A 72,089-nucleotide genomic window follows, 5' to 3' on the forward strand; every position below is an offset into this window, starting at 1 on the left:
ACTTTGCCATCTTAACTGTTCTAATTTGACACAAAATAGATTAACAATTTGACAAACACTCAGATATGCGGCTTCCTGAAGACAAAGAAGCTGAAGACTGTAAAATGGAGATGCCATTTTAGTCTTGAAGACACACTACTCTACGTCACCTGACCTGAAGACAGCCAATAAAATTGGCGTGTTATTGCTTTGGCCCTTTTAGCATTTAGCACAATTTTTTTGAATTTCTAACTTTTGTCCTTCTCTGAAAAAGATATACCTATGCAAAAAATATTGGTGAATTTTTTTACTTCGAGCTTAACTATAAATAAACAACATACCAAAAACATTAAACAGCCCCAGCAGATCATTATGAATAAGCATGAGGTACAGTTTAAGAACTTACCATGAAGGAGAAGGAGCTGTAGTTCCTCGTGTTCACCCCTAAAGACAGGGGTAGAAATAATTTGTTTAAAAACAGCCTGTACTGTGACATGTCCTGCATTATTTTCCATAATTAATGTATTAACAAGTGAGTCTTTATACTATCACACAAGGAAAGGTCAATAAGTCTCTCAAAATATCAGATAAATTGTAGAGAATATAATTTAAATTCATGCATCTTTAAAAAAAAAATAAAAAAAAAAAATAAATAAATAATAAAAAATATATTAAAACTTTTTTTTAATAAATGGGATGCTGGTCAAGTATGGGATGCTGGTCAAGTATGGTATGCTAGTTTGCTGGTCAAGTATGGGATGCTGGTTTGCTGGTCAAGTATGGGGTTCTGGTTTGCCAGTATGGAATGCTGGTTTGATGGTCCAGTATGGGATGCTGGTTTGCTGGTCAAGAATGGGTTGCTGGTTTGCTTTTTTCCCCCTCCTCATTATACATCTGCAATTTGAAACAATAAATGAAATCCGGTAATTGTTTAAATACATTACACAAACAACATACATACATATATATACACACACACAAACAAAAAGGGGCAACATATAAAAATATATATATAAAAAATATAAAGTAAATATAACTTTAAAAAAAAGCAAGAGTAAAAATAATTCCGAAGATACATACAGCACTGAAATGTGTCATCTGACTATATGACATATTCGGCACATATCGAAAGGTAGCGTAATTAAAGCCAGTGTCAAAATCTTCTAAATGTAATTAATACCTTAAACCAGTTGTGGAGACTGACTTTCTCCAGTTCAATTCGCTTCGTTGGGTTGTTCTGCAAACAACTGCAAATAAAATCGCAGCATTCTGTGGAGAAAGATCGGAGAGACGTCTGATTATTACCTTACACTTCACAAAAGCCACTAGGCTCACATGTTCCTTTTCCTGCATTGTTGCTTTGTTCTATCTAGTAAGATTCAGGATTAAAATTGCTTAAAAAGTTAAGATCTCACCTTGCGACAAGTCATCACTGCTCCAGGTGTTTTGGATGATCTTTAAATGGTCTTCTCTTTTTGGAAAATCCCCCCCGCTCATAATTACAAACAAGGTTATTCCCAGTGACCATACTGTCGCTGGTTCCCCGTGATATCTTTCACTCATCCAATATTCCGGGGGGCTGTACTCGTCTGTGCCTGGAGGGAAAAGATGTTGTCTTATATTTACACATCCATTTTGACTAGATATCCATTATTATGCAAGAATAATTATACATACCAATAAAGGATGTGTAACCCTCGGATGTAAGCATTTCGCCGCATCCAAAGTCAATTAATTTGACTTCAAGTGTGTTCGGGTTAATCAGCAGGTTTTCTAATTTGATGTCTCTGTGGAACACTCCGTTCCTGCAGCACACCTGAGCAGCGAGAGTGGCCTGCCACATGATAACACGGGCCAAATCCTCCTCATCCATGGTGCCCGTGTAGCCCACTAAAAAATCATCCAAGGACTGGCAGGGCATGGGCCGCTCCAGCACCATAATGTAGCGGTCAGCTTCGTCCTGCCAGTCCAGAAGCTGGACTATTTGAGGAACCCTGGGCTCATTTGCTTGAACATGTAGAGCAACCTCGAGCGGAACTGGTGTGGAATAACGGTCCTAGGAAAACACAGATGTTATGAGGAGGAGAAGGATTTAGACTAGTCCTGGACAAACTGTTGACAGTGGTAGTTTGTCTATTGAAAAACCATTTATATAGTCTGTGATTAATATTAATATGAGCTGTATGAATTTAAAAAGCAGTGACTGCAGAGGAAAAACAGAGAGAGCAAAGACTACTTACAACGCTGACATATTTTACACCCTTTTTAGATGCAAATTTCACCGCCACCTGATGGACAAAAACAGAAAATGGATTTGCGTTAGAATTAATTTATTCCAAGTTCACATATTTCCATCATTAAACCTGAACAGTATATTTTAGTCTACAATAATATTGTAGGGAACAAATTCTAGATCCATGAGGCCAAAGATCGCCCGTTAGATATACACAAAACATATCTTGTGTTTAACCACCACAGGACATCAGGGCCAGTGGCAAATGTCAGAGGGACTAGCCGAGGAAAGGCAGCTCTCGGCGGGTTAATGAGCTGAACGCCGCTGATCGACTGGATCTCACAACTCCGAAAACACCAGATAAAATATTCAAAACGGCGCTTTCTTTATAAATAAACCACAGATTTGAGCTTTAAACAAGTAAATTATCACCTGAAAAAGTCTTAAAACTACATTTCACTGCTATTTTGAACCAAACGCTGCCAGCTTTTTTTTTTTTGCCTAGCCTACTAAAAGAGCGCTCTTGTCAACTTTTTCTTGTAAAAAAATACGTCAAGTGTGAACACAGCCTCAGACGATTAAACAACATTATCTAGATACAACATTAATACAACATTATCTAGATACAACATTAATACAACATTATCTAGATACAACATTAGTACAACATTAGATAGATATTGTAAGTAATGAAAATTGATACCTGAAGGTTATCTTTCAAACGAGTTGCTGCATGAACAGTTCCAAAGCCTCCTTGACCGAGTTGAAAGCCGATTTTGTAGCGGCAGGAACTGATGTCTGTTAAAAGAAAAATAAGAGGTGTTGACATGAAATTTCAAGCAGTGACAGCAGCTACTTTACCTAAAACTATTTCAACAAGATTTTTCTGATTAATTGAGTTACTAAATTGAATATTTGTGCCTTTAAATATTCATTCATTCATTAAATGCATCACTACAGGACTATTTAAGAAAACTGTAGGCACTAAAAAAAAAAAATCATTGTCAAATATACAACTTCACCCATACATACACACATTTAAATGAAATCTGTGTTATTTTTCAACTACCCTTAAACAAAGCATGTTTTAAAGTAAATTTGAAGTATAAACCATTAAACAGCTTATTAAAGTGTGTGTGTGTGTGTGTGTGTGTGTGTGTGTGTGTGTGTGTGTGTGTGTGTGTGTGTGTGTGTGTGTGTGTGTGTGTGTGTGTGTGTGTGTGTGTGTGTGTGTGTGTGTGTGTGTGTGTGTGTGTGTGTGTGTGTGTGTGTGTGTGTGTGTGTTGGGTTATGTTAGGGTTTTGTTAACAAACTGACCCTTGATTGCGTTCTGTTCATCCGGGCTCAACTGAGAAGGAGTAAGGAAGTTGTAATAGGCTTCGTCGTTACTCGAGTCCGTATCGTCTTCACTCCAGTCATCGCTGACTTCAGGCTCGCTGGGGATATCCTGATATGAAGGCTCATCTAAAGATGGTAATGACATACATATAACAGTATTAATAAAATTACTGTGCTTCTACATTTTTTACTTTCCTCCAAAAAACCGTAAAGCAAAAATAAGCGTAGAGCCAGTGCAGACTCCAATAAGCAGTTACATATTCTCATAACATGAACATCTCACTTACCATCATCACTCTGTGAGTGGGTGTTGTGGACTTTCCATTTACGCTGGAAAAAGGCGTACAATCCTAGCAAAGTAAACAGCATTTTGATGCCTTTGTTAGGCGAACCCGCAGTGTGAAGCGAGGTCAACGTTTGTTATTTATCGCTGCTGAATTTACGTTGTGTACAGATAAAAATGGTGTAATATCCAGTGCGCAATAAATCAATGTAGTTAAAATGCAAGCAAGTTGTTGTGGTTTAAGCAGGAATCGAGTGAAAGACACGAGAAGCAGTAAATCGATCATCAACGAACAGTGAGTGGTGCAGATTGGGCAAAGTAAGATTCTTTATACCGAGCTACTGTGACGTCACATTCTAAATGACATTCCAGAGCCGCAGAGAATTCCGTTCTGCGCTGTGGGCGGGGCTTCGGCGTAGCACCTGAACTTGTACTTGAGTCCATTATTGTACTTAGGAAAAGCAGAATAAAACAGATTTATTTAAGAAATCATCACACACAATGCTTGTTATTTAAGTCGTGCACAGGCAGGGCCGTAGGAAGGGTTTTATAATCACCAAGGTCATAAATTTGAGCTAGTTAGGCTGGTTCGGCCTAAATAAGTTTATTAATTCATTCACAATATGTACACATTAATTATTAATCTGATTCCTAATGAACACAGCTTTGTTTTAATGTTTCTTGTCTTTTCACATCGAAAGTTACTAGTTATTACATGAATCACATAAATTATAAAGGCCTGTTTTCGAAATTAGACAAAAGTGTATTCGTTTGTCAGATTAACATTTCTGTCCTAAAACAGCTGTCAAATATGAATTGTTTAATTTAGCTGTTCTTACATCTGTCTCGCACTTTATGGCCGTTTACTGAAGCTTCTTCATCCCAAATATTTTGATGGACCCTTCTGACAGACCGCGTTGGTGATGATTACGCGTTGTAACGGTCACCAGCATCGTAAATCCTGCAAGGTTTCGGTTTCAAAATCATTTATTCATTGTTTTTGGAAGAGAGGTCGGACAGTGCATCCAAAATATAACCTCTTAAGGCAGGAGTGTCCAAAGTCCGGCCCGCGAGCCAAATGCGGGCCGGGGATGAATTTCAAACGGCCCGCAGTGTGTCTATTAAAATATATTATTTATGATTTACTAATCGTGCAGTTTCACAATGTCAACACAAGGTGGCAGTACGGGGTTTTAGGCCAGCGAAACATTAACGCGCCAAAAGCGGAATGAAAGAGCAACTCGCGAGTGTTTCGATCACGTGACCACTAAACAACCCGTGAGAAGCGTTCGAGGTTGGCGTAGAGGTCTCTGGTACCATAATACATATCTATGTCTGGTACAAGCTGCAAATCTCTCAGTGATTTAATTTAGTTTAAAGCCAATTGAAACTGCGCTGACTTACAACACTAACATGCAAATCAGGAGAAACACTGAGCCAATCCAGTTAAAATACTTTCCAACCAACACTTCACCAACATTTATCATGGTTTATACTGTGGTAACACTAACACAAACTTACCTGTAACCGTGGTAATTTGTCAGAAATGTAGGTTCATTTTATTGAATTTTTAATGTAGACATGTATTAAATGAGTAATAAAGGCCAAATTACAGATTATTTTAGTCCTAAACTTGCAGTTTTGTGTATTTGTATTTAAATGTGTGCGCTGCAAAAAAAAGCTCTTATTTAGTATTTTTGTCTTGTTTCTAGTCTAAATATATCTGAAAATTCTTAAATCAAGATGCATTAACTAGATAAGTAAAATGACAAGATATTTTTCTTGTTTTCTGGAAAATAAAATGAAATTGAAGTGAGTTTTTGCTTAAAACAAGCGAAATTATCTGCCAATGGGGTAAGACAAATAATATTGTTTCTGTTTGTAATCTTGTTTCTGTCCCAAACATTGTGTTTGTTTTAAGATAAAAACTCAATTAATTTAGTAATTGAATAATAATTAGTAATTGTTCTAATTATTGGAGAATTACTGGAGAAGCGGCGCGATATTGTTAAATATCTCACAAGCTACTCTACTGTCAGCTCAAGGTTGTCAAATCTGTCATGTTTCCAAGAAACAAAACATGTGGGTGTGTCCACAACATTGAATCTGGCCCCCTTTAAAAAAAGTTTGGACACCCCTGTCTTAAGGCAATAAACTTGTTTCAAGTTAAAAAAACAACAACAACATTCTTTTCTGTTTTTCTTTTTCTGTGTATTCTGTGTTTTCTGTTTATGTAGCCTATATGTGTATAAATGATGCTTGCTTTTATTATCTTTTCATTGTATGTAACTTTTTACTAATTTTCACTGTAGGCTTGTATTTCTGATACCTTGGCATTAATAAAAACATTTTTTACAAATTCTGCAAAGTTTTTTAATATGTTCATAAAAAAAGATCTATGTACATTTATAACACTATATACTTTCACTGTAAAAAAAAATGTGTTCACTCAACTTACATTTTTTAGTTATCTTTTTGCTTTGACTCAGTTAAGTTTTATTAACTTAATCTACAAAGTATTTTCAACTTAAAAAGTTTAGTTGATATAGGTAAAATAGTTGACCCAACAACTTATTTCAAGTAACTTGTACTTGCAAAGTTTAGTTGAAATATGAAAACTTACATTTTCAAGTTATCTGTACTAAACTTTTTGTTCATTGAACTTAATTTGGTATATTTTCTCAACTTGTAATAGCTCATTCAACCAAATAAATAAACAAACACATTTTCCATATAAACATATTTTATATTTTATTGTCCCTTACAAATCAATACATGGACAACATTAACATATTCAAAGGATTAGAATAAAATAAAATAAAAACCAGAATGAAACAGAAAAATGAATTTTCTGAATATTTGTAAATACAAACTAAAAACTAGAATATAGAAATGAGAGAAATAAATTACAGACATTTTTTTTCTCAAATAAAACAAATAATGAATCTGTCAAATAAAATTCAATAATATTGCAATTGCGTTTTAAAGGTGAACATTTATTTGAATGCATGGAATGCGTAGGTTATTCATGTGAAAAAAAACATTAAGTGTCAGTTCACACAAAAATTCAAATACCATTATTCACCCTTATGTCATCCAAAAACTGGCTTAAAGGGTTAGTTCGCCCAAAAATGAAAATTCTGTCATTAATGACTCACCCTAATGTCTTTCCAAACCCATAAGACCTCCGTTCATCTCCAGAACACAGTTTAAGATATTTTCGAGAGCTTTCTGTCCTTCCATTGAAAGTGTATGCACACTCTACAGTCCGTGTCCAGAAAGGTAAGAAGAAAGGTATGAAAAACATCATCAAAGTAGTCCATGTGACATCAGTGGGTTAGTTAGACTCTTTTGAAGCATCGGCAATACATTTTGACATATTGAATCCCGCTGCTGACGTAAGACGCTGTGGACTCGTGAACGCGGATTCAAACAAACGCGGAAGAGAAGACAATGCTGGATAAAGTCGTAGTTTTTGTTATTTTTGGACTAAAATGTATTGCCGATGCTTCAAAAGAGTCTAACTAACCCACTGATGTCACATGGACTACTTTGATGATGTTTTTCATACCTTTCTTCTTACCTTTCTGGACACGGACTGTAGAGTGTGCATACACTTTCAATGGAAGGACAGAAAGCTCTCGGACTAAATCGAAAATATCTTAAACTGTGTTCCGGAGATGAACGGAGGTCTTATGGGTTTGGAACGACATTAGGGTGAGTCATTAATGACAGAATTTTCATTTTTGGGTGAACTAACCCTTTAAAGGATCCATTCAAAGAAACCCTTTGAACGGAGGTCTTACGGGTGTCGAACGACATAAGGGTGAGTTTATGTCGTTCGACACCCGTAAGACCTCCGTTCATATTCGGAACACAAATGAAGATATTTTTGTTGAAAGCTGATGGCTGAGAAAGGCTTCAGATAGGCCTCCATTGGCATTCAGTACACTTATACTCCCAAGACCGATAAAAGGCACTTAAAATGTCGTTACAAAGTCCATCTCACCACAGTGACTCTACAATAATCTTACGATGCGACGACAATAGTTTTTGTGCGCAAAAAAAAAATCAAAATAACACCTTTATCCAGCTTGTTATTGCCTTCCGTGTGTGCCTCCAAGACGCATGCGCGAGAATATGACGTAGCGCCAGCGTTCGGGAATCCATGAAATGCACACTTAAGCCCCATTTTGAGAACTACGCCGAGACCTAAAGCACGATCAATGTAGAATCCAACAGCTTAGACACGCGCGTCTTCCTCTGCTTGTAAACAAATCGCTTCTGGGTCATGTGTCCGAACGCCAGATCTGCGTCATATTCTCACGCATGCGTTGTGGAGGCACACACGGAAGGCAGTAACAAGTTGGATAAAGGTGTTATTTTGATTTTTTTTGCGCACAAAAACTATTGTCGTCGCATCGTAAGATTATTGTAGAGTCACTGTGGTGAGATGGACTTTGTAACGATGTTTTAAGTGCCTTTTATCCGTCTTGGGAGTATAAGTGTACTGAATGCCAATGGAGGCCTATCTGAAGCCTTTCTCAGCATCAGCTTTACACTAAAATATCTTCATTTGTGTCTGAAGATGAACGGAGGTCTTACGGGTCTCGAACGACATGAGGGTGAGTAATTAATGACAGAATTTTCATTTTTGGGTGAACTAACCCTTTAAGGTTTTCTTTTGTTGGAAGAAAAATTTAAATATGTTTAATGAAATCTGTGAGCTTTCTGTCCCTTCTTTAACAGCCTACGCAACTAGCACATTCAAGGTACTGAAAAGACATACTTAAAGTAATCTAAGTGATTTCAGTGGTTTAACCTCAGTTTTATTAAGCATTGTGAGTGTTTCATTGCATGTTAACAAGAGCATTACAGCACATACTTCTTGTGTGTACGCGAATGCAGACACTGTTGCATGTAAATATATAAACCACTGGAGTCACTTGGATTACTTTAAGATATTTTTTTACTATCTTTGCAGACCTTGAATGTGCTAGTTCCATAGACTGTCAAAGAAGGGACAGAAAGCTCACAGATTTCATTAAAAATATCTTCCTTTATAATTCAAGGATTAACAAAAACTTTTTTTTTCGGTAAACTAACACTTTTCACATTAATAATACCCCTTTAACTGTAAAATAACTTTAAAACGCATAACATCTTGAAAAAACAATGAAAATGGATGTCAGGCCATTGATGCAGAGAACTGTAAAATGCAAACACAGGCTCTTGGTAGAAAAACATAACACCTTACCTCCACAACATCTTCAATTCAACAGTGTATTTTTAAGGGAGTGCACTCTTGCACTGCAGGTATCGGCTCCAATGTCCATCAACAGCCTCTGAATCACCTCAAAAGTGTATCTGAGGTTTTTTGGGTAGTTTATGTTGAGAGCATAAAGCAATCCCATCATATTCATATACGCATTTGGTACGTCACCAAGTCCTCGCAGAACAACTGCTTCCTCGATGACAAGGGACACATCACTGGGGTTGCAGGGAATGGGATCCGTCACATCTTCCACCACTGTGATGATTCCAAGAGTCATGCCCCTGATCATGTTCCTCAGAATCTGTGTGCTGTATTAAAAAAATGACAAACTTCAAAATGTGCTTTCACATTCAAAGACTTAAACACAACATTAGTACACCAAATCTTAATTACCATAAGTCAACAAATCATATATTTTTGTATATTTTTCACACATTCTCCATCCACATACTTAGAAATAATACATTAACTTCAACTACTCAACGGCCTCCAGCGTGCCTCCTTACTTTCCACATACCTCACAGATCTTTATGAATTGTGATGGATTTTCACGCATGAACCGTGGCAGGCCCTGCAGTACTGCAACCCTCTTTCGTTGATTTGATGCCTCCCCCTAAAGAAAAAAATGTTTACTTATAACTGTTGTTAGAAGTTGATTTACTGATCTGAGGCCTGTTTCATTGAAGCCAGTTTCAGTGTTTATTTAGTTTTAGTGTTTTTCCTTCGTTCTTCTTCAGGACACAAATTAAGATATTTTTGATGAAAGCAGAGAGCTTTCTGACCCAACTACGAACTACTACATTCAAGGCCCATAAAGGTACTAAGGACATCGTTAATTGAGTCCATGTGACACCAGTAGTTCAAGTGTAATGTTGTGAAGCCACAAGAATAATTTTTGTGCGCAAAGAAAACAAAAATAATGACTCTGTTCAAAAATGTTTGCTCTTCCATATCAGTCTCAGACACACAGATACAAGAGTGCCACAACGCATGTGTGTACATTCCTCTGCTTGTAAACAAGGTGCAGCACATCTGGGTTCTACTTCATTTTGTGGTACTCTTGTGAGCGCACGTCGTCTGACACGGAAAAGAAGAAATGGTTGAATAAAGTCAATATTTTTGTTTTATTTTCACACATACAGTATTCTTGTAGCTTCATTAAGTTAAGGTTGAACCACTGATGCCACACAGACTATTTTATAGATGTCCATAATACCTTTCTGGGCCTTGAAACTTGCTAATTACATTGCTGTCTATGAAGGGTCTGAAAGGTTGTGGATTTCAATCCAAATATCTTAATTTGTGTTCCGAAAAAGGTCTTGCAGGTTTGGAACGACATGAGAGTGAGTAATTATTGGCAGAACATTAATTTTTGGATGAACTATTCCTTTAAACTGATAGAATTAAGTCAAATACTATACACTGTGAATAAATGGAGGAATTTTGCATATTCATAGTACTGTACACTAAATGAAGCAAGGGTATAAAAAGTTACAATCAAGCTACAATATTTTAAATGATTAGATCACTTTAAAATGAAGATTACCTCATGATTTACTCGTCATGAAGATAATCTATGTTTACTGTATCTGTCCCTATTAAATAATCTATAAATAAATAAATAAATAAGTCATCCTAGGGGTATATGACATTTTTCTTTCAGACGAACACAATCAGAGTTATATAAATAAACACTCTGATGCTTACAAGCTTTATAATGGCAGTGAACTGCAACCAACAGTTATAAGCTCATAAAAGTGCTCCACACGGCTCGGGGGTTAATAAAGGCCTTCTAAAGCAAAGCGATGCGTTTGTATAATTAATTCTACTTGCACATAAAACTTATGCAATTTGTGACGTCGGAAGTAGCGTAGTGCGTTATGGCGTAGACTAAATTTCAGCAGTATGTCGCATTACTCGCATAAGTTGCGCTTTAGACTTAAGTCAAATCCATATGTTTGTTTGGCCGGAAGCTAGTTATTAAATATGGATATTTTTCTTATACAAAACTCATCGCTTTGCTTCTGAATGCCTTTATTAACCCACCAGAGCCGTGTGGAGCAGTTGATGGATGTATTTACTTTTTTAAGCTTATAACTGATGGTTGTAATTAACTGCCATTATAAAGTCCGGAAGCATCAGGGTGTTTTTTAATACAACTCTGATTGTGTTCGTCTGAAAGAAGATTGTCATATACACCTAGAATGACTTGAGGGTGAGTAAATGGGGGAAAATCATGGGGCAATATTCATTTTTGGGTGAACTAATCCTTTGAATACTTCTGCATTAACAAATTAACTTCAATATTTGCAACAAAAATTATGCTGGACAAATTATACAGTTCAACGTGAATGCCGCAGCACAGAGTCGGACAGATTGTTTATGGTTCCTGGCCAAATGTTTTTTTTTTAGCAAACTCAGTTCTAAATGAATACACACAGTCTTTATAGATGCAGGGAAGTGGACAATTACTTGCGTGATGGCAGTGCTTCACCTTGTAGTGCCTTATGAAAATGCGTTGATTGGTTGTTGTGAAATGGCAGAACTTGCAGCTCCACTTCATTGGTCGAGCTTGCGGCACTGCCTTAAGTAATTCTATGAAGAAAAGAAAAATTATGTCAACCAACATTTAATAAACAGAGTACACAAATCAAGATTAGAGTAATAGAACTACAGTTATAGTGTCTCACAAAATTTCTTGATATATATTTATTGACATGTATTTATAAAATCAAAAATGTAATGTTACAGAGCTGTTTTATTTCCTCTAAACGATCATATTAAACTGCATTTGAGTGTGAGGAATGTTAGTTTTTTTACTGTTAGCTTGGTGGCTGTCTGAGACACTTGCACTAAGATAGATCAACATTAGAATTTATTAATAAAAGCTATACTTTTCTATCCATCCTAAATTGTAGAGGTGAATATGACCAAAACCTTATTTCACGGTAAGAGACATTTATTTGTTTTAATAATATGATTGACAGGCCAGTTTAAACGGTGAAAGGATGGACCAGATGGATCTAAACAACAGAGCTGTCCATTAAAGATGCAGTTATAACGTATATCCCAAAGCTTGACTACTTGTACACAGAAGCGTTCATAAGAGTACATGATTTTAGGGAACAATGTAGTTTGGCGAAACACAGACACGTAAGCATTTCACCATAGTTTTTGGGAAAACACGGTGAAACTAGACAGCTGAACAACTGTTCAGTTATGGAGCATTCCGGTTTGAACACCGGAGGATTCGTGATAATCCTGCCGCACCACTCAGTTTCACATTAAATTACATTATATTTGTCAGCTCGTTGATATCATACTCACGCGTCGAAGCTGCTTTGCCTGTATGGTGATTTATGTTAGACTCGCTGATTTGGCGGAAAGAACTTGAACACGACAGTGATTATGAACGCGCGTTGTGCCATTCATCCCTATCACGTATTTCTCAAAAAAAAAAAAACTGAATTCGGTGTCATTTGAATAACGTTAAATAAAAAATTTGGGGGATCGAAATATCCTCCGAATAAAATTTTAACGTCTAGCCACGTGCCTATTTGGCATCTAAATGAAATAATGTTGCATGATAAATAAAAGGAAAACAAGTAATAATTGACTAGTTTTATAGATTTTAACAATAGTTTGCTAACTATCAACTACATAAATGGCCAAACTGGGTTAGAAACGGTCAAAAGTGATAGTTAATAGTTAAGCTTAGATAGCTTCTTAATATAGAAACGTTGATATGTAAACAATACATGGATGGTTACTTCATATATGTAATTTTACAAGTTATTACACCAATATGAACGAATATTTACTTACCAGATTTGATGATGATGATGGGAGGATTATATCATCTGCTGATAAACTCGATCTTGCATGGATGAACGAGACCTGTTTCCCGCTTCACGTGATCTCGCGATAAATAATGAGAACTTATAAACTAACTTACTTAGCATACTTACTTATGTTCTTAAGTTGAGGTGACACATACTCTAGTTAAGTCAACTTACAGACTAGTTGAGACCGTGAAAACGTAACATGTTAAGTTGAACTAACAAATTCAGAAACTGCAAGTTGTATTAACTTACAAAATTACGTTGAAATAACTAAAATGCGGAATTATTTTTTACAGTGTTGCATTATATTACCTTTTGCATCAAATCACAATTTTTGTGATTTTGTGAAAGTAATGTACATTTTTAAGACAGGATAACTGTTATATTTGGTTTAATCACCAAAACACAACATGTTCTTCTTTCAATTTAGTACTTTTAACAATCAGTTAATGTAGATGTAAACGTTCTTTCAGTAAATGTTCTCACTGTACCATACGTAACTGAATCTATAGTTGACCTTTACAGATGAGCTACAGTAATATGGCAGTCTCTACCATAGTAATGCCTCTCTCTCTCTCTCTCTCTCTCTCTCTCTCTAAATCAGAGTATGGAAAAATATTTATGTTTCCAGACTATTGTCCCTATTTCATTTTCTAAATATAAAATTAAGAATTTCTAAATGTATATAATAAATATATACACAATCGTTTTTTTTCAATGAATGAATAACTTGTAGCCAAGCTATGGCAGTAAAGGTCAGACCTGTGTGTTCCTTCCTTTTCTCAGTTCAACAGTGGTTAACACAGCACTTTGTAGTTTGAGAAAGCAAGTTGGGTTTGAGGATAAAACAGAGTCGATAGTGGAGTCCTTAAAGGAATAGTACACCCAAAATGAAAATTTGTCATTTATTCACCCCCATGTCTTTCAAAACCATAAGACTTTATTATATTAACATTTTTAATATTTTAAATCTGAGAGATTTCAGTCCCTTTATTAAAGGACTAGTTCACCCCAAAATGAAAATGTCCTAATCATTTACTCACCTCTATGCCATCCAAGATATCCATGACTTACTTTCTTCAGTGAAAGATAAATTAAGGTTTTGAGCAACAAACTGAGTTGGTTGCCATTTTGGATGGCATTGGGGTGAGTAAATGATTAGGACATTTTCATTTTGAGGTGAACTAATCCTTTAAATATCTTCATGTGTCCAAGATTTCCAAGATTAACAAAAGTCTTATTAGTTTAGAATGACATGAGGGTAAGTAAATTATGATAGAAATTAAATTTTTGGGTAAATTAATAACCCTTTAAAAAAATTGTGACTGATTTAGCATTTTGATCGTTAAGGTCACAAAAGGCAATATTTTAATATAGGATTTCTAAATATTAGATAGCCTACATAGAGGTTTTGACTCAGAGTGTAACATACTTGTCGGCGCGATAGCATTGTGGGTAAGTGCGTCGCCATGTAGTGCTGTTGTGCTTCGGGAGACCCGAGTTCGAGTCCTGCCTCATGGACTTTTCCCAATCCCACCCCCTTCTCTTTCCCACCTTACTTCTTGTCTAGCTACTTTCCTATCCTAAAAAAAGGCAAAAACGCCAATACTAAATCTTTAGAATGTAACACTTGTTAGCAGTTGAATTTGAAAACATTTTATCAGAACAAGTTAAATATGGTCGGAAAAATCTGTAGGAAGTCTGGAAATTCGAGTCTGGAAAAGTATGGAATTTTGAAATGAAAATTGTGTAGGAACCCTGGGATGTACTCGGGTCATTCTATAATTAGGGGTGCATTTGGAAGTTGACACTGTAAATAAATCAAGTTTTCTTTTTCCCCAAAACACAAACAGGACCTTACATAAAACCCTTAAAATCAATATATTAGCCAAACTCAGGGTTTACTGGTTTTGGATTCCAGCCCCCCAGTCAATTATGTTACTGACAAAATAAGTATTTGTTCATAGCTTGGAAACAATTACTGTCCGAATAGGGCTTATGTGCAGTAAATCAAACCGGTTTAGTGACTAAATCAGAGTTCCTCAAACTCGGTCCTGGAGGGCCGCTTTCCTGCTGAGTTTAGCTCCAACCCTGATCAAACACACCTTCATGTGATTTTCTAGTGATCCTGAATACCTTGATTAGTTAGTGTGATACACACAAAGTAGGTATACAATTGTGTATTTTTTTATTTTCTCACAACTCTGTATATTGTTATAAGTTTAATAATTACATTATTTTCCTATGCAGTGTGCAAATTAACCAGATATTGAATTATATGGACAAAAAAGGGGACTCTTATTTTGACATTCTGACCCGGGAGTCGCGAACGGACTGGTGAACTGCGCATGCTCCCTCACATTAACAGAGGAGCCGTGAAAAGAGCAGACGCGAATCTCCCGTCCTTTTCATCTCATCCTGTTTTTTACAGGTAAAAACACGGACATTATAGGAGAAACCGTTAAATATATAACAGTGATTGCACTATTTTGATGTTTGAGGAATATACAGTGTTGAATGTGATTTAGCTGATGACGTTTTGTTTTGTAATGTATATTCTCTCTCTAACTTGAGGAAAATTATCTAAACATGCTCCAGTGATCATTATATCTAACTATAGAGTTTTTACAATCGTTTTTGGGTTGTAAAATGTTTAATTGTTTGAGTTAATGTGTTAAAATACAGCGTTAAATGTCTCTGGGAAGCTCGTTCTGTGATCGCGTTTGGTGCGCTTGGTGGTCACGTGACCAGTCGCTGAGTAACGCTGAGTTTTACTTTTAACTTGTAAAAGTAACTTGTTGTGTTATACAGTTTTTTTTAGAGAAGGAAGTGGTTTAAAATATACAATTTTATAATATATATAAATATACGTATATTGAGTAAGACCAATTCTAAGTCATATTGTCTCTATAAAAATGAATATTGATGTGTATAAAATGTCTATGGAGTATTCAGGTGTCAACGAAAGATACATTGAAGACATGAGACAAGAAAAAGGGTAAAAAGAAATCTATTGTGACACTAAAGTGATGGAAAGAGAGAACAGAATGTGAAACAAAGCTTTAAAAGTGATTGTATATACTTGAAATGGATTGTGCTCTAAATAAATACATTAACAGAGGAGCTGTGGAAAGAGCAGACGCGACTCTCCCGTCCTTTTCATTTCATCCTGTTTTTTACAGTAATCTGTCTGACGGGTCTCCGGAGGCGCCGGGGCCTGCAACATTTGCTCAGGGTTGGAGCTAAACTCTGCAGGACAGCGGCCCTCCAGGACCGAGTTTGAGGAACACTGGACTAAACGGTCACATTGTTTCTAGGATGAAAATTATCTGTTATTTAAACTGTGATTAAATTGTGACTGTAATTGGTCAACAAATCTTTTTTTGCACTGTTGGTTATAATGAAAGCATTCATTCAATAACACTATAAACACTTTTCACAATTAGTTAACCATGCAATCACAGCAGTGGGCGTTTACACTAAAGTATCACAGCAGCCAATCACAGCAGTGGGCGTTTAAATGAAAGTATCACAGCAGCCAATCACAGCAGTGGGCGTTTAAATGAAAGTATCACAGCAGCCAATCACAGCAGTGGGCGTTTAAACTAAAGTATCACAGCAGTGGGCATTTTATTTGCATATGCACTGCATTAACCATGCTTGCATTTTTATGGGCTGAAAGTCAACATGGTTGTATATTTAAGATGTGAATATTTCAATTGAAAACATTTCACGCACATTTTCATTATTAAAAATTCCAAATAATCCAAATTCACCTCAGATTTCACTTCACAAATGTTTAAAGCTGCTGTCCGTAACTTTTTTGTGTTCAAGATTTACAAAAATTATATAATGAGAATGTACAAAATGAATCTATTCCAAACTGTGTTTTTGTCTTACCCTGAATCATTATGGTAAACTTATAATAAGTGTTTATATTGGGATTATTTCAGACTGGTCTGGTAGGAACCGCTGTGGAGGAGCACAGTCTCTGCGTGACTCGCCATAGAGATAGACATTTATAGACATAAACAGAGAAGTAGCTCCGGCTGCAATGTTCTTCCGCAAGACACATGCTGTTCTGTTTATTAAAGAGCACCTATCATGGAATTTTGAAATTGACCTTTCATGTAGTGTGTAACATAGATCTAAGTGAACAAAAACATCCTGCAAAGTTTGAAATATGACAGTGCACCGTATATATAGTTATTTTCTTTCAAAAGTAAGAGTCAAATCTGAGTCATTTTTTAGAATCGTTAGAAGGCCGAAGCTTTTTCTCTGACTAGATGACGTCAACTTGTCAAGTTATTTGAATACGATACTTATTGCGCTCCAAGACGCCAGTGAAAACTAGAAAACATCATGGCGACGAGACGCTGTGTTCTGAAGTGCGACTCAAAAGCAAACTTTTTTCATCTGCCCAAGGATGAGCATTTGAAGACTAAGTGGCTTGAAGACAAACCATACATCGTCGCGATTGAGTGTTTATTAGTCTTCAAATGTCTGCATGTTTCGCGATCTCAGGAAGCTTTTATTATGGACTTCTATTATGGCACATGGTTCTTCTTCGTCTGTCTGTACCATATCTGGACTACATGTGCACAGAGCGCCCTCCGGCTGCCAGAATTGAAAACAACACATAAGAGACTCAGTCGCTCAATTAGGCTACATCTGCGCATTTTGAGGAAGTATTGAATAAAAAATACTCCTCTGTTTAGAAATTTGACACAGACATATGAGAATCTATCAATATTTCTCCTCATCTGCACAATTTTGAACTAAAAACCCTGAGGGATGTTGATTTGTCGCGACTTCGTGAGGAGAATGGAGGAGTTTTTTTATGAATGAGATCAGCTGAGGCTCATATTACAATCAAACGGTACAGACATGGTTTTCATATTCATAACTCCTGACACATATTAACAAATTACTGTCACTATAAGACTTTGATGGGCGTTCCGTTTCCGAAAATATCTGCACAGACTATACCAATCACAACTGACTGGGTCATCGGACCAATCACCGCAGATTAGCGTCACGTAAAGGCGAGTTTTGAAAAGTGAATCACTAAAGGAATCATTTGAGAATCGCTGTCAAAACAGGTAAAAATAAATGCATATTATAAGAAAACTAAAGTCTTTTTTTGTCATTGCATGCATGCAAAACTGTTGTTGGGGACTTCTAAAACAATATTTGGAACATTTTAAATGCCATAATAGGTGCTCTTTAACCGCTAGAGCGCAAACAGTTACAGACTGCAGCTTTAAAAATACAACCTATAATATTCGACAGCCAATTTCCGGTCCATTTTATTTTGCTTTACAAATTCACTTCCACAAATTCATTGGCTCAAATTTGACAGAAAATTCAACACTTCAGATCCGGGAACTGCAGGAATAGCAGTGGATTACCGGAGATGCCCCTCACTGCAGACTGTAGCGCGATGATGTCACGTATTTGGACGTCTCGGATGTTACGTATTGCATGTCTTTAAAACCATTCGCCATAATGTGTGTCCTATTTGAGTTACGCGGTGCACAAGGAGCGTGCCTTGTAATAATGGAGACATTTGTGAGAGACGATTCAGAAGATATTTACTTTGGTGCAGATCCTGAACCGTATTTGAACCGGAATACACTGAAGATTAGGTTGTCACGTTGGTTATGTTGAAGTTAGCCTATTTTCAGGTACTGTGTAATATCATTGCGCACTCATGGTACGACACAAAGTTCCTTGATTATTACGCAGGAATGAGAGTATAGTTCGAGCCATATCGGCCTATAATAACTTTTTATTTTCCGTCAGCCTTAGTACACGATGTAACTACAGAAGAGTCAAGTTTTAAATGGGAAAAATATCAAAACTCTTTGGTCATTTTTTGAGCGAGATGCTAACGGTCTAATCAGATTCAATGATCTATGCTAAGCTAAGCTATGCTAAAAGTGCTACCGCCAGACCCGGAGATCGGCTGAATGGATCCGAAAACAGTAAAACTCAACTTTTTAATCCTAGGGGAGCTGGAAAATTAGCCTATTTAACAAAAAAAGAGTGTTGTGTTCCTTTTGGGGACAAATGTGGGCAAAATAATTGTAAAAAAATTTTTTTAAATACTTTCCTTAATCTGAGCGGTACAAGACTTGGCTACTTTTTCTAAGTTTGCCACCTGAACACACACAAAACAAATTGACTCGATTATACAATGTTAAGTGCTTGAAAAAAAAAAACCTCCTTAATCCCCCCTTCATGGACAAAAATGGTCACCCATAGGAATGAATGGAAAAAACTTTAATTCAGAGCATTTTTTATTTATTTGTCCAATAAAAATCAATAAATCCAACACAATGCAGATCATACATACACACAAATGAAGGAGTGAGCCTATACAACATTCTCAAAGTGGCAAAAACACACACACACACACACACACACATATCCACAAAAGCATAGCATTGAAAGCCATTGAATGAGCCTATAACAGAAGGTTTTTTTTGTCAAATAAAAAACAGTCACTCACATATACACAAACAAAGGAATTAAATGAGCCAATAACTATGTAAGCAATAAAAAAATTAAAAAAAAGGTTGTTAAAACATTGGTTTACAGAGTTCAGCCCATATGCAGCCATTGAGTTCTATTGCCATCTACTGGCTATTGATATTGTAGCTTTAAAAAATAATTAATACCATCATATGTCACCAAAGTCACCACATTTTTAGGTTTTGGCTCTCTGGACTTGCTGATATGTTTTTTTACTGAAGTTAAAGAAATATTAAATATAACATAAAAATAAGCATATTTTACATTAAAAAAATATGGTACTTTTAGAGGTAAATCAATTCATTAATACCCCAAAAATCATAAAAAAGGCACAAATTAATAGAATTAATTTTATCGTAGGTGGTGATATAACATTTTTTTTTTTTAAGGGGGATCACACCTGAGACCTTCGTGCCCAAATTTGTCCACGAAGGCGGGATTAAGGGCTGTTATGCGCTTGGGGATTAATGACTCTCTCCTGGATTCACAGACAGGGCTTTTTTTCCCAGTTAAAACAGCTCAAACATGCATTTTAGTCTGGGACTAGGCTTAAGATTTGTCTGTGAAACCAGGGGAAAGTCTCTTAAAATAGTGTATTGTAAGTGGCGGATGAATGGATGAATTCATAACCAGATCTTTCGACTGTCAAATATCAAGTTTTGGTTATGGGACTGAAAACCTCTTACATTCTCCAAGGTCACAAATTGCACACATGTAAATTTCTTCTTGATTGCACTCTTAATTATTATCATTTTCTTTCTCTGATCTGTAGATGGAGGTGGAGGAGAGGAATATCTCTTGTTCCCATTCCCTCAGGGCAGCAGACACAGCAGCATGGAGCTCTTCTGAGATCTTTCCACAAGTAATCCTTCTCGAAGTGCTGTTTATTGGACCTTCTTGATGTCAAGTCACAAAATCACACACACACACACACACACACACACACACACACACACACACACACACACACACACACACACATATTCACACAGTGTGAATGTTATTTTTCATCTAAAGCTGCGAGATGTGGCATTGCTGAAAAATATATCTGAGTAAAGCAACATATACAACAACACACTTTAACATCAAATAAATAAATGTTTAATTGAAGCCAATTGCATTACACACTAACAAATTCACATGTTTGTGCTGTTGCAATTGTGTCCTATCAGTTTATTTGTACAAGATGTTTGATATTTTGCATTCAAATCTCAAACTGACTTTCTCAAAATTACACCTGAAAACTAGTGATAAAAAAAAAAAAATATCCTATTGTAATTCCAAGTTTATATTTTGCAAATGCAACAATTCAAGTGACTAATAAAAAAATGATGGTAACTATAAAATAATATTCAATTCATTAACATTAGTTAATCTCAACATTTACTTATACATTTTTATGATCAAAAGTCGTATCTGTCAACATTAGATAATGCACTGTGAACTAACATGAACAATTGAGGTTAATAAATGCTGTAAAAATATATCACTAATTGTTAGTTAATGCAATTGTTAACAAATGAGACCTTATTGTAAAGTGTTACCAAAATGATATAGATCTGCAGTGTAAGTGTGAAAACTGTCTAAACAACAAGAAATTACAAACACAAGAAATAAATCACTGTCAAAGTCACAATTAGCCTACTATAATAATGAAAGAGTGATGCTTTTAATACATTGACACAGTGACAAAAACCACAGTGATGACGACAATGATGACTTATGATATTTTATTAACAAAGAGGAGGTCAACTATAATTATAATGAGAACAGTATTGTAATAAACGGTAGTTGTTTCAGTGCATTTTTGTGAGAAGAGCGCGTCTACGGCTTACACATTCTGATTAGTTCAAGCAGATATAAATCGTATTATCGTAATATTAAGGTATTTACGAGGCAGTGGTGCTGGAATGAGTGAAGAGAGATCCGGTGGGACGGAGAACTTGCTGCTGTGCCCCTGGGTCGAGGTGGGGTGGCTGCCGTCCTGGAGGGAGCGGAGGAGTCGCCGGCGTTCGCCAAGCGCTCTATAGTTCGGTGAAAAAGGCATAGCCAAAAAAGGAAACCCATTTACACAACATAAAATTCCAGGCCTGGCCCTCTCTCGTCCTCCACTTGTATGTCTCTGGGCTCCCTCATGAGAGAACTCGAGACCGGTGTGACTCGCAGGTGGTGCTCATTCTCAATCACCCACCGGTCCCGCTCGCTCCTCCCATGTCCCTCGCCAACCTCGCCACATACACTATTGTAATAAAATGTTGTGAATTCTTTGGGCTTAGTTGCCATGTTTCAGCGTGTTGTTGGGAAGAACAAGCTCTTCAGTTTACCAGTGTTAATTTTCTTCAGCGCAGTAATATTAAAGATGTTTACTAGGGATGCAACAATACAGTTAGTCCACGGTTCAATACAGGTTTGGAACAATATTAGAGTGAGGAAATAATGACAGTTAGAGGTGAACTATCCCTTTTAGGACTAGCGTCAGCGTGTTCACTACTGCACTGCTGTCAATTTAAGACCTGCACGCATCTAATATACAGACACACGTTCCTCACTTCCCCGCTCTGTTAAAGTGTGAACAGCATTGCAAGCGTGGCTAAACACCTCTAACTTTAGTGCATAGTGATTGGATATTTGCTCATATCAGTGCGTAGACTCACAGGCACGCTCAAACAGAGCCATTTCGGAGAGAAATAAAAAAACGCAATTCACAAGCTCATATTGAACGTGAATGCTGTACCGAACGGTTCAATATTATATTGAGAATTGTGGCATCCCTAATGTTTACTATTACTGTAATATTAGAAATGTAAATTTTTTTAATTCTATTTATCCATGGCACATGCATTTTGGTTCTTTATATGCAGCCTAAGTAATGTTGTCCAATGACTTGTATTTAGGTAGTTTATTGTATTGTAGGGTAGAGTATTATAGAAAACGCCGCACTTAAGGACTGTGTAACTTTTTTATAAATTTAGTGTCCCCAACTGAGCAAGCCAAGCCAAAGGCAACAGTGGCAAGGAACCAAAACTCCATCAGGTGACCTAATGGAGAAAAATAAACCTTGGGAGAAACCAGGCTCAGTCGGGGTGCCAGTTCTCCTCTGGCCAATTAACAAACAGTGTATGATTATTATTCTGGCAACTTTACAGGTCAGAGGTCATATCAGATCAGAATATTCAAAAGATCGGAGTCATCACGCCAGAGACTGGTTTATTGAGGATGACATGTCGTTTAAAAAATTATAAAATAGGAATATTCGAAAGATCGGAGTCATCACGCCGGAGACGTCTTGGATACCCATAAATAAATATGTAGCCGACTCACCTATGTTCATCAGGAGCCTTTAAAATATCATAATAGGGGCACTTTAAGAAATATTGTGCATTTTTCAAAAGGCTCTTTTTATACATTTACAGAAAAAGGAAAAAAAATATTTGCTTAATTATTATTTTTGTCTTGTTTTTCAGTATACAAATACCTAAACATTTTTTACATTTACTTAAGAAGCACAGTTACTCACTGTTCCTGTTTAAATGACTTTCATAGCTTTAATCAAGGATTAATCTATATTTAATTGAATACATACCCATTTAGCACTATTTTTTTTAATTTCTAACTTTTGTCCTTCTCTGAAAAAGATATACCTATGCAAAAAATCTTGGTGTATTTTTGACTTCGAGCTTAACTATATATAAACAACATACCAAAAACATTAAACAGCCCCTGCAGATCATTATGAATAAGCATGAGGTACAGTATAAGAACTTACCATGAAGGAGAAGGAGCTGTAGTTCCTCGTGTTCACCCCTAAAGAAAGGGGTAGAAATAATTTGTGAAAAAACAGCCTGTACTGTGACATGTCCTGCATTATTTTCCATAATTAATTTATTAACAAGTGAGTCTTTATACTATCACACAAGGAAAGGTCAATAAGTCTCTTAAAATATCTTAAATATACTTTAAATTCATGCATCTTTACAAAAAAAAATGTATATATATTAAAATTGTATATGTAATATATATATTAAATAAATAATAAAAAAATATATTAAAACTTATAAAATGGGATATATTTTTAATATAAATGGGATGCTGGTTTGCTGGTCCAGTATGGGATGCTGGTTTGCTTTTTTCCCCCTCCTCATTATACGTCTGCAATTTGAAACAATAAAAGAAATCCGGTAATTGTTTAAATACATTACACAAACAACATATATATATATATATACACACACACAAACAAAAAGAGGCAACATTTAAAAATATATATATAAAAAATATAAAGTAAATATAACTTAAAAAAAAAAGACTGACTTTCTCCAGTTCAATTTGCTTGTTTCTCCGCTGGGATCAAACCAGCATCTGTATATCAGTTCAGTGGTTTAACCCACTGGACCACCATCTCCAAAGCCTCTTTGGCCGAGTTGAAAGCCGATTTCGTAATTGATGTCTGTTAAAAGAAAAATAAGAGGTGTTGACATGAAATGTCAAGCAGTGACAGCAGCTACTGTACCTAAAACTATTTCAACAAGATTTGTCTGATTAATTGAGTTACTAAATTGAATATTTGTGCCTTTAAATATTCATTCATTCATAACATTCATCATATTATTCTTTAAATTCATCACTACAGGACTATTTAAGAAAACTGTAGGCATTAAAAAAAAAAAAACAGAAATCAGTGTCAAATATACAACTTCACCCATACATACACACATTTAAATGAAATCTGTGTTATTTTTCAACTACCCTTAAACAAAGCATGTTTTAAAGTAAATTTGAAGTATAAACCATTAAACAGCTGATTAAAGTGTGTGTGTGTGTGTGTGTGTGTGTGTGTGTGTGTGTGTGTGTGTGTGTGTGTGTGTGTGTGTGTGTGTGTGTGTGTGTGTGTGTGTGTGTGTGTGTGTGTGTGTGTGTGTGTGTGTGTGTGTGTGTGTGTGTGTGTGTGTGTGTGTGTGTGTGTGTGTGTGTGTGTGTGTGTGTGTGTGTGTGTGTGTGTGTGTGTGTGTGTGTGTGTTGGGTTATGTTAGGGTTTTGTTAACAAACTGACCCCCCATTGCGTTCTGTTCATCCAGGCTCAACTGAGAAGGAGTAAGGAAGTTGTAATAGGCTTCGTCGTTACTCGAGTCCGTATCGTCTTCACTCCAGTCATCGCTGACTTCAGGCTCGCTGGGGATATCCTGATATGAAGGCTCATCTAAAGATGATAATGACATACATATTACAGTATTAATAAAATTACTGTGCTTCTACATTTTTTACTTTCCTCCAAAAAACCGTAAAGCAAAAATAAGCGTAGAGCCAGTGCAGACTCCAATAAGCAGTTACATATTCTCATAACATGAACATCTCACTTACCATCATCACTCTGTGAGTGGGTGTTGTGGACTTTCCATTCACGCTGGAAAAAGGCGTACAATCCTAGCAAAGTAAACAGCATTTTGATGCCTTTACTAGGCGAACCCGCAGTGTGAAGCGAGGTCAACGTTTGTTATTTATCGCTGCTGAATTTACGTTGTGTACAGATAAAAATGGTGTAAAATCCAGTGCGCAATAAATCAATGTAGTTAAAATGCAAGCAAGTTGTTGTGGTTTAAGCAGGAATCGAGTGAAAGACACGAGAAGCAGTAAATCGATCATCAACGAACAGCAAGTGGTGCAGATTGAGCAAAGTAAGATTCTTTATACCGAGCTACTGTGATGTCACATTCTAAATGACATTCCAGAGCCGCAGAGAATTCCGTTCTGCGCTGTGGGCGGGGCTTCGGCGTAGCACCTGAACTTGTACTTGAGTCCATTATTGTACTTAGGAAAAGCAGAATAAAACAGATTTATTTAAGAAATCATCACACACAATGCTTGTTATTTAAGTCGCGCAGGGGCAGAGCCATAGGAAGGGTTTTATAATCACCAAGGTCATAAATTTGAGCTAGTTAGGCTGGTTTGGCCTAAGTAAGTTTATTAATATATATATAAATATATATATATATATATATATATATATATATATATATATATATATATATATATATATATATATATATATATATATATATATAAATAAAATTGAGTGGTCCAAGACCTTGGGACTTTTGTCACACTTGAACCCACGAATACACACAAACATAATGACTGGATTCGAGGAGTTTTGTGGTTGAAATTTAAATAAGTAAAAAATCCTTTCCTCACGGGTCAATTTGACCCCCTGAGGAATGAATGGAATGCGAGGAATGCTTCAGCTTATATAGAAAAACCTAAAAAATTATTCACCCAAAATGATTTTATAATGTCTACATGTGGATCTGAATGCATACTGAAGTGATAAACTCGAGAACTGCTATAAGGCCATATGAAATATCATGTTATATATATATATATTTATTTTTCCACAAGAGGTCGGCAAAGACAAAAATTGGCCCAATGTGAGATTTGAGCTGAGTTTTAAAGAATTACTTTGGGGCATGGGGGCTTGTGCAACATTATGAGTTGCTACACAATCTAATAGCTATTTTAATGTATTTATTATCAAACGGTCTAAGAGAAAATCGCATGCCTTTTGTCAATCATTATATTCTTCTTGTAAATCATTATAAATGAATCATGTGAGGATCCCTTCTGATCAGCTTCTAGATCAACACATGTCCAGTCTGGTCCAGACTAGAAGTGCTAGTTTGGTGCGGTTTTAGCTGTTAGGCTTTTTTGAACATGACAATATGTTTTAGACTTCACTGAATGAGGGCCGATGTGCGTATGTGCGTCAAACTGATGGACATTCTGTGTAATGAAGGATCCACTGGAGGCAAGTTGAAGTGAGAACCCAAGTGCAGTTTAATTATAAGTGAACAAAACAAACAAGGAATTGACACAAACACAGACTTGACACATGACCTCACCACCATGGGTACATATAACAAAGCTAGACAATTGGGAACATGGCAAACATGAGGGCTGCGTCCGAAACCTGGAAAATGCTGCCTTCGGAGGACACATTTCAAGGCAGGAAGGCACCAAGGCACGTCCGAATCTAATGTTCGCTTCACTTCCTGTCTCCTGAGATCCCTTCATCTGATCGATTTTTGAAGGCAGCATATGTGTATCCTTCGCTGCCTTTGATTTCCCACAATCCTGTGCGTTCCATTCTGTGACAGTTGAGCTGGGAAAAAAGACGCCGCCCCAAAGTTGCGTTTGCTGGTCAGTTTGTGTGTAAATGTAAGTTTTTTACCAACATTTTCTACTTCTGATGTCATTTCTAGCGAGAAATGACTAATGTAGTAATTAAATATGTGTTTAGTTCTCACCAAAGCTCTCTCTATTTTGCTGTAGATCATTAAACGGTTACACTGCCTAAGAAGTCTGTCCGAAATCAGTTTGGTGAGGTGCCTTCATGCCCAAACGCTGACTTACAAGCGTCTGAAGTGAGCAGGGCCGGATTGGGACTCATTTTCAGCCCTGGAGTTTCATGCCTTAGACCGGCCCACTTTAGTTCACGACTGACTATATTAAAATAATGTAATTAAAACCTCGGAATATAAGTCTGCAATAGGCGCACTGTTCTCTACAGCCTTGTAATTCTTTGTATTTTTGAAAAACAACATCATTTCCAATTCAGTGCAAAAACAGTAGCCTAAGTTTTGCTTCACAGTTGAAGATTTATTAGAACAGTAAATAACAGGACAGTATCAGAATCTATTTTCTTTAAGAATTAGTATTCATATCCAAACATTGAAAAAAAGAAAAAAAAATTTAACAAAAATAATTATATAAAAAATAAAGATTAAAATAAAATGTATTGCACTTTCTAATGACAGTAGCATCTTTTTCAAGGAAACAGCTGCTTTACAACTTCAAATATTTTTCACAAATATGAGAACATTAGTTAAAGAATTAAACAAGTATTGCACTTATCTAAAAAATAATTGTTTTAGATTTAGCTTGTTTTAAGCAAAATAATAATTTTAGGGTGTTTTTTTTCTTCAGAAAACAAGACATCATTTCTTATGCCATTTCACTTGTCTAGTAAATGTATCTTGAATTAAGAATCATTTATATATTTGAACTGGAAACAAGTAAGATACTAAGTAAGAAAAGCATTTTTTCAGTGATAATGTTTGCTTATTCACACACTATGGTACAATAGCAGCTTACCTGTGTATTTCACAGTGAGAGCATAAGTCTCTTCACAACTGGGTCCTGGCTCTCTTTCTGACACTAAATTAAATTTGTTACATTTATTTCTCACCACAAATGTCCCCTTTTTACAAAGCTTTTAAATCAAGTCAAGTCAGTGTCATGAATGTATTGCTGAATCATCAGGTATCATTAATTATCTCAGGGCATTTTTCATTGAGTAGGGCTCTGCGTTACTATTACTAGTTCTTCTGAATGACAATCTGGTGTGTTGGGCTCATGACTGGTGCTTAGTAACGTTACTGGGCCTTGCTCTTCAATGTTAGCAGCAAACCGGACTAGAGGCGGCTGCTGCTGAAGAGCTACAAGAAAAAGTTTGATACATGAACGTGGTTTGCAGACAACGTTGTTTTGCACGGTCGCTAGCATCTCGCACTGCTCCTAACTACCTTAACGTTAGCTTATTACCGGCCTTGTCGTCTTCATTTATTTAAAATGTGCTCAGCTTAGAACATTTGGCCGCGTCAGTTTCCAAAGCTTTCTTCTTTTTTATCCTGGCCTTTTCAGCGCCGCCTTTGCGCTTCCTATTATCCAAAATCGGACTTTTTTTATTTTGAGCAATTTGCAAGGTGCTGTGTCGGGGGCGGGGCCAGGGAGTGAAAAGATAATCACGTCATCATTAACCTGCAGGCTGCACTCTGCGTGATAATATTAAATAAAAAAGAGTGGGACTGCGGTAAAATAATAAATAAAAAAGTGGGGCTGCTGTGAGTGCAGGCAGCTATAGGGACAGCATCCATATTTCAACCCAGTGCCATGACAACAACGGCCCTCGTGGCCAAAAAAACAGACCGGCTCACCGGGAATTTTCCCGGTGCTACCGATTAGCCAATCCGGGCCTGGAAGTGAGTGAGTGAGATCTCTCCACTGTGGGCGGGTTGAAAACATCTACTGGCTGTAGTCTCCAGCCTCTGGCCAAAAAATCCTCAGATTACGCGTCATTGGAGGATTTTTACCAGAAATAAAATGCATAATTCTCTCGTCTCAGGGGGATATGAGGGGGGGAAAGTACCATAATTCAAATCTACTATGGGGTTTCTACTGATACAAAGCTTAATGCTAAATCACTGAAGTGACCCTTTAAATACACAAGGACTAATGACTAAACAAGACACACCTGTGAACAATCAAGACAATGAACCAATGACAACATGACACAAGAGAAGCACATGATAAGATCACATGAGGGCAAGAGGATCACATGACTAACAGGAACCATGACTGTGATCAACTTCAGAATAAAAGACATGAAACATGAACAGTAAACAAAACCAAACACACGTGACACATTCTGCTACATTAAATATGCCTTTTATTGACTGTAAGGTATAAAATACAAAATTTGTATATTTATGAGAGCAGTTAATGTAAAGGGACTGTTGTAATGGTAATATAAAAATAAGATTAATAGAATGACTATTTTTAGATCAGTAAATGTGTGTGTGTTTAGTCCGTGCTTTTGTTTTTCTGTGTTACGGTGGGCAAGTTTTAGAAAGTGTTTATATTTGAACCGTTTTGCATTTAATGTTCAGCACTGACTATAGACACACTCACTATATGTGTTAGGCTTTTATTTACACATTGTTTTAATCCTTGTCATGATTTTTATAAATAATTTAAAAAATACAATAGATATTTAAATATAAATATTAATTAGTTGATCCTGGGTCTCTTGTTTTGCAGGAAGGGTTTAATTCAACTTAAGCTCTGGGTTTAATTTCTTGTATTTTCTATTTCTTAATTTTATTTCTGTTCCTTGTCCTTGTAATAATAAATAAACCTCATTATGCTAGTTTACACTCTGCAGTTCAATGACTTTCACACACACCCTCTACCTCATCGTACAATATGTTAGTTATTGTTCTGAGCATAATAAATGTATTTAGTTTATAGATGCTTCTGTGTGTCTGTCTCCGCCTACTGGACTGTTTGTATTTTTACTGTCCTAGTTTCAAAAAGAGAAAAACAAGCACATTATGCTAGTTAACACTGCCTCAGACTGTTCTGGGCTGGATTTCTCGTCGTTCTTAAGTTATACCTTAAGGTGCACCTTAACGTTAATACGTGTTTCCTGAAACGATCTTAGTTAAGAATACCTTCTGTAAGTCCTACTTTCGTAAGGTTGGTCTGAATCACTCTTAGCTATACCTTATCATTATTGACAGTTCATTCCACTGGTGGCCACCACTGTGCAAAAAGCTTCTTTACATGTCAGTCCATATGAATATAATTCTGAAGTTGTAATATACTGTACACCCAGTGTTCAATTAGGCTAATTTAATTTTTTTTTTTTTTTTATGTAAGGATTAAAATTGTCATTACACTAATGGTTGTAAACTTTTTAATTATATAATCCAAAGGTTCATCAGCTGTTAAACCATTATGGAGTCTATTTAAAGGGAATGATTGTGGAGGGGAGTTTGGTCAAACTATGGCAGCGATACAGCGAATATTTGTGCTAAATCAAAGACGGCGCCGTCCGCGGAGCCATTTCTATGTGCACTATTTCATCCGTGAAAACTTTAGTCCCCTGGCTACCCTGTCCAAAGCTGCAATTCAAAATTAATTTTGCCTGCCATGACAGTAAATTCAGCAGCTTTTAGATCTTGTTGGTCCGACTTTTTCAAGACAAACTCAACGGAGTAGCCCCGAAATTCAGCTGCCGCCACTCTTCTCTTTCTTTCTTTTTTTTCCGCTATAGCTGTTGATTATGTTTCGCGTGTGGCGCCTTTATTGAGTAGGTCATCCAATAACCGAAATTAGTGATTTACACCAATAATGTTATGCGGGCAATCAACTCTGCTTGTGGAGTAAATGAAGACTATGGTAAAATATATTATGATAATATAAATGGCATACTGCCCGTTAGTGGGTTGATGCATGATACCTTTGGGCATGAGAGGTTGCAGGTTCGCACAATCATTTCAAAATTATATAAATTATCCACGGTTTTGAATTTAGTTTGCAATTTGGATTATATTTATAAGATCTCACGAGTCCTGGTAAATGCAATTTCAACCATTTCTGAAGTGCTTCTATTATAAAGAACACCGCTGTCTCACATAACGCAGTTAAACAGCCCCTGCATAGAGTGATTCATCTATTTTTGAGTCATTGATAAACTAATTCAGCACCTGCTGACGCCGCACTTAAGAAGGTAAACCTTAAGCAACCTCCTAAGATATAGTTCGGGGCACGCCTAGAAATGGGATACCTTTAGTTAAGTTATACCTTTAGAGTCTTCGTAGCGCGCTAAGAGACAACGTTATTGGGAAATGCAGCCCTGCGCTCTGTCCCAATGTTTTTTCCCCTTTGGTCTATTGAGGTACAAACTACGTGTTTTGCTACTCTGGAATAGCAGATCTCTGGCCCATTGGGCTCTGGTTTCAGCTGGCGCTGCGTGTTCAGCTCCTCCAGCGTCTACACAGCTTCACAGAGCGCAGCAGACACTGATCTATATTTATGACAAATACAGTGTGTCTATATTTGTGTAGATCAGTGGGAGCAGAGGATGTAAACTGTAGTTGATGGTCCACTTCTGTAGGTGATCAGGAAGCTCTCTGCAGTTCCGGTGTCACTCCTGCTCACCCTAAACACATAATCAAAACCGTTTATCTACACTATCCTAACAATACAATCCAAGCCATGAATGCTGTGATTCAGATAAGTGTAATGTCACTGGTCACCTGTTCACTGCAACCAGGGATGGACCTCAATGTCGTCTAAAGTGGGACGGTCTGCCGCCGCGTCCCTGAGACACCAGCTGATCAACTGATGGCACTCTGTTACACACAACACAGTCTTCAGAAACACAAACCAACAAACTCATCCTGGGTTTCTACCTCTGAATGTTTGCTATCTCTTGCCTGTAGACAGCTCTCTAGGGAAGATCAGTCTGCTTCTAAAGGAGATCCTGTCTGCGGCTATGAAGGGGAAGCACAGGATGTTATAGAGCGTCACCCCCACAGACCAAACAGTAGCCGGTCCTGCATGATAGCGGCGCTGATTAAACCACTCAGGAGGGGCGTATTCGAGAGTACCTGAGAGACACAAGAAGACCAGAAACATCCACTGAATAAACTCCGGTCCAAACTAATTCTCTCACCAAAAGTTCACAAACATCCACAGAGCGTTTCCTCCTGTAACGCAAACCCACCTGCAAAAGACGTGTAGGCCGAGTCCTTCATCAGCGCTCCACAACCGAAGTCCAGCAGCTTGATGTGGTGTGAAGCTGTGGAGATGAGCAGGTTCTCTGGCTTGACGTCCCGGTGCAGGACTCCGCGGCTCTCGCAGTGCTTCAGAGCGGAGATCAGCTGCACCAGCACTTTCTTGGCCAAGCTCTCATCCAGACAGCCGTTCTCCTCGCAGAAACTCTGCAGATCTTGGCAGGGAACTGGCCGTTCCAGGATCAGGCTGTAGCGGGTGTCACGCTCAAACCACTCCACCAGCTGCAGGACGTTGGGGCAGGCGGGAGCCGAATTGACCCGGGCCATCAATGCCACCTCCAGAGGCAGCAGACCCTGACCTTCCTGCAGGGACAAATGCTCCATTATATCCAGCGCTGAGCGAAACGGAGGAAACAGAACAACAGATTCACGCTGGAACTTACATCTTTCAGCATCTTTAGGGCCCTGTCCTTAGAGACGTACTTGATGGCCACCTGTAGACGATAAGCCACAGTAAATCACACCTGAATTTACTGATATCAACATTTATAAAGGCTGTCTGAACAAAGGAGGGAAGAAAATGTCTTACTGGCAGTCCGTCAGACCTGCGTATCCCAGCATACACGGCGCCGAATCCGCCCTTTCCCAGCAAACGGCCCTTCGTATATGCTTCTGCAAAACATACGATCAAAGAAACGTCTTAAGAGAAAACATGTTGCAGTCTCTAAAGCTGTACAAAGACATAACTTTAATGCAGTCCTTACATCAAACAGCTGAGGAATATTTTTTAATGACAAATCATTTAATAATTGAGCCATAACTTTTTAATATAAGTCTATTCTGACCTTTGCGAGAACGTTTCGCAGGTGTTTTAAATGAAGTGGACGGACTTCCATCGTCTGGTTCCTCCCGGCTCCCGCTCTGCCCCTTCCTCTTCCTGTCAGCCGGACCTGTGGACACAGACACAGCCAAATCAGAAGGCAGGGGGGCAAAATATCCTGGTAGTTCCTGGCCCAGTGTCGGGGTGGGGTCTGGCAGCGGCTCGTGATCGTGGTCTTCCGAACTGATGATCCAAACCTCCTGACTGGAAGCAGCTCTGCTGGATCTGCAGCGGCCTGGAGCTGGAATATTTCAAACATTAGAAACTGTTTTTTAATATTATGAATAATTAATATCAGTGGTTACAACAAATTGTTACTTTATTTTTTCAACTTTCTATGTTAATGACAAATAATTGATTAACTGAGCCATACATTTTTTAATATAAGTCTATTCTGACCTTTGCGAGAGCGTTTCGCAGGTGTTTTAAATGAAGTGGATGGACTTCCATCGTCTGGTTCCTCCCGGCTCCCGCTCTGCCACTTCCTCTTCCTGTCAGCCGGACCTGTGGACACAGACACAGCCAAATCAGAAGGCAGGGGGGCAAAATATCCTGGTAGTTCCTGGCTCAGTATCGGGTGTAGCAGCGGATCCTCGTGGTCATCCGAACTGAGGATCCAAACCTCCTGACCAGCCGACTGACTGGAAGCAGCTCTGCTGGATCTGCAGCGGCCTGGAGCTGGAATATTTCACATCAAATAATTAGTCATATTTTAATAATAATCAATTACAAATTGTTCTTAGAGTAACTCAAGTTTATTTCATATGCGAGGAATCAAATGCATGTGATCACTTAGCCCGGGAAATTTAGGGATCACATGTGGTTACCTCGCACAAGTTTCTTCACATTAATTTAGTCAATTATTGTACAACATCACACCAAAGAGTACAGAAGCCCAAGAGGCGAAACTCAATAGAACGCTCCATAGCAACCGTTGCCCCATGACGGCCGCCATTATGGACTGAAAACTGAAGGAAAACGCCGAAAAATAATGGAAGTCAATGGCACTGAACCAACTTAACATAAAAACTTAACATAACTTAATTTTTTCTGGCCGTCATATCTAAATATGAAAACAATTTCAAATACATTAATGAGGATGACCGACGTTAAATGACAGAAAATGTTACGTCTATGTGCTGGTTATGAATGGCCTAATTATCCTTAGGAAAATAGTATTTTGGGACAAAATATTACTATAGTACTATAAGACTACTATAGAAATACTATAGCGGCTCTAGGATATTAGAGGCATTACAGAACATAACATACTTCTGTGATGTTCTGTAATACCTCTATAATATTTTAAAGCTGCTATAGTAGTCTTATCGTACTTCTATAGTATGTCCCAAATTACTACAGTATTCCTATAAGATTACTATATTTTGTCCCAAAATACTTTAAGATTCCTATAGTACTTTTTCGTAAGGGTATGCCCCCACCGATTCGGCTTCATTAGCCTACCAATTATGGTTTGCAAAGATACAATTATAAAATTACTGCAAACCTTTAATCTATCAATATTTATGTTCTATTATGCATTTTCCTTGTTTTATGAATAACAGAAATGCATGAAATCATATATAGGCAGACACACAGTAATAAGATATTTATTCAAATGTTGATTTTGATAATAGTGAACATCACCATATATATGATTTGGAAAAATAAATTAATTCACAAAATAATAAATGAACATTTCTAAAGAAATTTCTTTTCCATAGAATATCCCAAAAATATTAACAACTGGTTTTTCAACATCTTCAGTGAAAGTGCACACAGTGAACGTTTCAATGGCAAGAACAAAAACAAAATCAATCTGTGAATGTCCTATTACAGGCGGAAAGTTACAAAAAAGATGTGCAATCTAGCAAGTGCACACATGAAACAGGACTAAAATGGAAGTGGTGTCATAAGATCTCAGTAATTAATCAGACACCACCATCTATTGTGTGTGCATTTGTGTATAATTTTTGCAATTTATTGCAGAACACTGCTTGCGTTTTGACAAAACTTATATTCATCTTCACAGTTGTGACTGGCGCGCTAACGATTTCAGCAGCTTTCAGTCAATAATGGCGGCCGCGCCTCAGCAGCGCCATCTACAGACTGTTACCCATAACACAACAGAGTTTCGCCTCTTGGGCTTCTCTACTCTTCGATCATACCATAACCCATACCAATCAACAAATATAGAAACAAAAATAAACACTCACCTCTTCTTTCACCCATGAGAGCCATCGACATCGACATCGTCCTCCAACCTGTAATAGAAACAATACAAAATACAATACAAAAAAAGAGAATATAATACAACCTTCTTCAGAAATACCCCTCCCCCAAAAAAATAATCAAATCAAATAAAAAAAAACGAAATAAAACTCCAAACTCCGTCGAAAATTACAATAAAATAAAATTGTAATCAGAAATAATATGAACTCTTTCAAAAAATAAAAGTCGATGGAAAGAAAATATCTTCCAATCTCCTTCTAGAATAAAAGCCTCCTCAAAACTCTTTCAAACAGCCTCAAAATCTCGAGATTTGCACAGGAAACAATCTGCAACCGTGTCGGTGTCTCGCCTCCGCTCAACCAACAAACAGCGACGGATTCCACTGTTTATATTTAAAGTTCATATTCACAGGACGCGTCGCTATAGCAACTCATATGAGCACGCTCATATGCATGCACGCAAAAACACAAATAACGTCGCGTGCGTGAGTGCAGTTACGCTCTCGGTTTTGTACTTGTTTTATAATTCCTGGAATTTATCATTTTCAAAGCCTTAATTGTTCATCATAAGAAAATTGAGTACAATTAATGAATTCACAGTTGCAATTGACACCCCTTCAATTCAAAATATAGACATTTGATTTAAATGTAGCCTATTTCTTTGATTGGGACTCTATTTAATTTACCTAAAATTTAGAAATGTATGTATTTAAAATAGCGGGGCAAACTACATACTTGTTTGCCGTCCATTGAAGTCAAGCTTTGAAGTTTTATTTTATTCATAAAGTTTAGGCCTATTTTATTTCGATGTATGATTTTGTTTTATTACCATACATTATTCCTAACCGTAATATTTAAGTCCGAATCGTCACATTACATCGCAGATACATTTAACTCTTAATAAACTTAAATGATATGTGTTCATAAACACTGAGAGATGGTGCTTATGATCATTATACATCATGAACGTCATCACCCGTTCCTTCATTAGTAAAATCATATAATGGGCTTTTTCGTTTTGTTTTGGGCTCGTTTATTAATTTTAATTTCTTCACCCCTCGACTACTAACCGGTTTAATTCACAGGACTAAATTTAAAATCACTAATTTTTTTTTTTTTTTTTTATAATTATTAAATGCAGCACGACTTTCAATCTAATGTATTTCAACGGGACGTATTTTTCGTGCCTGCACCACGTTTTTCTTTCGAGAGCACAGTATTTTTTTCTCAATTGTTATTCATTTTGCAAACTTTAAGAGCTACATTACTCAACATTTAATCAAGAGATTTTAATCCTCGTTTTTATTGCTTTATATTCGGTAGGCTATACTCAACATTAATCTATTTATTCGTGTCCAAGGGCACAGATATCCTTCTTTTTTTTTTCGTGTCACTCAGCACGACTTTCAATGTATTTCAATGGGACGTATTTTTCGTGCCTGCACCATGTCTTTCTTCCGAGAGCACACTATTTTTTTTTACAATTGTTATTCATTTTGTAAACTTTAAGGGCTACATTACTCAACATTTAATCAGGAGATTTTAATCCTTGTTGTATTGCTTTATATTCGGTAGGCTACTCAACACGAATTGGTTCGTGTCCTCTAGCACGAATTTTCTTCTTTTTTTCGTGTCACTCAGCACGACTTTCAATCTAATGTATTTCAAAGGGACGTATTTTCCGTGCCTGCACCACGTCTTTCTTTGCAACACGGTCTCACCCCTATTCGTCACTTGACAACGGAGAGGGTCGTCCGATAGATTTGAGTGCAAATCCGTCATCTTTGAATTTTGAACTTTGATTATTTTTCTAACACTAACTCTTTTTCCTCTCTTTTTTATTTAATTTTATACATTAAAATTACATAATTAGCTACAGGACGGTATATTTTCTATATGCTTAAAACATTCATCATTATATTTGATAATTTTCGATCACATATTGTGGTAATTTCCCCCTCACGTCCATAAGCCGACGTTGAGGGTAGCTAGCTGAAACCCTTTTCTCATTCGGTAATATCACGATTTTTCCTCTCTTTTCAATATAATTTCGGAATACATTAAAACGACATAATTGCAGGACTGCACATCTGCTGTAGGCTTAAAACATGCCTTAATTTATTGTGGGATATTTTATAATTGTCGATGGTATTTCAATTTGCAATAGTGAGCCTACTTTGCTTTTTTTTGCGCCAAAAAAAGAAAAGACAAAAAGAATAGCCTACTTTTATATAACTTTCATCTCAATACTGATTATGAAGTTGTAAAAAATGAATTATATAGCCTACTGCAGAAATGTTTATATTACTTTATATGGACATATCCTTTGGCAAAGAGATGGATGCATTCTGGGAAGTGATATGTGTTTAAATGTAATGGCTACATACTCGTGTTTCCTTCACTTGGACATTTATGCTGACCCCTTTAAAATTGAGCACGGATATAAAATATTAAGACTGTACTTTTTAATTATGATTGATATTTTGGCGCAATTTTGTGCAACACGTCACTGTGTGCGACCATCGCAGAAACCATTGCCCAGCGCGATTCCACCACGGTAAGTCGCTTACAACAGTCTAATAAGCAATATGAATTCATAAGCATTATTTACACGTCCAAAATTAATACAATTACGAGTTTATAAAAAAAAACATGTTCTAGGCCTAGATATAGGTTCTAGATATATATGTAGGCCTATATATATTAATAAAAATTAATTAAAAAAAATGTTACGTGACTTTTAACAGTAGCACAGGAAATAAGAACGTGATCTGTATTTATTTATCCTAAGCATTTATAAGAAAATGGGAATCACTCACACTGCATGAAAACACTGAAATCCGGCACTATCCGGGCATGGTATACTCCTGTGTAATTTGATGTTTACCGGATGTATGTGGGAAAAAGCGGATCAGAGTAACACGGAACAGTATATTTCCAGAAAAACCCGGAAACCTCACGTATGCGGACGTATACAGGAATCCGTGAAATTTCACGGACATATACAGCTGAAACACTGCTGGGTGTGCTAGGACTGAAGACTGTTAGGTGTGAAGAAGACCTTTCATATGTTAATGACTGACACTTGTGCTGGCTGTTCTCAGAGGGAGGGGGGGCAGGGGAGCACTTCAGGATTGAGAATTATCTCTGGTCTACTATAGGCTACAGCAAACAAGCTTTTTACACAGAAAAAATAATTCTTAAGGCCCTGAAACACTAAACTGAACTAGCAATGACTAAAGCCGACTGTGGGGTTGGTTCACGTTGCCTGGGTCTGGGCCAAACCATCAGAATGGTGTGTCAGGGCCTTAAAACCACTGCATGAAAAGAGTCTCTAAATCAAATATTTTTTATAAAAACAGTACAAAATAAAAACCCTGTCTGAACATATACGTTCACAAAAAAATCTGAATATGTAATGAAATAAACAAAGAAATGTAATGGAATTAACAAAGGATAATTAACCAAACATTTTAGACTATCCCCAAACAATTTTTGCAAAGTTTTACAAATTGTAGGCAATAATAGAATTAAATAAAAAGGAGATGAAATGTGGAAAATGAAAAAGTTTGTTTTAAAAACACCAAAAACTGATATGCTCAAAATAAAAATATGGAATAAAAAAGAGCAGGGATTCACTTGCTCAAGAAACACAGAAACACAAGCAGATCTTTCAGCTCTGCAACTGTTAACAAAAAGTGTCACTCCAAGATTCTTAACTTTAACACGCTGCAAAAGAGGAGCGTTTTGAGGTTTGAAATCCACCACTCACAATAGATGTAGGTGCAACCAATAAGGTTACCAATAAAAATAAGGCAACCAATAAAAATAATCCTAATTTTACAGAAAAAAACGTCAGTTTTTTACAGTATTTTCTTGTAATTTTGAATTATGTTTAAAACAATGTAAAATTACAAACAATATCTAAATAAACAACTTGACTGTTATTTTAAGGATTATATCATTAATGACAAATTACAGTAATTCTCATTTTTTTATACAGGAACATCACTGTATTATTTTTCTGTTTTCATAAATAACAAATTCATGCAAAATTACAAACAATATCTGTAAATTAACAACTGTAATACAATATTTAGCTCATTATATTAAAGGTTTATGTTTATGTCCATACTAACAATTTAACATTATTCTTTGTCATTTTAAAGTAAATCTTATTAGTTTTATATTTACACTGTAAGAATAAAAACCTAAAAAAAAAACGCAGCTACAGCTGCAAAACAAAAACCGTAAAATAAGTCAAATATCTTAAGTCAAATAAAGTTAAAAAACTTCACAGAAATTTACATTAAACGTTTTAGAGAAAACACTATTAGTTTACAGATTTTTCCTTATTTAAATTAAGATATTTTACTTTAATTTTCTGTTTTACAGTGAAGGTGTATTTTTACATTCAAACTGGTTTTACATTCAATTCTGGATACAAATATAACAAAATATATAGCAAACTAAATATCAAACAATAATTGTTTTTAAAGAGTACAAATCTGCACTGCAAATCTGCACAGGTTGAAACTTCCAGGCCTCTGCCCACACCACAAAACAACATTTGACCAATTCATTAAATATAACAGCAAATAAAAATAAATATACACATTTTCGAACTGTTGTTTTAAACAAGTTTTTTTCTATATTTGCAAGGCTACTTGCTGTCTTTCCGTGTTCTTTTGAGCGTGATTGGTCAATCTGAACGTCATCCAGAAATCTGACCAATGACAGTGCGCGCCTTCAGTTTGAATTATACACCCGTTGCCGTTGGAGTTGCTCGTTGCTCGTGGCTCGCGGGGACGCGACGCGATCGCGCGGCTTCTAATCTTCAACAGGACGGCTTCTTCTGTCCATTAATGGCATTGCATGGATCATTTTAAACCTGTTAAAATCTTATTTTGGACGAATTTTGATTGTGGGATGTCGACTGAGAACGAAAAAACATGAATACGAACAGACTAAGTTTCCAATGGCGGACAGCAGACGGCAGAAGGTAACGTAAACCCCTTTATATTTTTTCTACTGCTTATCAAGATATATAACGTTAGTGCATTAAAGTCATATGCTAATCGTGATTAACTTACATATTCTGTTTCTGTGTTTTGTTGTAATATTGTTAAGATAGGGCTGGGTGTTATGGCGATCTGATGATACTGACTATTGTTAGTGATTTTGCTGTAAACGTTAACATTACCGTTTTATATTGCGGAATGGGAATATAGCGTATATAACGCAGCACTGACTGTACTAAAACTTTTTGACATTTTGACAAGGAAACATGCATGAATGTAGAATAATGAACGGGACATGCATGTGTTAAAATAAGCCTCTCTCAGACAGCAGGCGATCCCGAAATCAATTATCTTTCTGTAAAATGCACACAATTATCTCAGAAACCTTGTCATGTGAGGTATTCACTTGATTTAAACAGTCAGTTATGTCTTAAGTACGTTAAACAGTTCAAGTTAACGTGGGGAAACCCGGATGCGTGTCATTCTGTGCATCCGTTCTTAAAGGGGCTGCAGCTTTGTCATCATTTTAATAAAACAAAAGAATAGAGAAGACCTTCTGCTTCTTTAAGAATCATGTGATATTAATTAATTGAATATCATACAGTGAAGACTTTTAAAGCAGTATTATTCTGTAGCATTTTAATAAAATATCCATCAAAATAAATATATTGTGATATCGTTATTGTAAAATATAATTTCTCATGTATGTATAATTATATGGTCATAATGCCCATCCCTACTGTCAGCTAGTTTTAAGATCAAGCTTGTCATAAAATGTAACAGAGCTTTGGAATGAATAATCTGAGATCATGTAACTTACACTTGTTCTGCAGAGAGGACAGGAAAACACCATCCTTGGACTCTGAAGAATTACAGGCAAACCAGGATTTTGGATCTACTGTAAAGTTTTTGTATGGGCCTGGTGAGTATGTTTTGCAAGTCCATGTCCGTAAGTTGATAATTAATATTAATGTTTTATCAAACAAATTAATATTCATTTGTGTGTGTGCATGTTTCTTCCCCCCTCATGATCCAGAAGTTTTGGATCCATGATCCTGAAGAACTTTTACAGATGTTGACCCTGAATGTGTAAAAGGTAATCTTAAAAATGTTGTCATTATTTTAATGTTCTCTGTTTTTTTCTGTAATGTAGACGCATGCATTTTCTGTGAAGTTGCTTTGAAACAATATCAGGGTTTTTCCTACATTGAACATTTTTTGCCGGCCGCCAAAACAAATTTTTGTCCCGCCAAAGCCTTATTTGTTGAGTTATTGTGATTTATGATTGATGTAGTAGATGACTGCTGCACTTGAGTTAACTGAGTGACAGAGAGAACGACCAGTGAGCTCCTCCCGCTCGCACGCTCTCTGTCTTCAAAATAAGCATTCTTAGCTTTCTAATGTTTCACATATTACGTTAATCAAAATCAAAAGGTCGGAAGACCGAATCCATGTTGCACGTGGCGCTATCAGACGTCTTCCTTTAATTACCGCTGGGTGTGAAATGCGCTCAAAAAACATTGACTGATTCTCTGACCAGCTGACATAAAGCATACTTTAAATAAACAGGAAACAAATCCTATCCGGTTATGAAGTGTTTTCTGTGTCTTGACAAATCTTTCGCGATTTTCTAAAGACGTGATTCACACACAACGCGTCTGCTAATGTCCGATTCGCCACCTAATGACTCCTTTGAACCGAATCATTTTAACGACTGGTTAGAACTGATCTGTCCAACACTGAACTCACAAATTAGTTTAATCATTTACTCAGAACAACACCTGAAATGAGAACACAAGTGTGCTTACCCACTTTAGCAAGAGTGGATGGTAAGAATTATTTTTAATTATCAACAGTCTTTCAGCTTATTTATGTGGACAATGTGTAGTAAAATAAATAGCCTAAAATCAATTAGTTTAGACTGGAGTGAGGTGAACCCAGAACAAATTTGTTGTTAGCTAGCTGATTGTATATGGCAGAAAATTAGGCTATTTGTTCATTTTTTTTTAATACTATTTTTTTAATATTGATATGATTACCAAAACAATTATCAGTAAATAGTGTAAAAATGAGGAACAAAAACAAACATCAAGGTATCAAAATAAGATAAGCAAAAGTTACAAACTTTCTTTGAATTTATTTCAAATTTATTGTCAGTATTGCGCTTGCAGATCATGTGGGTAGGGTATTTTTTTTTTACCGTGCGTATGTGTGTGTATGGATGACCATGTCTGTCAGCCACCACCGAAGACCATTTTTGACCCAGGAAAAACCCTGAATATGTATTGTGAAAAGCGCTATACAAATACATTTTAATTGAATTGTTTTACTTACTTTTATTGGCATTAACTATATATTATTAATGTATTATTTGGCAGGTCTCAAGATGTATTTTATTTTGTGAGACTTTGCTGAGGAAGTATTCTTTGGCTCAGTCTGAAAAGGCCCAGAAAAGAAACACTATGAAGAACATCACACAGAACCGTCAGAGAAAGAGACGGGTAAGTTAAGAAACCGGTTAAGCTTTTTCCCTCCAGAATGTTACTATACTCCTCTCTGAGTTTTAGTGGTTAATTTACTGTCATGTTTTGCAGTTGCTGGAGACCAGGTCCAGGGTTGCACAAACCAACACAGAACCTGTGGAAGACCGCAACTATAGACCTGATGAAGATGAAGATGGTTGTTGATGGAAGGCTTGGTTAGGCTAGCTACTACAAACCAGACTAGACTGACCCACACTACATGTCACATCACCAGCCCATCATGCCAGTTTGAAAAAATGTTCAAAACTCAAACAACATTGTGTTAGAGTTGGTCACAATTATTTTATAATTATAATTTTAATATTCAATTGTTCCATTTTATATTTTCTTTATTCCTATGTTTATATACTTATACTTTTATTGGTTCCCATATATAGAACATTTACATATATTTTATATACACTTTTTAATTTATAGATTTCTTTGTCTCGTTTTATATTGTATACTTTGTATGTTTGTTCCTTTTTAGATGTCCATGTTGCTTTTGATCTCCACGTTTTGTATTGTTGTTCCTTTTACGTCGCCTTCCTTTAGAAACATTTTGTTCACTTATCTTTTCCCCCATTCATTTTAATGTATGTTTATAATGCTCTTTGTTCTTTTTATTTGGTTATATTGTTTACTTGGAATATTTATATGTATTTTAATATATTTTATATACACTTTTTTTGTCTTATAAATGTATTGTTCTCATTTTATATTGTTTAATTTGTATATTTATTCTTTTCCTTTTTATGTTCACTGTGTATTTTATTCCTTTACATCTCTGTCTTTTAAATGCATTTTGTTCATTTTTTTCCCCTTTTTGTTTCTTTACCAATTCATTTTAACGTATATTTATGTTCTTTGGACTGTTTATATTTTTACATTTGTTCCTTTACATTTGCATCCCTTTTAAATACATTTAGTTAACTTGTTTTTGTTTCACCATTGTTTTAATGTTCTTTTATAATGCTGTTAAGAATGTGTTTTTTTTTTTTTATACCTTTTTAATAAATATTTCAGACTTTCTCAAATTGTTTTGTGTGTGTTTTTCTTTTGGGAGGGAGAGGGGATTATTTATATATATATATATATATATATATATATATATATATATATATATATATATATATATATATATATATATATTAATGAGCAAAATCTGCATAGCTGGCCTATAACCAATCAAGTCCCTATGCTACAAAACCTAGCCCACCCTTAGCCTTAGAAGTAACCAATAAAGTCACTTGACTGGGTTTTCAATGCGTCCTGTCATCCAATAGCAGTCTGGGTTTTGGGAGTGGTTTTAAAAAAAACAACCAATCCAGTTTGAGATGAAGGACCAATAGGGGGTGGAAGGCAAAGCTGTTTAGAGGTGTGAAAATGTCTCCTGGGAAAAACTTGATGGGATTATTTGCCATGGCAACAAATGGCTGTAGCATGGGAGTATACGGCCACAACATACATCCGATTTGGTACCATTTCGGATGTATACGGACATATACGGATCCATGGAATTTGACCTATCCGGCCAGTATACTCCTGGATTCTTCCGAATTTCAGCAGTGTATACAGGAGTATCCTGGTCCGGATACACCTTTTTTCATGCAGTGTCACTATTAGGGTACACTTTTTAAATCTTATATCAACATAACACTACATAATTAACATTTTCTTTTGTTCTCCCTGCAGATCCTGTCAAACATATCACCTGTCGAACATATCTGAACCTGCTTTTTAAAACCCAAAGGCACTTTTAGGAGCCATCTCTTCATTATTTTCTATATCTTACATCCTCTCTGTTCTCACTATCTATATTTCTGTCCATCTCTTCAATCTTTATCTATCTCACGGTCTTTATCTATTGCTCTTTCTTTCCTCCCTGTCTGTCTTTGTCTACTTGTCTGTCTTACCCATCTTTTGTCAGCCTGTCTGTTTGTATCTGACTGTGTCTGTCTGTCTGTATCTGACTGTCTGTCTGTATCTCACTCTGACTGTCTGTCTGTATCTGTCTGTCTGTCTGTATCTGACTGTCTGTATCTGACTATCTGACTGTCTGTATCTGACTGTCTGTATCTGACTGTCTGTCTGTATCTGACTGTCTGTCTGTATCTGACTGTCTGTCTGTATCTGACTGTCTGTCTGTATCTGACTGTCTGTATCTCACTCTGACTGTCTGTCTGTGTCTGTATCTGTCTGTCTGTCTGTATCTGACTGCATTGCAATGGCCACCAAGCATAAACTTGATTCAAAGGATCCCCACTACCAAGAGGGGAGACGCATGGCTCTGGAGCTGAAACATGAACACATTCTAGCTGAAGCCAAGGTTAGAGTTTTTGTACACCTCAATCATTTTATAACAAACATAACAAATTAAAGTAAAACATGATGAGGAATATGTAAGAATGATGAGTGCAGAAGATTTAATACAGGTATATTGCATGATGCATCCTGCCATGCTCTGTGACGTGTTAATAAGGGAATATAATAATAATAATAGTATATGCAGTTCCATTCCTCTGAGTTACAGAGACTTGGAGAATCTATTCCAAGGCTCATTTAAGCTGTTCAACACCTTACTAACACACTATGTTGTGTTTTCCCTTCACAAGTTACCTGCCTTTTGGTTACCATACTTTTATCAACATCAGTCGTACAAGAAATATTCACTCCAATACACAGAGAGCAGCTGATGAGAGGAAACGTGTACGAGACCCTCCACACACCTCTAAAAGGGACTCTGTAGGACGTGGTAAGCCGAGGGCGACGCCAAGCCTCCGCTACAGGTTATATCTGGATTATTTGACATTTGTAGGAATTTACTATGACAATGTTGGACCAACTCAAATTAGAACAATGTAATTGTTTATTGAGAGTTTAAAATATTCAAATATCTAAAAAGACATTAAAAAGTAGATAAACCTTTCAGTGACATTATTGGAGAAGACACTACCAAGTACTTAACAAACATATGTCTGATTTCATAAATTGTTTAGTATATAGTTTGAAAAGAAGAACAAGAATAGAGTGTGATAGCCTAACTTGTTCTTATTCTTCTATTACTGTTTTACAGCCACACACCCCACGGTTGATTGCTCCACTTGCTGCAACCTCAACAAAACTAAATCCTCAAGAGGAATTTGGTAATTCACAGTGATGAATTTATGCATGTACAGTATAAAAAAAGTGTTCATTCTAATACTGATCAGTTGACTTTTAATTGTTCCTTATCTACAGTAAATGATCCCTTACCGCTTTATTTTTGGATTTTCTTTACAGAAAAAAATATGGAGAGGCTCTCTGATATTTTGGCGTCATGTTCTTCTGCTGCTCAGCCTCAAAGTAGCTCTGCATCATCATGGTCTTTTCGGCAGCAGAAAGCCTCTGAGCGCTGGAAAGAAGCAAGACCATACCACCTAAAATGCCTTATTTCAAAAGAGGCTGTTGGTCATCCCCTGTGTTGCCTTTGCAACGAGCCTGCTGTTATTAGGTTGGTTTTCATTAATACCAAACTTCAATTACCCAGGGTAGGTTTGCTGAGTGCCCTGCTTTATAGGCTAAGATGCATGTCTTTTGGGATGGGAGAAGACTTAGATACCCAGATGAAAAACACATTAATGAGAAAAGTAAATCTAGGACCTTCTTGCTGTGAGGTGACAGTGCTAAACACTGAGCCACTATGCAATCCTATACAATAAAATCAAACCTAGTAAAAGTGAAATAGCTTAAATAGAGTGTACAGTACTTTATATGAGTTATTAACCTGTAATAATGTATTATATTATAATATTGTTTTATTTTCTCCTTAGGTGCAGAGAGTGTCTTCCTGAGGAGTGGTTCTGTGGGGACTGTGATGTATTGCATCACAAAAAACAGCCACTCCACAACAGGGAATGCGTGATTCGTGGTTTTTTTGAAGCCATTCCTCCGACCACATGCATCATTAAAGGGGAAGATGGATATTGCACCCATGAGCAAGGTACGTTCTCACGAAAGCTTTAATTTTGCTGTTCAATGTGTGTTAGCAGACAGTTATAGATAATCTAAATAATTGGTTTTCCTTCTTTTTGCCAGCTTGCATTTTGCCAACTGTGAAGGTGCCAGACTGCTCCTGTGGAGGCACAAACTTTACTGTGTTACCAGGCAAATCAGTGATTTTAATTACCATCAATGGTAAAAAAAAAAAAAAAATATATATATATATATATATAGTGTGCTGTGGCATTGTGCTTATAATTGCAGAAGTGACAGAACACATGGAATAGCACATGGTATTGTTATTAACTGAAACAAAGACAGATGTTTGTTTGGTTTTTTTTGTCCTCCGCAAAGAAAAAAATAATTAGCATCTTTCCAGCATGATGTCCAATCAACACAGCAGTGTGGAATTTAGTGAATTAGAAAATATAAATGTGGGATTATAGGAACTTGTGCAATGTCTCTCAACCATTCACAATGTGCATAATGAACTAAGTGTTGTAAAATTAAGTATTTGGTAAATGTGTATTATATTTTTAATTATTTTTTTTTGTTCCAAGGGCGTTTTGACTTGCATCAGCCACTGTATGAATGTCAAACATGCCAGCAGCAGTGGACCCCTGACTTTAAAGACCTCCTAAGAAGTGGATATTGGCCAGCCTCCGTCACCAATTCCACACTTTATACATTGGACCTCTTGAGCTCCCTTCAGGAACTCAAGATCATCTCTCCGGGATTCTCCAGACAAGCCTTCGCAAAGCTGCTGGAACATTGCACTAAGTGTGGAGGAAGAGTAAGTGTAAATGTTATTAACATTTTATATAAAAAAAAAATCCATAAGCAGACAATATCAAAATATAATTTCATTCTATATATTGTCCAGTCTGGACCTATCAACGGCGATGCACTGCAGCAAAGCTTCTTAGAGCTTTCGTATGCATCATTTGAGGAAGACCAGCTCTGCTGTAGTGCTCCTTTCACTTGCCCAGCCTGCACGCCGGAAATGTTGGCTGTTTCAGCAGATGGAAACAGAAAGCTATATCGCTTTCGCCGAAACGGAAGGTGATCTTTCTTCCAGTCTTTTTATTGATTTATTTTCTTACTTCATATATTTCATGAATGGAGTTTCTTTTTTTCTTTCTTCCTCAGCTCTGATGATCCTGGCTTTTTTGAGGGGCTCTTTGTGGCTGAAGACAGTGCGGTGTCTAGATTTGTCGACACCATACAGAAAGCAGTGAAAAATGCAAGTTGACAAAATAGTTGTTACAATAATAAACGTAACCCCCACTTCAATTACTGTTGACTACCAATTACAAAATCAAATTGAGAGAATAAATGCCATATATTGAATGACGCCATTGTATTGAAATTTGATTTGTCGTGTTTGTTTTGTGTGTCATAGACACAGGGAAGAGGCACATGTGGGGACTCCCAGTGGACAGCAGCGAGGGAAACTTCAAGGAGGGCTTCAAAATTGGATGAAGAGGGGATGGAGGTTGCTGTGTGTCGCCATGGGTTCCTTTTGAAAGCCCTTAATATGTACAGGGGGGAGATATTTGCCTACCCTCTGTACCTTCAAAGGGAGCTCATGTCAGCCAAGGCACAATTCTTCGCAATGGACGTGGCATGCAAATACTGGAGAAAGTTGCTAGTGTCCTTCCTGCTCTTCAGGAACTGACCACTATGAAACCCTTTCTCAGTGTAATGCATGCTCGAGCCCATGCTACTAAGTGTGAGGTGTGTATAATATTTTGGCATCATATGTACATTTGTAATATTTACAAGCACATTAATAATATGAAATATAAGTTAAGCTACACTATATTATCTTGTCTTTTTGCATAACCATTTCTTGCATGGAATGTAATGCCCTTTGATGCAAATTTTGGTTTGTGATATTGGGCTATATAAATAAAATTAAATTGAATTTCTTCCACCCTTTACTAACAGATTAATTGGAGTGGCAGGAACCAGGAAGGAGCAGGGACAACCGCTGGTGAGGAGGTGGAGCAAGTGAACAGCTACCTCTCACGTTGTGCCCTGACGACCAAATATATGTCCAAAGCAGGTGATCAGAGTTTGCAATATTCGTGTATACTTTTTTTTAGATTGATCATCATAACCTCATTATTTGCTTTCAACAGCACGGGTGGACATGCTTACATTGCATGCAATAGGGTGGAATGAGAAAAAAAATCTCTCTTTACATCAGGCACTTTCCACGAGATATGTGAAGGTAAGTCTCATATTAATTGTTTTGTGTGTCCTTTTGTTGTGTTTACTTGGCCTGTTGTTAATCATACAAAGTTTTAATCCTGATTATTGTACAAAACTGTTCATCAGACTTGTCAGAGACTCAATGATGAGACTGCAAGGCTAGCTGACCTAAAAACAGAGCTAGATTGCACAGATGAAGTGGTGACACAGTGGCTATCTGATGTAAAGGAATGGGCAGCTGGTGGTAAGCATGACCAGATAAAAGAAACAACAAACATCCCTTTCTACAATCGAAATTTTATGTTTTATATTAAAGAGCAGCAGAAAATAGTAGGCGGATCATCATCTAATGTGATGCCACATTTTTCTCAGGTTTATTAGTATATTCCAGTTCCCTGCAGGAAGTGCACATACAAAGCTTAAATAAGTTGGATTAAAAGGTTTTACATAAAATTTAAACAGAGAAACGGTTCTGTGTTGTTTTAACAGTGAATCTGCTTTCACTAAATCTTCTACAGAGACACCTGATACATCTCGTGCCAGTCAAGGCACAACACACAGAGGAATGCAGCAATCAATTGAGGGGCTCTACCTTAGTGTGAGGCACCGGAAGCGAACCCTCTACCTTCAGAATGGTATAACTATATAATATAATAGTTTGATAAATTCAGGCTATTGTATGCATCCTACTCCACCAACATGGAATTAGCTAATAATGTAGTAGCACAGTTCAGCTCAATCATTGAATTCTGTTCTTTAAATGATCAGTCTGTAGGATTTAGTCGTATCTATCAGTGAGGTTTGACGATTGCAACCAGCTTCCCTCACCTCTATCTTTCCAAGCTACGGTAGCCGACGAGAAAATGTGAGAGGTACAATCTAAACCCAGTGTTTGTGTGTCCGTTGTGGGCTACTGTAGGAACATGGAGGTGCAACATAGCGGCCTCCGTGGAAAGGGAACGTATTTAGATAAAAAACTGCCCATTCTAAATTAATTAATGCACAATTATTATTTTCAGGCAATCATGAAAAGTGTGTGTGTGTTGGTTATTCCTGCAAATAGATTCCCCCCAAAATGTTACACACTGGACAATTTGTTTCCCATGTCAGTCTACATTATAATTTTCACATACTTCAATAACTGCAGCTTTGCTTTTAAAATTTTTGGTGCTATAATTTTTTTCTTGTTGAAGAGTTCTGTCAAAAACCTCTGCCTCTGTACTTAATGGGCGCCGGGGCCTGCAACATTTGCTCAGGGTTGGAGCTAAACTCTGCAGGACAGCGGCCCTCCAGGACCGAGTTTGAGGAACACTGGACTAAACGGTCACATTGTTTCTAGGATGAAAATGATCTGTTATTTAAACTGTGATTAAATTGTGACTGTAATTGGTCAACAAATCTTTTTTTGCACTGTTGGTTATAATGAAAGCATTCATTCTATAACACTATAAACACTTTTCACAATTAGTTAACCATGCAATCACAGCAGTGGGCGTTTACACTAAAGTATCACAGCAGCCAATCACAGCAGTGGGCGTTTACACTAAATTATCACAGCAGTGGGCGTTTACACTAAAGTATCACAGCAGTGGGCATTTTATTTGCATATGCACTGCATTAACCATGCTTGCATTTTTATGGGCTGATAGTCAACATGGTTGTATATTTAAGATGTGAATATTTCAATTGAAAACATTTCACGCACATTTTCATTATTAAAAATTCAATAATCCAAATTCACCTCAGATTTCACTTCAAAATATTGATTCTGTTTAAAGCTGCTGTCCGTAACTTTTTTGTGTTCAAGATTTACAAAAATTATATAATGAGAATGTACAAAATGAATCTATTCCAAACTGTGTTTTTGTCTTACCCTGAATCATTATGGTAAACTTATAATAAGTGTTTATATTGGGATTATTTCAGACTGGTCTGGTAGGAACCGCTGTGGAGGAGCACAGTCTCTGCGTGATTCGCCATAGAGATAGACATTTATAGACATAAACAGAGAAGTAGCTCCGGCTGCAATGTTCTTCCGCAAGACACATGCTGTTCTGTTTATTAAAGAGCACCTATCATGGAATTTTGAAATTGACCTTTCATGTAGTGTGTAACATAGATCTAAGTGAACAAAAACATCCTGCAAAGTTTGAAATATGACAGTGCACCGTATATATAGTTATTTTCTTTCAAAAGTAGGAGTCAAATCTGAGTCATTTTTAAGAATCGTTAGAAGGCCGAAGCTTTTTCTCTGACTAGATGACGTCAACTTGTCAAGTTATTTGAATACGATACTTATTGCGCTCCAAGACGCCAGTGAAAACTAGAAAACATCATGGCGACGAGACGCTGTGTTCTGAAGTGCGACGCAAAAGCAAACTTTTTTCATCTGCCCAAGGATGAGCATTTGAAGACTAAGTGGCTTGAAGACAAACCATACATCGTCACGATTGAGTGTTTATTAGTCTTCAAATGTCTGCATGTTTCGCGATCTCAGGAAGCTTTTATTATGGACTTCTATTATGGCACATGGTTCTTCTTCGTCTGTCTGTACCATATATGGACTACATGTGCACAGAGCGCCCTCCGGCTGCCAGAATTGAAAACAACACATAAGAGACTCAGTCGCTCAATTAGGCTACATCTGCGCATTTTGAGGAAGTATTGAATAAAAAATACTCCTCTGTTTAGAAATTTGACACAGACAGATGATAATCTATCAATATTTCTCCTCATCTGCACACTTTTGAACTAAAAACCCTGAGGGATGTTGATTTGTCGCGAGTCTTCGTGAGGAGAATGGAGGAGTTTTTTTATGAATGAGATCAGCTGAGGCTCATATTACAATCAAACGGTACAGACATGGTTTTCATATTCATAACTCCTGACACATATTAACAAATTACTGTCACTTTAAGACTTTGATGGGCGTTCCGTTTCCGAAAATATCTGCACAGACTATACCAATCACAACTGACTGGGTCATCGGACCAATCACCGCAGATTAGCGTCACGTAAAGGCGAGTTTTGAAAAGTGAATCACTAAAGGAATCATTTGAGAATCGCTGTCAAAACAGGTAAAAATAAATGCATATTATAAGAAAACTAAAGTCTTTTTTTATCATTGCATGCATGCAAAACTGTTGTTGGGGACTTCTAAAACAATATTTGGAACATTTTAAATGCCATAATAGGTGCTCTTTAACCGCTAGAGCGCAAACAGTTACAGACTGCAGCTTTAAAAATACAACCTATAATATTCGACAGCCAATTTCCGGTCCATTTTATTTTGCTTTACAAATTCACTTCCACAAATTCATTGGCTCAAATTTGACAGAAAATTCAACACTTCAGATCCGGGAACTGCAGGAATAGCAGTGGATTACCGGAGATGCCCCTCACTGCAGACTGTAGCGCGATGATGTCACGTATTTGGACGTCTCGGATGTTACGTATTGCATGTCTTTAAAACCATTCGCCATAATGTGTGTCCTATTTGAGTTACGCGGTGCACAAGGAGCGTGCCTTGTAATAATGGAGACATTTGTGAGAGACGATTCAGAAGATATTTACTTTGGTGCAGATCCTGAACCGTATTTGAACCGGAATACACTGAAGATTAGGTTGTCACGTTGGTTATGTTGAAGTTAGCTTATTTTCAGGTACTGTGTAATATCATTGCGCACTCATGGTACGACACAAAGTTCCTTGATTATTACGCAGGAATGAGAGTATAGTTCCGAGCCATATCGGCCTATAATAACTTTTTATTTTCCGTCAGCCTTAGTACACGATGTAACTACAGAAGAGTCAAGTTTTAAATGGGAAAAATATCAAAACTCTTTGGTCATTTTTTGAGCGAGATGCTAACGGTCTAATCAGATTCAATGATCTATGCTAAGCTAAGCTATGCTAAAAGTGCTACCGCCAGACCCGGAGATCGGCTGAATGGATCCGAAAACAGTAAAACTCAACTTTTTAATCCTAGGGGAGCTGGAAAATTAGCCTATTTAACAAAAAAAGAGTGTTGTGTTCCTTTTGGGGACAAATGTGGGCAAAATAATTGTTACATTTTTTTTAAAAATACTTTCCTTAATCTGAGCGGTACAAGATTTGGCTACTTTTTCTAAGTTTGCCACCTGAACACACACAAAACAAATTGACTCGATTATACAATGTTAAGTGGTTGAAAAAAAAAAAAACTCCTTAATCCCCCCTTCATGGACAAAAATGGTCACCCATAGGAATGAATGGAAAAAAACTTTAATTCAGAGCATTTTTTTATTTATTTGTCCAATAAAAATCAATAAATCCAACACAATGCAGATCATACATACACACAAATGAAGGAGTGAGCCTATACAACATTCTCAAAGTGGCAAAAACACACACACACACACACACACATATCCACAAAAGCATAGCATTGAAAGCCATTGAATGAGCCTATAACAGAAGGTTTTTTTTGTCAAATAAAAAACAGTCACTCACATATACACAAACAAAGGAATTAAATGAGCCAATAACTATGTAAGCAATAAAAAATAAAAAAAGGTTGTAAAACATTGGTTTACAGAGTTCAGCCCATATGCAGCCATTGAGTTCTATTGCCATCTACTGGCTATTGATATTGTAGCTTTAAAAAATAATTAATACCATCATATGTCACCAAAGTCACCACATTTTTAGGTTTTGGCTCTCTGGACTTGCTGATATGTTTTTTTACTGAAGTTAAAGAAATATTAAATATAACATAAAAATAAGCATATTTTACATTAAAAAAATATGGTACTTTTAGAGGTAAATCAATTCATTAATACCCCAAAAATCATAAAAAAGGCACAAATTAATAGAATTTATTTTATCGTAGGTGGTGATATAACATTTTTTTTTTTTTTTTTAAGGGGGATCACACCTGAGACCTTCGTGCCCAAATTTGTCCACGAAGGCGGGATTAAGGGCTGTTATGCGCTTGGGGATTAATGACTCTCTCCTGGATTCACAGACAGGGCTTTTTTTCCCAGTTAAAACAGCTCAAACATGCATTTTAGTCTGGGACTAGGCTTAAGATTTGTCTGTGAAACCAGGGGAAAGTCTCTTAAAATAGTGTGTATTGTAAGTGGCGGATGAATGGATGAATTCATAACCAGATCTTTCGACTGTCAAATATCAAGTTTTGGTCATGGGACTGAAAACCTCTTACATTCTCCAAGGTCACAAATTGCACACATGTAAATTTCTTCTTGATTGCACTCTTAATTATTATTATCATTTTCTTTCTCTGATCTGTAGATGGAGGTGGAGGAGAGGAATATCTCTTGTTCCCATTCCCTCAGGGCAGCAGACACAGCAGCATGGAGCTCTTCTGAGATCTTTCCACAAGTAATCCTTCTCGAAGTGCTGTTTATTGGACCTTCTTGATGTCAACTCACAAAATCACACACACACATATTCACACAGTGTGAATGTTATTTTTCATCTAAAGCTGCGAGATGTGGCATTGCTGAAAAATATATCTGAGTAAAGCAACATATACAACAACACACTTTAACATCAAATAAATAAATGTTTCATTGAAGCCAAATGCATTACACACTAACAAATTCACATGTTTGTGCTGTTGCAATTGTGTCCTATCAGTTTATTTGTACAAGATGTTTGATATTTTGCATTCAAATCTCAAACTGACTTTCTCAAAATTACACCTGAAAACTAGTGATAAAAAAAAAAAATCTCTTATTGTAATTCCAAGTTTATATTTTGCAAATGCAACAATTCAAGTGACTAATAAAAAAATGATGGTAACTATAAAATAATATTCAATTCATTAACATCAGTTAATCTCAACATTTACTTGTACATTTGTATGATCAAAAGTCGTATCTGTCAACATTAGATAATGCACTGTGAACTAACATGAACAATTGAGGTTAATAAATGCTGTAAAAATATATCACTAATTGTTAGTTAATGCAATTGTTAACAAATGAGACCTTATTGTAAAGTGTTACCAAAATGATATAGATCTGCAGTGTAAGTGTGAAAACTGTCTAAACAACAAGAAATTACAAACACAAGAAATAAATCACTGTCAAAGTCACAATTAGCCTACTATAATAATGAAAGAGTGATGCTTTTAATACATTGACACAGTGAAAAAAACCACAGTGATGACGACAATGATGACTTATGATATTTTATTAACAAAGAGGAGGTCAACTATAATTATAATGAGAACAGTATTGTAATAAACGGTAGTTGTTTCAGTGCATTTTTGTGAGAAGAGCGCGTCTACGGCTTACACATTCTGATTAGTTCAAGCAGATATAAATCGTATTATCGTAATATTAAGGTATTTACGAGGCAGTGGTACTGGAACGAGTGAAGAGAGATCCGGTGGGACGGAGAGCTCGCTGCTGTGCCCCTGGGTCGAGGTGGGGTGGCTGCCGTCCTGGAGGGAGCGGAGGAGTCGCCGGCGTTCGCCAAGCGCTCTATAGTTCGGTGAAAAAGGCATAGCCAAAAAAGGAAACCCGTTTACACAACATAAAATTCCAGGCCTGGCCCTCTCTCGTCCTCCACTTGTATGTCTCCGGGCTCCCTCATGAGAGAACTCGAGACCGGTGTGACTCGCAGGTGGTGCTCATTCTCAATCACCCACCGGTCCCGCTCGCTCCTCCCATGTCCCTCGCCAACCTCGCCACATACACTATTGTAATAAAATGTTGTGAATTCTTTGGGCTTAGTTGCCATGTTTCAGCGTGTTGTTGGGAAGAACAAGCTCTTCAGTTTACCAGTGTTAATTTTCTTCAGCGCAGTTAGTCCACGGTTCAATACAGGTTTGGAACAATATTAGAGTGAGGAAATAATGACAGTTAGAGGTGAACTATCCCTTTAAGGACTAGCGTCAGCGTGTTCACTACTGCACTGCTGTCAATTTAAGACCTGCACGCATCTAATATACAGACACACGTTCCTCACTTCCCCGCTCTGTTAAAGTGTGAACAGCATTGCAAGCGTGGCTAAACACCTCTAACTTTAGTGCATAGTGATTGGATATTTGCTCATATCAGTGCGTAGACTCACAGGCACACTCAAACAGAGCCATTTCGGAGAGAAATAAAAAAACGCAATTCACAAGCTCATATTGAACGTGAATGCTGTACCGAACGGTTCAATATTATATTGAGAATTGTGGCATCCCTAATGTTTACTATTACTGTAATATTAGAAATGTTAATTTTTTTAATTCTATTTATCCATGGCACATGCATTTTGGTTCTTTATATGCAGCCTAAGTAATGTTGTCCAATGACTTGTATTTAGGTAGTTTATTGTATTGTAGGGTAGAGTATTATAGAAAACGCCGCACTTAAGGACTGTGTAACTTTTTTATAAATTTAGTGTCCCCAACTGAGCAAGCCAAGCCAAAGGCAACAGTGGCAAGGAACCAAAACTCCATCAGGTGACCTAATGGAGAAAAATAAACCTTGGGAGAAACCAGGCTCAGTCGGGGTGCCAGTTCTCCTCTGGCCAATTAACAAACAGTGTATGATTATTATTCTGGCAACTTTACAGGTCAGAGGTCATATCAGATCAGAATATTCAAAAGATCGGAGTCATCACGCCAGAGACTGGTTTATTGAGGATGACATGTCGTTTAAAAAATTATAAAATAGGAATATTCGAAAGATCGGAGTCATCACGCCGGAGACGTCTTGGGTACCCATAAATAAATATGTAGCCGACTCACCTATGTTCATCAGGAGCCTTTAAAATATCATAATAGGGGCACTTTAAGAAATATTGTGCATTTTTCAAAAGGCTCTTTTTATACATTTACAGAAAAAGGAAAAAAAATATTTGCTTAATTATTATTTTTGTCTTGTTTTTCAGTATACAAATACCTAAACATTTTTAATTAAGATACATTTACTTAAGAAGCACAGTTACTCACTGTTCCTGTTTAAATGACTTTCATAGCTTTAATCAAGGATTAATCTATATTTAATTGAATACATACCCATTTAGCACTATTTTTTTAATTTCTAACTTTTGTCCTTCTCTGAAAAAGATATACCTATGCAAAAAATCTTGGTGTATTTTTGACTTCGAGCTTAACTATATATAAACAACATACCAAAAACATTAAACAGCCCCTGCAGATCATTATGAATAAGCATGAGGTACAGTATAAGAACTTACCATGAAGGAGAAGGAGCTGTAGTTCCTCGTGTTCACCCCTAAAGAAAGGGGTAGAAATAATTTGTGAAAAAACAGCCTGTACTGTGACATGTCCTGCATTATTTTCCATAATTAATTTATTAACAAGTGAGTCTTTATACTATCACACAAGGAAAGGTCAATAAGTCTCTTAAAATATCTTAAATATACTTTAAATTCATGCATCTTTACAAAAAAAAATGTATATATATTAAATAAATAATAAAAAATATATTAAAACTTATAAAATGGGATATATTTTTAATATAAATGGGATTTATTTTTAATAAATGGGATGCTGGTTTGCTGGTCAAGTATGGGATGCTGGTTTGCTCTTTTCCCCCTCCTCATTATACGTCTGCAATTTGAAACAATAAAAGAAATCCGGTAATTGTTTAAATACATTACACAAACAACATATATATATATATATATATATATATATATATATATATATATATATATATATATATATATATATATATATACATACACACACACAAACAAAAAGAGGCAACATTTAAAAATATATATATAAAAAATATAAAGTAAATATAACTTTTAAAAAAAAGACTGACTTTCTCCAGTTCAATTCGCTTCTTTCTCCGCTGGGATCAAACCAGCATCTGTATATCAGTTCAGTGGTTTAACCCACTGGACCACCATCTCCAAAGCCTCTTTGGCCGAGTTGAAAGCCGATTTCGTAATTGATGTCTGTTAAAAGAAAAATAAGAGGTGTTGACATGAAATGTCAAGCAGTGACAGCAGCTACTGTACCTAAAACTATTTCAACAAGATTTGTCTGATTAATTGAGTTACTAAATTGAATATTTGTGCCTTTAAATATTCATTCATTCATAACATTCATCATATTATTCTTTAAATTCATCACTACAGGACTATTTAAGAAAACTGTAGGCATTAAAAAAAAAAAAACAGAAATCAGTGTCAAATATACAACTTCACCCATACATACACACATTTAAATGAAATCTGTGTTATTTTTCAACTACCCTTAAACAAAGCATGTTTTAAAGTAAATTTGAAGTATAAACCATTAAACAGCTGATTAAAGTGTGTGTGTGTGTGTGTGTGTGTGTGTGTGTGTGTGTGTGTGTGTGTGTGTGTGTGTGTGTGTGTGTGTGTGTGTGTGTGTGTGTGTGTGTGTGTGTGTGTGTGTGTGTGTGTGTGTGTGTGTGTGTGTGTGTGTGTGTGTGTGTGTGTGTGTGTGTGTGTGTGTGTGTGTGTGTTGGGTTATGTTAGGGTTTTGTTAACAAACTGACCCTTGATTGCGTTCTGTTCATCCAGGCTCAACTGAGAAGGAGTAAGGAAGTTGTAATAGGCTTCGTCGTTACTCGAGTCCGTATCGTCTTCACTCCAGTCATCGCTGACTTCAGGCTCGCTGGGGATATCCTGATATGAAGGCTCATCTAAAGATGATAATGACATACATATTACAGTATTAATAAAATTACTGTGCTTCTACATTTTTTACTTTCCTCCAAAAAACCGTAAAGCAAAAATAAGCGTAGAGCCAGTGCAGACTCCAATAAGCAGTTACATATTCTCATAACATGAACATCTCACTTACCATCATCACTCTGTGAGTGGGTGTTGTGGACTTTCCATTCACGCTGGAAAAAGGCGTACAATCCTAGCAAAGTAAACAGCATTTTGATGCCTTTGTTAGGCGAACCCGCAGTGTGAAGCGAGGTCAACGTTTGTTATTTATCGCTGCTGAATTTACGTTGTGTACAGATAAAAATGGTGTAAAATCCAGTGCGCAATAAATCAATGTAGTTAAAATGCAAGCAAGTTGTTGTGGTTTAAGCAGGAATCGAGTGAAAGACACGAGAAGCAGTAAATCGATCATCAACGAACAGTGAGTGGTGCAGATTGAGCAAAGTAAGATTCTTTATACCGAGCTACTGTGACGTCACATTCTAAATGACATTCCAGAGCCGCAGAGAATTCCGTTCTGCGCTGTGGCTTGGGCGTAGCCGCTGAACTCGTACTCCAGTCCATTATTGTACTTAGGAAAAGCAGAATAAAACAGATTTATTTAAGAAATCATCACACACAATGCTTGTTATTTAAGTCGCGCAGGGGCAGAGCCATAGGAAGGGTTTTATAATCACCAAGGTCATAAATTTGAGCTAGTTAGGCTGGTTTGGCCTAAGTAAGTTTATTAATATATATATTAATATATATATATAAATAAAATTGAGTGGTCCAAGACCTTGGGACTTTTGTCACACTTGAACCCACGAATACACACAAACATAATGACTGGATTCGAGGAGTTTTGTGGTTGAAATTTAAATAAGTAAAAAATCCTTTCCTCACGGGTCAATTTGACCCCCTGAGGAATGAATGGAATGCGAGGAATGCTTCAGCTTATATAGAAAAACCTAAAAAATTATTCACCCAAAATGATTTTATAATGTCTACATGTGGATCTGAATGCATACTGAAGTGATAAACTCGAGAACTGCTATAAGGCCATATGAAATATCATGTTATATATATATACATTTATTTTTCCACAAGTGGTCGGCAAAGACAAAAATTGGCCCAATGTGAGATTTGAGCTGAGTTTTAAAGAATTACTTTGGGGCATGGGGGCTTGTGCAACATTATGAGTTGCTACACAATCTAATAGCTATTTTAATGTATTTATTATCAAACGGTCTAAGAGAAAATCGCATGCCTTTTGTCAATCATTATATTCTTCTTGTAAATCATTATAAATGAATCATGTGAGGATCCCTTCTGATCAGCTTCTAGATCAACACATGTCCAGTCTGGTCCAGACTAGAAGTGCTAGTTTGGTGCGGTTTTAGCTGTTAGGCTTTTTTGAACATGACAATATGTTTTAGACTTCACTGAATGAGGGCCGATGTGCGCATGTGCGTCAAACTGATGGACATTCTGTGTAATGAAGGATCCACTGGAGGCAAGTTGAAGTGAGAACCCAAGTGCAGTTTAATTATAAGTGAACAAAACAAACAAGGAATTGACACAAACACAGACTTGACACATGACCTCACCACCATGGGTACATATAACAAAGCTAGACAATTGGGAACATGGCAAACATGAGGGCTGCGTCCGAAACCTGGAAAATGCTGCCTTCGGAGGACACATTTCAAGGCAGGAAGGCACCAAGGCACGTCCGAATCTAATGTTCGCTTCACTTCCTGTCTCCTGAGATCCCTTCATCTGATCGATTTTTGAAGGCAGCATATGTGTATCCTTCGCTGCCTTTGATTTCCCACAATCCTGTGCGTTCCATTCTGTGACAGTTGAGCTGGGAAAAAAGACGCCGCCCCAAAGTTGCGTTTGCTGGTCAGTTTGTGTGTAAATGTAAGTTTTTTACCAACATTTTCTACTTCTGATGTCATTACTAGCGAGAAATGACTAATGTAGTAATTAAATATGTGTTTAGTTCTCACCAAAGCTCTCTCTATTTTGCTGTAGATCATTAAACGGTTACACTGCCTAAGAAGTCTGTCCGAAATCAGTTTGGTGAGGTGCCTTCATGCCCAAACGCTGACTTACAAGCATCTGAAGTGAGCAGGGCCGGATTGGGACTCATTTTCAGCCCTGGAGTTTCATGCCTTAGACCGGCCCACTTTAGTTCACGACTGACTATATTAAAATAATGTAATTAAAACCTCGGAATATAAGTCTGCAATAGGCGCACTGTTCTCTACAGCCTTGTAATTCTTTGTATTTTTGAAAAACAACATCATTTCCAATTCAGTGCAAAAACAGTAGCCTAAGTTTTGCTTCACAGTTGAAGATTTATTAGAACAGTAAATAACAGGACAGTATCAGAATCTATTTTCTTTAAGAATTAGTATTCATATCCAAACATTGAAAAAAAGAAAAAAATTTTTAACAAAAATAATTATATAAAAAATAAAGATTAAAATAAAATGTATTGCACTTTCTAATGACAGTAGCATCTTTTTCAAGGAAACAGCTGCTTTACAACTTCAAATATTTTTCACAAATATGAGAACATTAGTTAAAGAATTAAACAAGTATTGCACTTATCTAAAAAATAATTGTTTTAGATTTAGCTTGTTTTAAGCAAAATAATAATTTTAGGGTGTTTTTTTTCTTCAGAAAACAAGACATCATTTCTTATGCCATTTCACTTGTCTAGTAAATGTATCTTGAATTAAGAATAATTTATATATTTGAACTGGAAACAAGTAAGATACTAAGTAAGAAAAGCATTTTTTCAGTGATAATGTTTGCTTATTCACACACTATGGTACAATAGCAGCTTACCTGTGTATTTCACAGTGAGAGCATAAGTCTCTTCACAACTGGGTCCTGGCTCTCTTTCTGACACTAAATTAAATTTGTTACATTTATTTCTCACCACAAATATCCCCTTTTTACAAAGCTTTTAAATCAAGTCAAGTCAGTGTCATGAATGTATTGCTGAATCATCAGGTATCATTAATTATCTCAGGGCATTTTTCATTGAGTAGGGCTCTTCGTTACTATTACTAGTTCTTCTGAATGACAATCTGGTGTGTTGGGCTCATGACTGGTGCTTAGTAACGTTACTGGGCCTTGCTCTTCACTGTTAGCAGCAAACCGGACTAGAGGCGGCTGCTGCTGAAGAGCTACAAGAAAAAGTTTGATACATGAACGTGGTTTGCAGACAACGTTGTTTTGCACGGTCGCTAGCATCTCGCACTGCTCCTAACTACCTTAACGTTAGCTTATTACCGGCCTCGTCGTCTTCATTTATTTCAAATGTGCTCAGCTTAGAACATTTGGCCGCGTCAGTTTCCAAAGCTTTCTTCTTTTTTATCCTGGCCTTTTCAGCGCCGCCTTTGCGCTTCCTATTATCCAAAATCGGACTTTTTTTATTTTGAGCAATTTGCAAGGTGCTGTGTCGGGGGCGGGGCCAGGGAGTGAAAAGATAATCACGTCATCATTAACCTGCAGGCTGCACTCTGCGTGATAATATTAAATAAAAAAGAGTGGGACTGCGGTAAAATAATAAATAAAAAAGTGGGGCTGCTGTGAGTGCAGGCAGCTATAGGGACAGCATCCATATTTCAACCCAGTGCCATGACAACAACGGCCCTCGTGGCCAAAAAAACAGACCGGCCCACCGGGAATTTTCCCTGTGCTACCGATTAGCCAATCCGGGCCTGGAAGTGAGTGAGTGAGATCTCCCCACTGTGGGCGGGTTGAAAACATCTACTGGCTGTAGTCTCCAGCCTCTGGCCAAAAAATCCTCAGATTACGCGTCATTGGAGGATTTTTTCCAGAAATAAAATGCATAATTCTCTCGTCTCAGGGGGATATGAGGGGGGGGAAAGAACCATAATTCAAATCTACTACGGGGTTTCTACTGATACAAAGCTTAATGCTAAATCACTGAAGTGACCCTTTAAATACACAAGGACTAATGACTAAACAAGACACACCTGTGAACAATCAAGACAATGAACCAATGACAACATGACACAAGAGAAGCACATGATAAGATCACATGAGGGCAAGAGGATCACATGACTAACAGGAACCATGACTGTGATCAACTTCAGAATAAAAGACATGAAACATGAACAGGAAACAAAACCAAACACACGTGACACATTCTGCTACATTAAATATGCCTTTTATTGACTGTAAGGTATAAAATACAAAATTTGTATATTTATGAGAGCAGTTAATGTAAAGGGACTGTTGTAATGGTAATATAAAAATAAGATTAATAGAATGACTATTTTTAGATCAGTAAATGTGTGTGTGTTTAGTCCGTGCTTTTGTTTTTCTGTGTTACGGTGGGCAAGTTTTAGAAAGTGTTTATATTTGAACCGTTTTGCATTTAATGTTCAGCACTGACTATAGACACACTCACTATATGTGTTAGGCTTTTATTTACACATTGTTTTAATCCTTGTCATGATTTTTATAAATAATTTAAAAAATACAATAGATATTTAAATATAAATATTAATTAGTTGATCCTGGGTCTCTTGTTTTGCAGGAAGGGTTTAATTTAATTTAAGCTCTGGGTTTAATTTCTTGTATTTTCTATTTCTTAATTTTATTTCTGTTCCTTGTCCTTGTAATAATAAATAAACCTCATTATGCTAGTTTACACTCTGCAGTTCAATGACTTTCACACACACCCTCTACCTCATCGTACAATATGTTAGTTATTGTTCTGAGCATAATAAATGTATTTAGTTTATAGATGCTTCTGTGTGTCTGTCTCCGCCTACTGGACTGTTTGTATTTTTACTGTCCTAGTTTCAAAAAGAGAAAAACAAGCACATTATGCTAGTTAACACTGCCTCAGACTGTTCTGGGCTGGATTTCTCGTCGTTCTTAAGTTATACCTTAAGGTGCACCTTAACGTTAATACGTGTTTCCTGAAACGATCTTAGTTAAGAATACCTTCTGTAAGTCCTACTTTCGTAAGGTTGGTCTGGATCACTCTTAGCTATACCTTATCATTATTAACAGTTCATTCCACTGGTGGCCACCACTGTGCAAAAAGCTTCTTTACATGTCAGTCCATATGAATATAATTCTGAAGTTGTAATATACTGTACACCCAGTGTTCAATTAGGCTAATTTAATTGTTTTTTTTTTTTTATGTAAGGATTAAAATTGTCATTACACTAATGGTTGTAAACTTTTTAATTATATAATCCAAAGGTTCATCAGCTGGCAAACCATTATGGAGTCTATTTAAAGGGAATGATTGTGGAGGGGAGTTTGGTCAAACTATGGCAGCGATACAGCGAATATTTGTGCTAAATCAAAGACGGCGCCGTCCGCGGAGCCATTTCTATGTGCACTATTTCATCCGTGAAAACTTTAGTCCCCTGGCTACCCTGTCCGAAGCTGCAATTCAAAATTAATTTTGCCTGCCACGACAGCAAATTCAGCAGCTTTTAGATCTTGTTGGTCCGACTTTTTCAAGACAAACTCAACGGAGCAGCCCCGAAATTCAGCTGCCGCCACTCTTCTCTTTCTTTCTTTTTTTTCCGCTATAGCTGTTGATTATGTTTCGCGTGTGGCGCCTTTTTTGAGTAGGTCATCCAATAACCGAAATTAGTGATTTACACCAATAATGTTATGCGGGCAATCAACTCTGCTTGTGGAGTAAATGAAGACTATGGAAAAATATATTATGATAATATAAATGGCATACTGCCCGTTAGTGGGTTGATGGATGATACCTTTGGGCATGAGAGGTTGCAGGTTTGCACAATCATTTCAAAATTATATAAATTATCCACGGTTTTGAATTTAGTTTGCAATTTGGATTATATTTATAAGATCTCACGAGTCCTGATAAATGCAATTTCAACAATTTCTGAAGTGCTTCTATTATAAAGAACACCGCTGTCTCACATAACGCAGTTAAACAGCCCCTGCATAGAGTGATTCATCTATTTTTGAGTCATTGATAAACTAATTCAGCACCTGCTGACGCCGCACTTAAGAAGGTAAACCTTAAGCAACCTCCTAAGATATAGTTCGGGGCACGCCTAGAAATGGGATACCTTTAGTTAAGTTATACCTTTAGAGTCTTCGTAGCGCGCTAAGAGACAACGTTATCGGGAAATGCAGCCCTGCGCTCTGTCCCAGTGTTTTTTCCCCTTTGGTCTATTGAGGTACAAACTACGTGTTTTGCTACTCTGGAATAGCAGATCTCTGGCCCATTGGGCTCTGGTTTCAGCTGCCGCTGCGTGTTCAGCTCCTCCAGCGTCTACACAGCTTCACAGAGCGCAGCAGACACTGATCTATATTTATGACAAATACAGTGTGTCTATATTTGTGTAGATCAGTGGGAGCAGAGGATGTAAACTGTAGTTGATGGTCCACTTCTGTAGGTGATCAGGAAGCTCTCTGCAGTTCCGGTGTCACTCCTGCTCACCCTAAACACATAATCAAAACCGTTTATCTACACTATCCTAACAATACAATCCAAGCTATGAATGCTGTGATTCAGATAAGTGTAATGTCACTGGTCACCTGTTCACTGCAACCAGGGATGGACCTCAATGTCGTCTAAAGTGGGACGGTCTGCCGCCGCGTCCCTGAGACACCAGCTGATCAACTGATGGCACTCTGTTACACACAACACAGTCTTCAGAAACACAAACCAACAAACTCATCCTGGGTTTCTACCTCTGAATGTTTGCTATCTCTTGCCTGTAGACAGCTCTCTAGGGAAGATCAGTCTGCTTCTAAAGGAGATCCTGTCTGCGGCTATGAAGGGGAAGCACAGGATGTTATAGAGCGTCACCCCCACAGACCAAACAGTAGCCGGTCCTGCATGATAGCGGCGCTGATTAAACCACTCAGGAGGGGCGTATTCGAGAGTACCTGAGAGACACAAGAAGACCAGAAACATCCACTGAATAAACTCCGGTCCAAACTAATTCTCTCACCAAAAGTTCACAAACATCCACAGAGCGTTTCCTCCTGTAACGCAAACCCACCTGCAAAAGACGTGTAGGCCGAGTCCTTCATCAGCGCTCCACAACCGAAGTCCAGCAGCTTGATGTGGTGTGAAGCTGTGGAGATGAGCAGGTTCTCTGGCTTGACGTCCCGGTGCAGGACTCCGCGGCTCTCGCAGTGCTTCAGAGCGGAGATCAGCTGCACCAGCACTTTCTTGGCCAAGCTCTCATCCAGACAGCCGTTCTCCTCGCAGAAACTCTGCAGATCTTGGCAGGGAACTGGCCGTTCCAGGATCAGGCTGTAGCGGGTGTCACGCTCAAACCACTCCACGAGCTGCAGGACGTTGGGGCAGGCGGGAGCCGAATTGACCCGGGCCATCAATGCCACCTCCAGAGGCAGCAGACCCTGACCTTCCTGCAGGGACAAATGCTCCATTATATCCAGCGCTGAGCGAAACGGAGGAAACAGAACAACAGATTCACGCTGGAACTTACATCTTTCAGCATCTTTAGGGCCCTGTCCTTAGAGACGTACTTGATGGCCACCTGTAGACGATAAGCCACAGTAAATCACACCTGAATTTACTGATATCAACATTTATAAAGGCTGTCTGAACAAAGGAGGGAAGAAAATGTCTTACTGGCAGTCCGTCAGACCTGCGTATCCCAGCATACACGGCGCCGAATCCGCCCTTTCCCAGCAAACGGCCCTTCGCATATGCTTCTGCAAAACATACGATCAAAGAAACGTCTTAAGAGAAAACATGTTGCAGTCTCTAAAGCTGTACAAAGACATAACTTTAATGCAGTCCTTACATCAAACAGCTGAGGAATATTTTTTAATGACAAATCATTTAATAATTGAGCCATAACTTTTTAATATAAGTCTATTCTGACCTTTGCGAGAACGTTTCGCAGGTGTTTTAAATGAAGTGGATGGACTTCCATCGTCTGGTTCCTCCCGGCTCCCTCATTTCCCTGGTCTACGTCTCAAAATACAAACAAGATTACATTAAAGACAAACTATATTAAAGGTTGTATCAGTGATTTCAGGCCCAAACATAAATGATCACATTCATCTAATCTTTCCTAATGATCCGCTAGCTGCCCGCTCCATAAGCAAGCCGTCAAAAAAACGCGTCTCTGTAGGCAGCATGGGCTCTGAGATCTGCACACAAAAACAATTGCGCTTACCACCACTCAAAACCAAAGTAAATAGTGTTCCAACCAATCACCGACAGGGGTGGGTATTGTGAGGTTTTCGCATGCAGCCGTCATAGGCAGCCGTGCACGAGCGCAAAACCTCACAACACCCGCTGTGACACGAACCAATAACTTAAATGGAGTAAAAAGATATCACCAATTCAAATCTACATAGCAGGATGATTGCCATTTGTATGTGTATCGCTGACATGGGACCAGGCTAGCTTCTGTATAAAACAACTTAAAGCAACATGGCTCACTGAGGTGACTTTATGGAGGGAGGCCCAAAGCAGCATATATATGTCTGATAGCTGTTTTAAGTTAACAGTTTTCTTCTTCACTACAGTTTTGCTGAAGTAACACATTTTGTTACTTGCTGACCAGCAAGGTTTTCTATGTTGACTGGGGGAGATAATAATAAGATTAATCTTGATGTTATGCTAACCCCATGTAACACATCAGGACAAAAATTATTTTGTTCATTTCCGCTTTCCAGTAACAGACATAGTACAACAAATCTGCACATCTTTCAAGCAAATGTGAATCTTTATAGCCTTACTGACTTGTTACCATAGCTACAGTAACAATTTTAATCCCCATTTTATGTATATCCCAAAGGACTACGGCAAAGAGAGCCATAACCGTTCTACTCCATCCAAGTTCTGTGACTGACATGTTTTGTTGTGTGTTTTTTTAAAACACATTATATGGACAGGGTTTTAATTAAACTTACCCTCCTCAGCCAACTTGTTCTTGAGAACCATTGCCAGGCTCTGCAACCACGTGCAGTGTTGTGCCATCTCCAAAACCTAAACTCTTGTTTCCTCATGTAGTCACCTTGTTAACATCACTTGGTCGTGCACTCGTTTCTTGATTGAAATGTTTGCTAAGAATCAATAACAGTTATATGTATACATGAGACAATCTTGGATAATCACTACAAACATTGACTTTTTTTATCAAATTGATACATAAGAAAACTGAAAATACACCATTAAACTAAATTAATATTACAACACTCAATATGTAACATGCATGCCTTAGTTCAGTATACTCTATAAAGCAGAACTGTAAATAAATTCCTGTGAAGCATCTAAAAACAGACATACCACTGCCATGAACCTCCCACGGCCATATTTGAGACACAGTGCTATCTCCAGTAAGGGAATGCTCCACCACAGCTACATCAATGGTTGTTGCAGAGTCTAGTACAAGATCATTGTATTTCTGTATCTCCTGAAGAAGGAGTTTTTTGTCTTCTGCCAGCTTCCTTCGAAGGCGATGGCGAAACTTGCTGCTGTCTAGAAAGACATTAAGTACAGAGGCAGAGGTTTTTGACAGAACTCTTCAACAAGAAAAAAATGATAGCACCAAAAATTTTAAAAGCAAAGCTGCAGTTATTGAAGTATGTGAAAATTATAATGTAGACTGACATGGGAAACAAATTGTCCAGTGTGTAACATTTTGGGGGGAATCTATTTGCAGGAATAACCAACACACACACACTTTTCATGATTGCCTGAAAATAATAATTGTGCATTAATTAATTTAGAATGGGCAGTTTTTTATCTAAATATGTTCCCTTTCCACGGAGGCCGCTATGTTGCACCTCCATGTTCCTACAGTAGCCCACAACGGACACACAAACACTGGGTTTAGATTGTACCTCTCACATTTTCTCGTCGGCTACCGTAGCTTGGAAAGATAGAGGTGAGGGAAGCTGGTTGCAATCGTCAAACCTCACTGATAGATACGACTAAATCCTACAGACTGATCATTTAAAGAACAGAATTCAATGATTGAGCTGAACTGTGCTACTACATTATTAGCTAATTCCATGTTGGTGGAGTAGGATGCATACAGTAGCCTGAATTTATCAACCTATTATATTATATAGTTATATCATTCTGACGGTAGAGGGTTCGCTTCCGGTGCCTCACACTAAGGTAGAGCCCCTCAATTGATTGCTGCATTCCTCTGTGTGTTGTGCCTTGACTGGCACGAGATGTATCAGGTGTCTCTGTAGAAGATTTAGTGAAAGCAAATTCACTGTTAAAACAACACAGAACCGTTTCTCTGTTTGAATTTTATGTAAAACCTTTTAATCCAACTTATTTAAACTTTGTATGTGCACTTCCTGCAGGGAACTGGAATATACTAATAAACCTGAGAAAAATGTGGCATCACATTAGATGATGATCCGCCTACTATTTTCTGCTGCTCTTTAATATCAAACATAAAATTTAGATTGTAGAAAGGGATGTTTGTTGTTTCTTTTATCTGGTCATGCTTACCACCAGCTGCCCATTCCTTTACATCAGATAGCCACTGTGTCACCACTTCATCTGTGCAATCTAGCTCTGTTTTTAGGTCAGCTAGCCTTGCAGTCTCATCATTGAGTCTCTGACAAGTCTGATGAACAGTGTTGTACAATAATCAGGATTAAAACTTTGTATTATTAACAACAGGCCAAGTAAACACAACAAAAGGACACACAAAACAATTAATATGAGACTTACCTTCACATATCTCGTGGAAAGTGCCTGATGTAAAGAGAGATTTTTTTTCTCATTCCACCCTATTGCATGCAATGTAAGCATGTCCACCCGTGCTGTTGAAAGCAAATAATGAGGTTATGATGATCAATCTAAAAAAAAGTATACACGAATATTGCAAACTCTGATCACCTGCTTTGGACATATATTTGGTCGTCAGGGCACAACGTGAGAGGTAGCTGTTCACTTGCTCCACCTCCTCACCAGCGGTTGTCCGTGCTCCTTCCTGGTTCCTGCCACTCCAATTAATCTGTTAGTAAAGGGTGGAAGAAATTCAATTTAATTTTATTTATATAGCCCAATATCACAAACCAAAATTTGCATCAAAGGGCATTACATTCCATGCAAGAAATGGTTATGCAAAAAGACAAGACAATATAGTGTAGCTTAACTTATATTTCATATTATTAATGTGCTTGTAAATATTACAAATGTACATATGATGCCAAAATATTATACACACCTCACACTTAGTAGCATGGGCTCGAGCATGCATTACACTGAGAAAGGGTTTCATAGTGGTCAGTTCCTGAAGAGCAGGAAGGACACTAGCAACTTTCTCCAGTATTTGCATGCCACGTCCATTGCGAAGAATTGTGCCTTGGCTGACATGAGCTCCCTTTGAAGGTACAGAGGGTAGGCAAATATCTCCCCCCTGTACATATTAAGGGCTTTCAAAAGGAACCCATGGCGACACACAGCAACCTCCATCCCCTCTTCATCCAATTTTGAAGCCCTCCTTGAAGTTTCCCTCGCTGCTGTCCACTGGGAGTCCCCACATGTGCCTCTTCCCTGTGTCTATGACACACAAAACAAACACGACAAATCAAATTTCAATACAATGGCGTCATTCAATATATGGCATTTATTCTCTCAATTTGATTTTGTAATTGGTAGTCAACAGTAATTGAAGTGGGGGTTACGTTTTGTAACAACTATTTTGTCAACTTGCATTTTTCACTGCTTTCTGTATGGTGTCGACAAATCTAGACACCGCACTGTCTTCAGCCACAAAGAGCCCCTCAGAAAAGCCAGGATCATCAGAGCTGAGGAAGAAAGAAAAATAGAAACTCCATTCATGAAATATATGAAGTAAGAAAATAAATCAATAAAAAGACTGGAAGAAAGATCACCTTCCGTTTCGGCGAAAGCGATATAGCTTTCTGTTTCCATCTGCTGAAACAGCCAACATTTCCGGCGTGCAGGCTGGGCAAGTGAAAGGAGCACTACAGCAGAGCTGGTCTTCCTCAAATGATGCATACGAAAGCTCTAAGAAGCTTTGCTGCAGTGCATCGCCGTTGATAGGTCCAGACTGGACAATATATAGAATGAAATTATATTTTGATATTGTCTGCTTATGGATTTTTTTTAAATATAAAATGGTAATAACATTTACACTTAACTCTTCCTCCACACTTAGTGCGATGTTCCAGCAGCTTTGCGAAGGCTTGTCTGGAGAATCCCGGAGAGATGATCTTGAGTTCCTGAAGGGAGCTCAAGAGGTCCAATGTATAAAGTGTGGAATTGGTGACGGAGGCTGGCCAATATCCACTTCTTAGGAGGTCTTTAAAGTCAGGGGTCCACTGCTGCTGGCATGTTTGACATTCATACAGTGGCTGATGCAAGTCAAAACGCCCTTGGAACAAAAAAAAATAATTAAAAATATAATACACATTTACCACATACTTAATTTTACAACACTTAGTTCATTATGCACATTGTGAATGGTTGAGAGACATTGCACAAGTTCCTATAATCCCACATGTATATTTTCTAATTCACTAAATTCCACACTGCTGTGTTGATTGGACATCATGCTGGAAAGATGCTAATTATTTTTTTCTTTGCGGAGGACAAAAAAAAACAAAAAAACATCTGTCTTTGTTTCAGTTAATAACAATACCATGTGCTATTCCATATGTTCTGTCACTTCTGCAATTATAAGCACAATGCCACAGCACACTATATATATATATATATATTTTTTTTTTTTACCATTGATGGTAATTAAAATCACTGGTTTGCCTGGTAACACAGTAAAGTTTGTGCCTCCACAGGAGCAGTCTGGCACCTTCACAGTTGGCAAAATGCAAGCTGGCAAAAAGAAGGAAAACCAATTATTTAGATTATCTATAACTGTCTGCTAACACACATTGAACAGCAAAATTAAAGCTTTCGTGAGAACGTACCTTGCTCATGGGTGCAATATCCATCTTCCCCTTTAATGATGCATGTGGTCGGAGGAATGGCTTCAAAAAAACCACGAATCACGCATTCCCTGTTGTGGAGTGGCTGTTTTTTGTGATGCAATACATCACAGTCCCCACAGAACCACTCCTCAGGAAGACACTCTCTGCACCTAAGGAGAAAATAAAACAATATTATAATATAATACATTATTACAGGTTAATAACTCATATAAAGTACTGTACACTCTATTTAAGCTATTTCACTTTTACTAGGTTTGATTTTATTGTATAGGATTGCATAGTGGCTCAGTGTTTAGCACTGTCACCTCACAGCAAGAAGGTCCTAGATTTACTTTTCTCATTAATGTGTTGTTCACAGCCTTGTCTCATTGCGAAAATGTACCTCTGGCAACGTTTTTGCAAACCCCAAAATACGTACGAATATGTACATATCACTGCAGTTTCAAAGTGATATGTCCACTGGGTGCCGCCAAAAGCTTCGTTTTTTCCCCGGAACAGATGAGCGCCAATCTGACGTTTTGTGACATTGTTTTTTTAACGTACACCTACACTAAACCCTAAACCTAACCGATAGTGTTAACAAAAGCAAATGTGACAAAAATACAATAGTAACCATGTCTTGTTAGCTTCTGAACATGTTAGAAGAACATGACGCCAAAATATCAGAGAGCCTCTCCATATTTTTTTCTGTAAAGAAAATCCAAAAATAAAGCGGTAAGGGATAATTTACTGTAGATAAGGAACAATTAA

General features: G+C 37.2%; 4 protein-coding genes and 2 long non-coding RNA genes across 7 annotated transcripts in view; 2 read left to right on the forward strand and 4 right to left on the reverse strand.

The window, feature by feature from the left end:
* Positions 1 to 31,364: 31,364 nt before the first annotated feature.
* On the reverse strand, positions 31,365 to 34,973 carry LOC307128580 (serine/threonine-protein kinase pim-3-like; the record flags this gene model as incomplete). The annotated part of the gene is made up of 8 exons (XM_079820491.1): positions 31,365 to 31,456; positions 31,541 to 31,714; positions 31,831 to 32,203; positions 32,284 to 32,334; positions 32,430 to 32,512; positions 32,686 to 32,961; positions 33,120 to 33,398; positions 34,937 to 34,973. The coding sequence occupies 8 exons, from the start codon at positions 34,971 to 34,973 to the stop codon at positions 31,365 to 31,367; spliced, it is 1,365 nt and encodes a 454-aa protein (XP_079676617.1).
* Positions 34,974 to 39,598: 4,625 nt separating this feature from the next.
* On the forward strand, positions 39,599 to 43,528 carry LOC307127957. Of its 2 annotated transcripts, XR_013816701.1 has the most exons (4): positions 39,599 to 40,894; positions 41,009 to 41,068; positions 42,351 to 42,473; positions 42,567 to 43,528. It is a non-coding gene; the product is annotated as an uncharacterized lncRNA (long non-coding RNA). The 2 variants fall into 2 exon arrangements; XR_013816702.1 differs by lacking the exon at positions 39,599 to 40,894 and having other exon boundaries at positions 40,956 to 41,068.
* A 3,874-nt stretch (positions 43,529 to 47,402) lies between these two features.
* On the forward strand, positions 47,403 to 54,061 carry LOC307128581 (uncharacterized protein; the record flags this gene model as incomplete). Its single annotated transcript, XM_079820492.1, has 9 exons — positions 47,403 to 47,537; positions 47,625 to 47,718; positions 47,878 to 48,212; positions 48,426 to 48,464; positions 48,515 to 48,543; positions 48,620 to 48,711; positions 48,819 to 48,936; positions 49,211 to 49,327; positions 53,985 to 54,061. Exons 3-9 carry the CDS (start codon positions 48,184 to 48,186, stop codon positions 54,059 to 54,061), a joined length of 501 nt encoding a protein of 166 aa, XP_079676618.1. The 5' UTR covers positions 47,403 to 47,537; positions 47,625 to 47,718; positions 47,878 to 48,183.
* A 10,886-nt stretch (positions 54,062 to 64,947) lies between these two features.
* Positions 64,948 to 68,087, reverse strand: LOC307128582 (serine/threonine-protein kinase pim-3-like; the record flags this gene model as incomplete). Its single annotated transcript, XM_079820493.1, has 7 exons — positions 64,948 to 65,039; positions 65,124 to 65,297; positions 65,414 to 65,786; positions 65,867 to 65,917; positions 66,013 to 66,095; positions 67,684 to 67,875; positions 68,081 to 68,087. The coding sequence occupies 7 exons, from the start codon at positions 68,085 to 68,087 to the stop codon at positions 64,948 to 64,950; spliced, it is 972 nt and encodes a 323-aa protein (XP_079676619.1).
* A 781-nt stretch (positions 68,088 to 68,868) lies between these two features.
* On the reverse strand, positions 68,869 to 69,290 carry LOC307127282. Its single transcript, XR_013816615.1, has 3 exons — positions 69,262 to 69,290; positions 69,094 to 69,185; positions 68,869 to 68,986 (listed from the first exon to the last, which is right to left on the reverse strand). It is a non-coding gene; the product is annotated as an uncharacterized lncRNA (long non-coding RNA).
* A 557-nt stretch (positions 69,291 to 69,847) lies between these two features.
* The window catches only part of LOC307128583 (uncharacterized protein), a gene marked incomplete at its 3' end in the record, with an annotated part of 3,375 nt that continues 1,133 nt past the window's right edge, over positions 69,848 to 72,089 (reverse strand). Inside the window, exons 2-7 of the mRNA XM_079820494.1 lie at positions 71,319 to 72,089; positions 71,125 to 71,223; positions 70,533 to 70,765; positions 70,263 to 70,441; positions 70,078 to 70,175; positions 69,848 to 69,927 (exon numbers count right to left, since the gene is read on the reverse strand). The exon at positions 71,319 to 72,089 is cut by the window's right edge and continues 534 nt beyond it. Of these exons, the coding sequence (XP_079676620.1) occupies positions 69,848 to 69,927; positions 70,078 to 70,175; positions 70,263 to 70,441; positions 70,533 to 70,765; positions 71,125 to 71,223; positions 71,319 to 71,526 (897 nt within the window). The 5' untranslated portion in view covers positions 71,527 to 72,089. The remainder of the gene's footprint in view (positions 69,928 to 70,077; positions 70,176 to 70,262; positions 70,442 to 70,532; positions 70,766 to 71,124; positions 71,224 to 71,318) is intronic.

This window comes from Gobio gobio (genome assembly GCF_949357685.1).
Source record: "Gobio gobio genome assembly, chromosome: 6".
Lineage (NCBI taxonomy): Eukaryota > Metazoa > Chordata > Actinopteri > Cypriniformes > Gobionidae > Gobio > Gobio gobio.